The sequence below is a fragment of the Mytilus trossulus genome, chromosome 5 (assembly GCF_036588685.1).
Source record: "Mytilus trossulus isolate FHL-02 chromosome 5, PNRI_Mtr1.1.1.hap1, whole genome shotgun sequence".
NCBI lineage: Eukaryota > Metazoa > Mollusca > Bivalvia > Mytilida > Mytilidae > Mytilus > Mytilus trossulus.
In genome coordinates this window covers 18,120,846-18,192,934 of record NC_086377.1, presented here as the reverse complement: position 1 = coordinate 18,192,934, position 72,089 = coordinate 18,120,846, and the positions used below count along the sequence as shown (strand labels likewise).

The window sequence follows — 72,089 nt, the reverse complement described above, 5'->3', positions numbered from 1 at the left end:
TGTTCTTTCTTAGACATTGATTAATGTGTTTATATGTTGAAGTAGTTCATGTTCAGATTAATATGATGATAAACAAAGGTTCCAAAAAATATATTTTGGCTTTACTATTCATACAAGTAATGATAACGTAATTTACAAAACATAAATTGAACTTTTTATTATACAAGATGATTGTTAAATCTGAAAATGTTAAATACATTGTGTCTGATAGTACAAAAATAAAAGATATGTTACTTACTTTGAATTGCTTGAACAACTAACGTTACTAGCACTAGTGTTATTAAATAGTATCTGAAAACCATTTTCAATCTATATGACAACTGCTCTATCTGAATAAATTATAACATACCTTAACATGTAGGCCTTTTATATGTGTGCACATAACATATGACGTTCTCAAAAGTTCAATCACTGCAAGCAAAAGAAAGTTTTTTTTTTAAATTTTTATTTGGTTGGCTGCTTTTTATAAGAAAAAAGCTCGACTTTTTTTCCATCTTTACCTAAGTGGAACGTTTTTGGATCAGCTTTGTTGATATCTATCGTTTCACAAACAAAAAAAAACCGACATTTTACTGCGTTGTTTGTTTTCCGTACATTTTTTTTTGTCAATGTTAATATGGTTCAAGCGCTTAACACGTGTAATATGTAGTTGTTGAACAGAAATGGCATTTTACATATTTTTATACAAATATGCATTCGTTTATATGAATTATTCTATCATAGATTAAAAGTTTTATAATAATGTATGTAATGGACGAGAAGGTCTTTTTGGAATTTTGGATCCTCAATGCTCTTCAACTTTGTATTTATTTGGCTTTTTAACTATTTTGATCTGAGCGTCACTGATGAGTCTTATGTAGACGAAACGCGCGTCTGGCGTATAAAATTATTATCCTGGTACTTTTGATAATTATTAACCTTTATAATTCACTTTATGAATGTTTATATTATGCAGACTTCCGTAACCTTGTAGTAATCCTCCTGTATCAAAATCTCCTTTTCAGGATTTGAAACATTTATTGACTGACAATTTTCCTTCGCATAATGACAAAACGTTTAAAACTTGAGTACTAATTGCTACTTATCCTAATTAAATAAGGGTTACATTAGTATACCGATGTTAAAAATTCAAAAATCGATTAGGCGAAGAAATACAAATCCGAGACACAGACCATACCACATCAACACTAAGAGAAAAACACCAGAACAATAGAAATACAGAATTGCAACCTGCCAACTGTCACTATTTGCCGGGGATTTCCCTCATGTAGGCTCACAAATGGAAATTTTGAAAGAGCAATTTTGTCTACAATTTAAACAAAACAATAAATTTTGCAATGGCTATTGGCTTGTTATAGTATGAAGAAGCCAAAAAAAAAAAACAACATTAAAATATATTTGAAGGCCCCCTTGATGGTTTTGTAGAACTATAGGATCCATCTTGCACGTAAAACCCCCATGGGCGTTTTGAAAAGATGGTAGGTATGCAGAATTGCAACAAAAACAAATACAGAAACGATCTATTTGATAGCAACTGACATATTCCTGACTTGGTACAGGCCAGGGAATACTGTGGTTTTATGGATGTTCGTTGGATACTAACTTTTGTGGATTTTGTGAGAACAGAGGCATCACGAATTTTTATGTTCAACAAATTACTAATTTTCTTATGGAATGTATTCAGACTTTGCCAAAACCACAAAATTAGATATCAACGAAAATGCAACGAAAATTCCCCGAAAAAAATGGTACCAACGAAAATAAATGAATCCACACCAGCAGTTATGTACGCAATAATGCCAAACATACTACAGATCACATCAATTTCTAACATCCAACTTCCCCAAATATCACGCAAACAATCAAGGATAATCAAAACATTGGCGTTCGAATAGCCTCAATTGGTACAGTAACTAGACAATCAACACGGAGGTTGTGATTTCGTTTCCCGTTCGAGCGGGTTAACTTCACTGTAATCTCAATTGACTATATAGCTGGATTGTCATTTTGCTTATCGAAGGTCGATTGTTTTCTTCACGAATACAGACTGTGCACGTTCACATTATTTACCTTAATAATTCGGTTAATAAAGGTAACAGTAGTATACCGCTGTTCAAAACTCATAAATCCATGGACAAAAAACAAAATCGGGGTAACAAACCAAAACCGAGCGAAACGCATTAAATATAAGAGGAGAACAACGACACAGCACCGAAATGCAACACACACAGAAACGGACCAAGCATCAGACAAAACACCACGAGAATAACAAATATAACATGAAAACCAAACACATGAATTTGGGATAGACAAGTACCGTGCCACGTCTTATCTCAATATCTCAAAAATAAGAGGAAACACAAACGACTCAACGTTAAAATGCAACACACAGAGAAACGAACAATAATATAACAATGACCATATTCCTGACTTGGTACAGGACACTTTTAAACCTGTGTTATCCGACACACTGGGCGACTAGAAAAATGTCTGATTAAGCAGGGTTTCGGAAAAATATTTTTTTTTTCTGCGAGAATAATCATATTTTGGGACCATGCAAATGTGTGGGTTTACGCAGGATGTTGGAATACTCAGGTGTTGGGTTAGGCAGGTTACACTGTATTTCATTTTTATTGTACATGTGTAGATATTTATGTATTTATTCAAATAATTTGGCAAGGGAGGAAAAAAATGAAATTTTATCAAAACATCTTCTATGTCGTGTTCTTAGTAATAAACGTTCCATATAAACTCATCATAGATACCAGGACTAAATTTTGTATATACGCCAAACCCGCGTTTCATCTACAAAAGACTCATAAGTGACGCTTGAATCCAAAAACAGAAAAAAAAAAAGGGCCAAATAAAGTACGAAGTTGAAAAGCATTGAGAACCAAAAATCCTAAAAGTTTTGCCATGTGCCAGGGTTTCCCCTGGGTCAATTATTTTTTTCGCCACCTCTTTCGCCAAAACAATATATTTTTCGCCACTTTATTATTTTTTTCGCCAAATAAATTTTTCCTTTAAAATTTTCTTTTTTTTCAGCACCCCCCCCCCCCAAAAAAAATAAGAAGTGTTTTTTTACAACAAAACGAAGAATCTTATTACTTGGAATTGATCCCTCGTGTAAGGTGTAGTCATTACATTGAAGGGTTATAACTCTCATGCCAACCTTTTAAATATATTTCTTCATAACGACAGTTTTCTTTTCTAGACCATTGTAAATAAGTAAAACTATATGCTTGAAACACCTGTGTTACTGAAACGACTTTGAAGTATCCACTCAAATCAATGATCTATATGAAAGTTAAATGATAAAGTTTAAAATCAGAGACCTTTCTAGCTTTTGAACATTTTTCGTCAGAACAATAATTTTCTTTTCAAAAGAAGGAGAGGAAGCGTAAATTTTGCTTCAAACACGTGCGTCGCAAAGCGGTAAATAAATCCCTTTTGAGACATGTGACAGAAGCCATTTAACCATATCATTTTGTCATATCATACAATCAACACCTTTATTAATTAGTCCTTTGATGTCGATAGCTATAAATGCAATCAGCTGATTATTGATTTTCTGTCGAAATCTTAACGAGTTCAAGGTGAATTCCGAGTATTGTCTGATCGGTAAAGTCAGAGAAACCCTAAAAAAGTAAACAAACAAGATGGTTGAAAATAAATCGTTATTTCGCCAAATTCTTTCGCCAATGACGAATTTTGATCGCCACAATTATTATTTTTTCGCAAATTGCGAAAATGGCGACCGCCAGCGGAAACCCTGGTCCTTCGATATAAATGTCCAATCTCATCTGTCCTTAGTTATAGGTATAAATGTCCAATCTCATCTGTCCTTAGTTATAGGTAGAAATGTCCAATCTCATCTGTCCTTAATTATAGGTAGAAATGTCCAATCTCATCTGTCCTTAGTTATAGGTAGAAATGTCCAATCTCATCTGTCCTTAGTTATAGGTATAAATGTCCAATCTCATCTGTCCTTAGTTATAGGTATAAATGTCCAATCTCATCTGTCCTTAGTTATAGGTATGGATGTCCAATCTCATCTGTCCTTAGTTATAGGTATAAATGTCCAATCTCATCTGTCCTTAGTTATAGGTATAAATGTCCAATCTCATCTGTCCTTAGTTATAGGTATAAATGTCCAATCTCATCTGTCCTTAGTTATAGGTATAAATGTCCAATCTCATCTGTCCTTAGTTATAGGTATAAATGTCCAATCTCATCTGTCCTTAGTTATAGGTATAAATTTCCAATCTCATCTGTCCTTAGTTATAGGTATAAATGTCCAATCTCATCTGTCCTTAGTTATAGGTATAAATGTCCAATCTCATCTGTCCTTAGTTATAGGTATAAATGTCCAATCTCATCTGTCCATAGTTATAGGTATAAATGTCCAATCTCATCTGTCCATAGTTATAGGTATAAATGTCCAATCTCATCTGTCCTTAGTTATAGGTATAAATGTCCAATCTCATCTGTCCTTAGTTATAGGTATAAATGTCCAATCTCATCTGTCCTTAGTTATAGGTATAAATGTCCAATCTCATCTGTCCTTAGTTATAGGTATAAATGTCCAATCTCATCTGTCCTTAGGTTATAGGTATAAATGTCCAATCTCATCTGTCCTTAGTTATAGTGTCCAATCTCATCTGTCCTTAGTTATAGGTATAAAGGTCCAATCTCATCTGTCCTTAGTTATAGGTATGGATGTCCAATCTCATCTGTCCTTAGTTCTTAGTTATAGGTATGGATATTCAATCTCATCTGTCCTTAGTTATAGATATAAATGTCCAATCTCATCTGTCCTTAGTTATAGGTATAAATGTCCAATCTCATCTGTCCTTAGTTATAGGTATAAATGTCCAATCACATCTGTCCTTAGTTATAGGTATAAATGTCCAATCTCATCTGTCCTTAGTTATAGGTATAAATGTCCAATCTCATCTGTCCTTAGTTATAGGTATAAATGTCCAATCTCATCTGTCCTTAGTTATAGGTATAAATGTCCAATCTCATCTGTCCTTAGTTATAGGTATAAATGTCCAATCTCATCTGTCCTTAGTTATAGGTATAAATGTCCAATCTCATCTGTCCTTAGTTATAGGTATAAATGTCCAATCTCATCTGTCCTTAGTTATAGGTATGGATGTCCAATCTCATCTGTCCTTAGTTATAGGTATGGATGTCCAATCTCATCTGTCCTTAGTTATAGGTATAAATGTCCAATCTCATCTGTCCTTAGTTATAGGTATAAATGTCCAATCTCATCTGTCCTTAGTTATAGGTATAAATGTCCAATCTCATCTGTCCTTAGTTATAGGTATAAATGTCCAATCTCATCTGTCCTTAGTTATAGGTATAAATGTCCAATCTCATCTGTCCTTAGTTATAGGTATAAATGTCCAATCTCATCTGTCCTTAGTTATAGGTATAAATTATCAATCTCATCTGTCCTTAGTTATAGGTATGGATGTCCAATCTCATCTGTCCTTAGTTATAGGTATAAATGTCCAATCTCATCTGTCCTTAGTTATAGGTATAAATGTCCAATCTCATCTGTCCTTAGTTATAGGTATGGATGTCCAATCTCATCTGTCCTTAGTTATAGGTATGGATGTCCAATCTCATCTGTCCTTAGTTATAGGTATGGATGTCCAATCTCATCTGTCCTTAGTTATAGGTATAAATGTCCAATCTCATCTGTCCTTAGTTATAGGTATAAATGTCCAATCTCATCTGTCCTTAGTTATAGGTATAAATGTCCAATCTCATCTGTCCTTAGTTATAGGTATAAATGTCCAATCTCATCTGTCCTTAGTTATAGGTATAAATGTCCAATCTCATCTGTCCTTAGTTATAGGTATAAATGTCCAATCTCATCTGTCCTTAGTTATAGGTATAAATGTCCAATCTCATCTGTCCTTAGTTATAGGTATAAATGTCCAATCTCATCTGTCCTTAGTTATAGGTATAAATGTCCAATCTCAACTGTCCTTAGTTATAGGTATAATTTATATATATTGTTTTGTTTTTTAAGTGCTGTTTGTTTGATACCAATGAAGAAGAAAAAACATAGAAACAATTAATCATGTCCGAAGATTCTGTTAAGGAGTTCTAATGAGATGACGATGGGAAATTTAATTTCATGTCGGAAAATGGGCATTTTTGACAGATAACTAATGTACTTTATATAATATATTTTGCAATTTAGAGACAAACTTCTCCGATAAAAAAAAATTACAACATCTGCAGTTACTTTTTTTTCCATTTATATTGCTATTTTAAGATCAGCAATATTGAGAAAGATTTCTTCCATGTGCATCTGTCAAGAATTTTGATTTCTAAATAATACTTAATGAAAATGAAAATCTTGATAGGAGAAGTCGTGATCCGAAACTTCAACATTTCTGCCTCGTAATTATAAAACAATTTATACTGTGGATTCATTAATATTCGTTGGATACCAATTTTCGTGGATTTCGTGGGTTCAGAGGAACCACGAATTTAAATGTTCAATGAATTACAAACTCTCTACAGGAATGAATGCATACTTTGCCAAAACAACGAAAATTGGTATCCACGAAAATAAATGCATCCACAGTAGTTTAAAATACCTCATTATATCTTTAGTACCCTATGAATGAGTTTATAGTAAAGAATTGTAGTAACAAAGTTTGAAAAAAATGCATATTCGTTATCGAAATTTCAAAATTAAATAAAAAAAATGCTAAACGGGAACAAAATTAATCAAGTGTTTCAATGTTATGTCATTTACGTGGTCCATAGATACTATTGCTGGCGGACTGCTGGTTCCGGATGATTTCATTAACATTAATGCAAAACGATAAGTGACACAATCTTACCTAACGATAGTAGCAAATGATTGCCTAACGATAAAAGAGGGACGAAAGATACCAAAGGGACAGTCAAACTCATAAATCTAAAACAAACCGACAACGCCATGGCTAAAAATGAAAAAGACAAACAGAAAAACAATAGTACACATGACACAACATAGAAAACTAAAGAATAAACAACACGAACCCCACCATAAACTAGGGGTGATCTCAGGTGCTCCGGAAGGGTAAGCAGATCCTGCTCCACATGTGGCACCCGTCGTGTTGCTTAAAAGTTGAATACTGTTGCCTTACGATTTGTAGCCAACTGTTTTCGTACGATAAGTGACCTGTGGTTGCTTTATAATGCATATGAGTGGAAAGTGTTCTGCCTTACGATCAGTGACGAAATATTTATGCATTTTCAAGTAGAGAACAAATTAAGTCATTGAATCAATTGTGTCTGTTCTGCAATGGGTCAACTATAACGGGAGACAAACAAAACGGAAATTAAGACTATCTCTTAAAAGAGCGAACAATTTGTAAAATTGCATCTTAATGACCTGGCAATTTGCAACTCATGGACCATTCAGAATCATAAAAAGGATTGTATTACGTATATCAACTGTTCTGATGTGTTATACCTACACGAGTAATATCTGCAATTATATTACTTTCTTTGCTATTACAAAAGTACCTGTAAACACTTTCATATAGATTTTAATATTATGAAAAGTTTTTACGTTATATATCATACGGAAACAGATGTGATTTTGATTTCCTTGGTGTTTTTTAGGAGATAAAACCATGTACTGTCTTAATGAAAAATAAAAATGTTTATTTGTATATTTTGAAATATACAAAATGTGTATCTGAAGTATTTTATCATTTCCTTCAATTTGATGAATCATATATAATAAAAAAAATAACAAATTACCGAACTCTGATTAAAATTCAAAACGGAAAGTTCAAAATCAAAAGCTCAATTACAACAAACGTAATATCATTATTTATTCATAACAGTTGAACTTATTCTGAATATTCATATTTAAGGCCAAAACTAGTTCCTTTAATTTACCTTAAAATTCATCATTTTCATTGCCCTGGTTTTTACAGGGCAAATTTTAAAATGTGTTAGTTTTTTAAACAAATGGGTCGGGTGTTTTTTTAAAGAAAAAATGTGAAAACGAAGGAAGACATTATTTGCATTTAAACTTTATTTCTAGATTTCAACTGTTATCTATGATAATAAAGAACAATATAATACTGTAAACCAATTTCTTTTCGCGGATACTTTATTTCGCGTTTAACCCTTTCTTGACCACTTCGCGGCTATTTAATTTCGCGATTTTGTGATTTACTTGATGAAGTGTAATAAGGAAAGATCCAAGGTTTACATATTCACGACGATTTATATTCGCGTTATTTTTCTACTCGCGAAAGTCGCGAAAATAAGTTGGTTTACTTAGTTGGTATATTTCCATGAAGTCACAAACTATATTACAATATTGATTAAATTTAATCTTTTTCGATTTAATGTTAATTTTCTGTACTGAAAATATTGATAAAACAAAAAAGTATAGCAATACAGAAGAAATTTATGGGTGCTTTTTAAAATGGTCTTTACCGCCGACCGAGTACAGGGGATTCATAGTCTTTTCGATTAAATCTCCAACTTTGTATTTACAGTCAATACTAAAATGATTGATTCATTTACAGAGGCGAACTCGTGAGAAATATGAAACGCTAAAAAAAAAACAATAGACATACAATACTAAACAAAACACATGTTCTCTAGAAGAGTAGGCAGATCCTGCTCAACATATGGCCCGAATTGGGTTGCTCGTGTTATCTTAGTAATATCCTTTAACTTTATGAAGACGAGACGCGCGTCTGGCGTAGTAAATTATAATCCTGGTACCTTTGATATTTATTTACTACACTGGGTCGTTGCCACTGCTGGTGGACGTTGCGTCATCGAGGCTTCAGGGTATCAACAGCCCAGTAGCCAGCACTTTGCTGCTGACACGAATATCAATTATATATTCATTTTGATAAATTTCCTGTTACAAAAACTATTGATTTTTTTACGAAAAACTAAGGATTTTCTTATCCCAGGAATAGATAACATTAACCGTATTTGGCACAACCTTTTAGAATTTTGGGTCCTCAATGCTCTTCAACTTTGTAATTGTTTTGCTTTATAACTATTTTGATCTGAGCGTCACTGATAAGTCTAATGTAGACAAAACGCGCGTCTGGCGTACTAAATATAATCCTGGTAACTACTCACACCACTGGGTCGATGCTACTGCTGGTGGACGTTGCCGCCCAGCCCAGTAGTCAGCACTTCGGAGTTGACATGCATATCAATTATATGGTAATTTTAGTAAATTTCCTGTTACAAAAACTTATATTTTTTTTCGAAAAACTTAGGATTTTATAACTATTTTGATCTAAGCGTCACTGATGAGTCTTATGTAGACGAAACGCGCGTCTGGCTTACTAAATTATAACCCTGGAACCTTTGATAACTATTTACGTTTCGCTATATAGATGATGTTCTCTCAATAATTAATACAAAATTTGGTGACTATGTTGAACGAATCTATCCCATCGAACTGGTGATAAAGGATATTACAGATACAGCCTGTCTGTCTCATATCTTGACTTACATCCAGAAATTGACAATGAGGGTTGGTAAAAAACAAAACAAAAATTCTATGAAGCAACATTCCAGCAGCGCCTGCATACGGAGTATATATCTCCCAATTGATACGATATTCTCGGGCTTGTATTTCATATCATGATTTCTTTGAAAGAGAATTTTTACTCACAAGGAAGCTATTAAACCAAGAGTTAAAATGGTGGAGTTCTTATTATCCCTTCTTAATTTTTATGGAAACTATCACGAGTTGGTTGACCGTTATGAAATAACCGTTTCACAGATGATATCGGATATGTTCCTTATGTCGTAACTACAATACCCTTTCCCTTTTCACGAATGTGACCTACCGAATTATAATATTTACCGGATTTGTAATAACATAAGCAACACGACAGGTGCCACATGTGGAGCAGGTTCTGCTTACCCTTCCGGAGCACCTGAGATCACCCCAGGTTTTTGGTGGGTTACGTGTTGTTTAGTCTTTAGTTTTCTTAGTTGTGTCTTCTGTACTATTATTTGTCTGTTTGTCCTTTTATTTCTAGTCATGGCGTTGTCAGTATTTTTTCTATCTATGAGTTTGACTCTCACTCTCGTATTTTCGTCCCTCTTTTATCATAACTCCGGTAATAAGTAATTCGGTAGATTACAAGTTAGACTCTTGTTTTATAAATATTATTATATTTAGGCTTTTAGAAAATATTGTTTTCGTTCAGATATATATTTTGCAACTGGTACATTGTGAATATCTTTAGAATGACAATGAAAAATGTGTAACTGATTACTATAGTTTTATTTATAGTATTGTGTGATTTTATTGCATGGCACCCTTTGTATCGTGTATCCACTTTCTCTATATGAAGATAAGTTGTCTCATTGGCACTCATACCACATCTTCCTATACTTAATCATATATCTTCATGATATTATTTACTTGGAGATTATAAAAGTACCAGGCAACACTTTTATATTGATTTCAATCTAAGTATTTTTCGTTATATGTCATATGGAAACAGATGTTATATTGATTTCCATTTTCATAAATGTTTTTATTGATGTACTGTCTACATGATATCAAAATCAATGATATTGTGTATCATTTTAAAATATACTTCAATTTATTTCTGAGGTATTTTTTTCCTTTGTTTTATATCTTTAATTTGATGAATCAAATACTAGTATCAAACATATGTATCGTAAATCTATTATATAGAATTATTTTCATAAAATTTATATAAAAAAACAAAGATGTACAATGCGATCGCCGAAAGCATTATTTAGATAATTTTCAATAAGTGACTTATAATTGACGGATACCACAAGTGAAACTTATATATATATAACATCAAATCAAAACAATATATTAATGTCAAGGTCTGACTTTTACCCCATATAAAGATAATCTTCTCCGCACGGATATGTGTTAAAAAGTGACTGTTCTAATAATAACAAAAATCTAATAAAATTTGTCTGCTCAAAATTAAGTAGTTTTACCAATATTATAGTCAATTTTGGCAATTTATTTTTCATTTTTTTCAAAATCAAAAATGTCAGAAATATAATATCTAGATGTATAAGGTATTGTTTTATGCTTCAAGGCTAAATTTTCATTGCGGTATTGAAGGAATTTCGCTGTCAGGATTTTCGGAATCCTCTGGTTTTATTCATTTAGATGCCTTAACCAAAAATTGCCCATTGACCCTCATTTTTCTTTTTATAAATCTTGTACATGTATAATGATAAGCCATCTGTAAAAGTCTTATATAATTTTAATTGTTTTTAATAGTTTTTAAGAACTTATATTAAACTTGTCAATGATAAAGCTATGAAATTCCTGTCAGCTTTTAGACCAAAAACGGCAAACTTTTCTGGGGCACGTTGTGCTGCTTGTCAACCGGAAGGAGCACGTTGTACTGCTTGTCAACCGGAGGGAGCACGTTGTACTGCTTGTCAACCGGAAGACGGCCATTGTAGTATCAATAAGTAACTTATAATATACGGATACCACAGGTGAAACTTCGTGGTCTATTTCTGAAATTTATTCTTACATACTTTTGATTTTTTAACCCTGTATGCTAACATTGTTTATGTGAAATTTAAAAATTGTTTATATGTACACTGAACGACAAATATATGTGAGGTATAAAATGTTCTGGCGTCAGACACGCAAATCAATGAATTTGTGTTCTGTTAAATTGTTCCTTTCAAAATTGTTACACGATGATGACTGCTGTTCCCATTTTTTGACTTTTTTATTTATTGTGTCTGTTTATATTAGTTAACGCATCTTTGTAAATATAACTGAATTTGATGAGACTGTCGTCAAAGTTAGAGGGTTATCGCTATAGAACCAGGTTTAATCCACCATTTTCTACATTTCAAAATGCCTGTACCAATATGAGAGTTCTTGACCATTCGTTTTTTATTCGTTTTGTATTTTAATTTTGCCATGTCATTATAGACTTTCCGATTAATTGATTTTCCTCTAAGTTCAGTATTTTTGTGATTTTACTTTTAACGTCTAATCAAAACTTAATATATAAATGTTAAGATCTGACTTTAAACCCATATAAAAATCATCTTCCTTTGCACGGATATGTTTTAAAAAGCGACTGTGGTAATAATAACTTGAAATTAATAAACATTTGTCTGCTAAAATTCAAGTGGTTTTACCAATATTTCAGTCCATTTTAGCATTTTTTTCTCATTTTTTTTCATAATCATCAAAGTGTACAAAAATGTCAGAAATATAATATCTAGATGTATAAGGTATTGTTTATGCTTTAAGGCTAGATTTTCATTGTGGTATTTAACGAAGTTAGCTTGTCATGATTCGGGATTTTTGTCAGATTTTCGGAATCCTCTGGTTTTATCCATTTGAATGCCCTAACCAAAAATTGCCCTTTAACCCCCATTTTTCTTTTTGTAAATCTTTACATGTATTATAATTTATCAAGCCATCTATAGAAGTCTTATAAGATTTATTTTTGTTATTTTGCAATAGTTTTTTAGAACTTAAACTTGTCAAAGAAAAAGCTATGAAAAGTCAAGAGAGAATATTTGAAACTGAGAAGCAAACTCCCTTCAATTTCATTGTGAATCACACTACGAGATAATGTTTTGTAATTATTACAGCATGGATATCTTTCTAAAGAGCAAGGAGGACGGAATATTAGAATAAGTTTTATATACCTGAACAATGCTGTATTTATGATTCTTAAAAACGCAAAAATAAGAAGCAATAAAACTATTACATTGTTTGGCATTGTTTCCCTTCAAGGTCACATAGACCGAAAGAATGAAGTAAATATTCATCAAGCACCACGCAAAATTGCTTCGTTTTCCATTATTTGACTGTTGAAAGGGAGAAGTATATGAATTACCATATGTTTATACGCCAGTCAAATCTTTGGAAAAAAACCCATCGTGTTTTATTAGTCTAATAGAGGGGCGAAACATACCAGAGGGACAGTCAAACTCATAGATAGAAAATAAACTGACAACGCCATGGATAAAAAATAAAAAGACAAACAGACACATAATAGTACAGAAGACACAACATAGAAAACGAAAGACCGAGCAACACGAACCCTATCAAACAAATGGGAAAGATTTCTTGAAGGGTAAGCATATCCTGCTCCACATGTGGCATCTATCGTGTTGCTTATGTTATTACAAATCCAGTAAATAGTATAATTCTAACTTGCTTACCCTGAAGTTGTATGAACTCTCAACTAGGTAGATTGATAAGCACAGGACATAATCCAAATGGTCATAGCATGTAAAACATTCTGTATGTTCATGATGATGTATGATCTCTCAACTAGCTAAATTGATAAGTACAGAACACAGTCAAAAATGTCCACAGCATGTAAAACTGTATTTTCATGATGTTGTATGAGCTCTCAACTAGGTAAATTGATAAGTACAGAACACAGTCAAAAATGTCCACAGCATGTAAAACTGTATTTTCATGATGTTTTATGAGCTCTCAACTAGGTAAATTGATAAGTATAGGACACAGTCAAAAATGTCCACAGCATGTTTAACATTCTGTATGTTTATGATGTTGTATGAGCTCACAACTAGGTAAATTGATAAGTATAGGACACAGTCCAAATGTCCACAGCATGTTTAACATTCTGTATGTTCATGATCATGTATGAGCTCTCAACTAGGTAAATTGATAAGTATAGGACACAGTCCAAATGGTCACAGCATGTTTAACATTCTGTATGTACATGATGTTTTATGAGCTCACAACTAAGTAAATGGATAAGTACAGGAAACAGTCAAAAATAGCCACCGCATGTAAAACATTCTGTATGTTCATGATGTTTTATGAGCTCTCAACTAGGTAAATTGATAAGTATAGGACACAGTCCATATATCCACAGCATGTTAAACATTCTGTATTTACATGATGTTTTATGAGTTCTCATTAGGTAAATTGATAAGTATAGAATACAGTTCAAATGTCTACAGCATGTAAAATATTCCGTATGTTACCTGAACTTGGTCAATTTCATTGCTTCGCAGATCGTTATCTTTGGATTTGTGAGTAAATAATGTCATAGTGATGGTCCGTTCTCTTGATCATCGAGCAGGACAGGACACAGTCCAAATGGTCACAGCATGTTACACATTCTGTATGTTCATTATGTTTTATGAGTTCTCATTAGGTAAATTGATAAGTATAGAATACAGTTCAAATGTCTACAGCATGTAAAATATTCCGTATGTTACCTGAACTTGGTCAATTTCATTGCTTCGCAGATCGTTATCTTTGGATTTGTGAGTAAATAATGTCATAGTGATGGTCCGTTCTCTTGATCATCGAGCAGGACAGGACACAGTCCAAATGGTCACAGCATGTTAAACATTCTGTATGTACATGATGTTTTATGAGTTCTCAACTAGGTAAATTGATAGGTACAGGACACAGTCCAAATGTTCACAGCATGTAAAACTGTATTTTTTATCTTTGGATTTGTGAGTAAATAATGTCATAGTGATGGTCCGATCCTTGATAATCATATATTATCGAGTGAGAAAAATAAGAATGTTTACAATTAAACAGGAATCGATAATGAAAATTGTGTTTTACAATGAAATGAATATAAAATAAGGTCAATGAAACGTATGTTTAATCTATCATGTAAGACAATAAACGTATAATACACGATTTCTGTTGTGATTTTTAATTTTACATAAAACAGTCTTGAATGTTTGCTTGTATTTTCCTAACTTCTATTTAGAATGATTAACAGTTGTCTAATGAAAAATAAACGCATAACAATACGCACATTAAAATTCAGTTCAAGAGAAGTCCGAGTCTAATGTCAGAAGACGTAACCAAGGAAAATAAACAAAATGACAATAAAACATATATAACATCAGACTACTAGCAGTTTTTTGACAAAGAGATGTCAGTTTATTTTCAACCTATGAGTTTGACTATCCCTCTGATATCTTTCGCACCTCTTTTCTAAGCTTAAACGCTCCATAAATCATTGAAAAAGGGATATTTTGTTACTGAATTTTACATTGAACATGTGATTTATTTTCACAGCGATGGCAACCCTTATACAACTATGTTGCTTAATCGTGAAGACATTTTACTTTTCGGCGAGAGTGGTGATTGTACAAATATAACTCAGCAGACTTTGGTGTTCAAAATGTCGCCTTTATGTCGTTTTTGTTGTTTGTTTTAAGCGCTTAAAACAAACCAATTATATTTGTGTAGGTCTATTATCTACTATCAATTATCAATAATTAGTGTATTGAAAAAGAGGGACGAAAGATACCAGAGGGACAGTCAAACTCATATATCGAAATAAGCTGACAACGCCATGGCTAAAAATGAAAAAGCCAAACAGACAAAAAATAGTACACATGACACATATGGCACGCCGTTTTTATATTTATTCAAATTTGAAGATATCTTATTTATTTAACAAGATATCTTATTACGTATTAAGATATCTTTAATTTTTATAAGATATCTTATTTAATTTGAAAGTAAATAAGATATCTCTATTAGTTTATAAGATATCTCTATAAGTTAATAAGATATCTCTATTAATTTATAAAATATCTCTATTAATAAATAAGATATCTTATAAAGTATATAAGATATCTTCCTTCTTTATAAAGATATCTTTTAAATACATACTTTATAAGATATCTTATTAATTAATAGAGATATCTCATAAACTAATAGAGATATCTTATTAACTTATGGAGATATCTTATATATTAAATAAGATATCTTTATAACCAATTAAATAAGATATCTCTATAAGTTAATAAGATATCTCTATAAGATAATATGATATCTCTAAAAGTGTATAAGATATCTCTATTAGTTTATAAGATATCTCTATAAGTTAATAAGATATCTCTATTAATTGATAAGATATCTTATAAAGTATATAAGATGTCTAACTTTGTTATAAAGATATCATTTAAATACATACTTTATAAGATATCTTATTAATTAATAGAGATATCTTATTAATTAATAGAGATATCTTATAAACTAATAGATATATCTTATTAATTAATAGAGATATCTTATAAACTAATAGATATATATTATTAACTTATGGAGATATCTTATTAAGTAAATAAGATATCTCTATTATTAACTATATAAAAGATATCTTATATAGTTAATAAGATATCTTATAGATTAATAGAGATATCTTATATTTTAAATAAGATATCTTATATATAGAGTGGGGGGCTTCTATGCTTAGAGTACTCCCAGATCTGTGCATAGTGTCTTTTTGATGTCGGGTTGTAAACCCGTCAACGTCCACTTGTATTTTTGTCCATCTGATGAGTTAATCCGGCCACTTTGTTTATGTATGTGCCTGTTCCAATTCAGGAGCCTGTAATTGAGTAGTTGTCGTTTTTTTTTTTATATATGTTACATATTTGTTTTTTCGTTGATTTTTTATATACATTAGGCCGTTAGTTTTATGGGCGTCAAGTTGGTTACTTATTCCCTATTCCCTATTCGTTACCTATTCCCTATTCCCTATTCGTTACCTATTCGTTACCTTTTCCCTATTCCCTATTCGTTACCTATTCCCTATTCCCTATTCGTTACCTATTCGTTACCTATTCCCTATTCCCTATTCGTTACCTATTCGTTACCTATTCCTTATTCCCTATTCGTTACCTATTCCCTATTCCCTATTCCCTATTCGTTACCTATTCCCTATTCCCAATTCGTTACCTTTTCGTTACCTATTCCCTATTCCCTATTCGTTACCTATTCGTTACTTATTTGATTTTTAATATCCTCCCCCTTTTTAATTATGGCATGGAATGGTTTAATATGGCTGCCGTTACCATGGAAACGGCACAAATGTGAAGAAAAAAAAACAGTTTTTGGTTTTGGTGAACAGTTTGGATATGCTTCAACTCAGAATCATCATATTTTAAAACAATGTAGGTGCCCACTATATACAGGTGTTGGATGATTTTGGCGATCATTGGAACTACTATGTTGCCATGGAAACTACACCAAAATTTTCTAAATTCTCAAAATGCTCAAAACTTCATGAAACTTCACAGTAATGATGAGCAACATTGGAAGATGTGGCATTTGGAGTTGGAATTTCCAAAATAGGTCTTGTTACCATGGAAACAATGCAAAAAGGTCAAAAATTTCTAAAAAAATAAGAGTTTTGAGCAAACTGGATGAAACTTTACAGGGATGGTAATTGGCATAGGCAGAGTTGGATTTTGAAGTTGGAATTTTCAAAATGGCCACCGTAAGCGCATTTGTACCCGTTCCAGCGCTTGGATAATACACTGTTTAATATTCGTTACTTATTCGTTTTTAATACGTTTGTTGTACGTTGAACCTTTTAGAAAAGGATTTTCAATTGTCTTCATATCTCTGGTGGTAATAATGTGTTCTCATAGATGAAATACCCCTATAAGAGCGCATGTATCCGTTCCAGCGCTCGGCTAATACTCTGTTACCTATTCGTTACCTTTTCACTTATAATACGTTTGTTGCACGTTGCACCTTTTAGAAAAGAATTTTCAATTAAATTCATATCTCTGGTGGTAATGATGTGTTCTTATAGATTAAATACCCCTATTAGCGCGTATGTACTCGTTACAGCGCTCGGATAAAAGGTGCAACGTACAACAAACGTATTAAAAACTAATAAGTAACGAATATTAAACAAGGTATTATCCGAGCGCTGGAACGGGTACAAATGCGCTTATAGAGTTATATCACCTCTAAGAACCCAAATCTACCACCAGAGACAACAAAACAATTGAAAATCATGTTTTAAAAGGTGCAACGTATGATACACGTATTATAAGCGAATTATAAGCGAGTAATGGAACGAATTTAACAAGGTAATAGCATGGTCCGAAACGATGTACACCCTGCTTGCATGTTTAACCCCACCACATTATGTTAGTATGTGCCTGTCCCTAGACAAGAGCCTGAGATTAAGTAGTTATCGTTTCGTTTTTGTGTTACATATTTGTTTTCCGGTGTTTTTTTTTGTATATGAAATACGGCCGTCAGTTTTGTTGTGTGAATTGTGTGAGGTTGTCATGTCTGGGCCTTTTATAGGTGACTGCACGGTTTGTGCTATGCTCATTGTTGGAGGCCGTAAAGTGACCTATAGTTGAAAATTTCTGTGTCATTTTGGTCTATTGTGGAGTGTTGTCTCATTGGCAATCATACCACATTTTTTTTTTTATGCAAGCGCTTACACGGTGATTTCATCCCATCGAACCAAGATCCATCTTCAAACATATGGACATCAAGCAGTTAAAAGGTAGAACGTATAAATAACAAATAAGGAATAAATGAGTATCGAACATAAAGTAAAAGGATCGGTTGAGCACAAACACATATAAATAGGTCATAAAAAGATCATTTTACCTCAACAAATTTAGAACTATTAATAATAGATATAAGATATAAGAGTATTAACAACTAGATTTGTAATTGCTAGCAATAACGGATGGCACCCTTCCCGCTATTGCCAGCCATTTTGACAATTCAAAAGTCAAAGAGAGCATCTACAGATGTCTAGTAACATATTTGCAAAGTTTCTTTAAGTTTGAACATTTTGAAATTTTTGATATTTTTGCTGTTTCCATGGTTACGGTGGCCATTTTGAAAATTCCAACTTCAAAATCCAACTCTGCCTATGCCAGTTACCATTCCTGCAACTTGAGTTTCATCCAGTTTGCTCAAAATTCTTATTTTTTGAAATTTTTGACCTTTTTGCATTGTTTCCGTGGTAACAAGACCTTTTTTTGGAAATTCCAACTCCAAATGCCACATCTTCCAATGTTGCTCATCATTACTGTGAAGTTTCATGAAGTTTTGAGCATTTTGAGAATTTTGAAAATTTTTGGTGTAGTTTCCATGGCAACATAGTTGTTGTGAATTAGTTATAGTTACTTTATACTCTTTTATTTGTTTAACGTTTTACCGCCATTTTACGTAACAATAGGCCCGCAACGTCGTCCCTTGCCGACGTCTCTCTTGTATATATTAGACTAGTAAAGCTTACGAACATTGAAGACGCTTTTGTGTTTACTTATATCGATACGTCCAAAACATTGGTGCCGTGGCCAGAAAGAGAGCATACAACGTGATAAACCGACTTGCTAAAGAACCAGAGATGCTTAAGATATACGGTAACATTATCAACGACCAAGAAAATCGAGGTTTTATAGAGAAGGTTGAGACCCCGGATGAGACTACTAATCGAGTACACTATATTCCGCACCACCCAGTGAAAAAAGATTCATCGACTACACCGATACGTATAGTATATGATTGCAGTTGTCGTCAAGATTCAGAATCACCCAGCTTAAATGATTGCCTTTCTTCTACACCGCCGCAGCTTAATAAGCTAACAGATATACTGACAAGATTCCGCTCGGGAAATACGCCTTAACAACTGATATTGAGAAAGCATTCCTCCAGATTGGACTAGACGAAGAAGACCGCGATTCCACCCGATTTTTCTGGCTAAGAGATCCAAGCAACCCCAAGAGTGAACTTGAGACTTACAGATTCAAGGTAATTTTATTCGGAGCGACATGTTCGCCATTTATTCTTAACGCTACATTATTGAAACATTTATCAACGGTTACAAGTACCACAGCTGAGATACTCAAGCGAGATTTGTATGTAGACAACGTACTTACAAGTGTTAATACGGAAGAAGCCGCCTTAAATTTCTTTGAAGAATCTAGAGAACTCATGACAAATGCAGGATTTAATTTGAGAACATGGAAGTCAAATAGCAAGCAACTTAGCAACGAAGCTACAAAGGCAAACGTACTTGATACGGATAGCGAGACGAAAATTCTTGGGATGCGTTGGGATGCGAAGTCAGACATATTGACATTTGCGAAATTAAATGAAGATCGTATAGATATTGATAATTCACAAGCGACAAAGAGAGAAATATTGAGTAAATCATCGTCAATTTACGACACACTCGGAATTCTTGGACCAGTGACCGTAAGAGCTAAGCTACTGGTATAAACATTATGGAAAGAAGGATACGATTGGGACCAGGTGTTGCCTAGCAACATAGTTAAATCATGGTATGAAATTTTAGATGACATCCGAGATGTAACAGTTAATACGAAAATCGCACGACATTATTTCAACGATCAAAATGAGAACGAAAGTAACGAGAAAATCACATTACATGTCTTTGTTGATGCCAGCCAACGCGCTTATGGAGCCAGTGCCTACTTGTGTAAAGGAAACACTTCTTCTCTCGTAATTGCAAAAAACCGGATCGCTCCGCTCGCCAAAATGACATTACCAAAGCTAGAATTGATAGCTGCAGTAATAGGAGCTCGAATGGCTCAAAACCTCATGAAAACCCTAAAACCACAACGCACAGTACTATGGAGTGACAGTCAGATCGTTCTGCACTGGATTTCGTCTTTAAAATCATTTGGAAGATTTGTTCAGAATCGTGTGATAGAAATTAAAGAATCGACACAAAATTACGACTGGAAATACGTACCAACAGACTCAAATCCAGCCGACCTTCAAACTAGAGGAATATCATCAACGCAATTCAAAGAATCGACTTTGTGGATGCAAGGACCGTCATGGATATCAGATGAGAACAGTTGGCCTACATGGACCCCACAAGTTAAACAAGAGACTCTTTTGTTAACGACAACAGATGACAGCGAAAAGACAAAACCGTGTGAATTAAGTGGAATTTCGAAAATAATTGATCTATCGAGATTCTCGTCATTAAAGAAGTTACTACGAGTTACATGCTACGTGTTTAAATTTGTGAATATATGTAAAAGTAAGCGACCGTATAACTTAAGGAAATATGCTAGACACGGAAAAGATATTACGAAAGATGAAATCGACCGCGCAACTCATACATGGATTACAGATGTTCAAAATGAAAAATTCAGAAATGAAAAGCAGCAACTCGCAAACCCGTCACATGACAAGAATCTACCGTTAGTAAGACAACTGCGCTTGTTCATAGATACAGAAGGTGTCATTCGATGCGCCGGGCGCATACACAATTCACAGTTAGACGACTCCGCGAAGTTTCCCGTGTTATTACCCAAGAAAAATCTATTTACGGACTTAGTTATATTGAACGCGCACCTGCAGATGTTGCATTCTGGTGCTGGACAGACAATTACGCAAATCCGCCAATCATATTGGATACCTTCCATTAGACAATGCGTTAACCACATCGTACAGAAATGTGTAAAGTGCCGAAAAGTGACCGGAAAAGCATTTCCACAGCAAATTTCGCCTCCGCTACCTAAGGATAGAGTCACCGATATGATTCCGTTTACGACAACTGGTGTTGATTTCGCTGGACCACTTTTCGTTAAAGATAATGGACTTGTTACAAAATCGTATATTTGCCTATTCACATGTGCTTGTATTCGTGCCGTACACCTAGAACTTGTTACAGATATGACAATCGAATCATTCAAATTAGCGTTTAGACGATTCGTTAGTAGGAGAGGAATTCCGAGTACTGTGTATTCCGATAATGCACCAACCTTTGTTTCCGCCTCACATGACATTCCGAAGGAAATGAACATTCAAATTAATTGGAAATTTATTCCGAAAGCAGCACCGTGGTACGGTGGATGGTGGGAGAGACTAGTTGGAATTACGAAAACGACATTAAAAAAAGTGCTCGGAAAATCACAAGTAAATTCTGACTTATTACGAACAACTTTGATAGAAATCGAACGGGTAATCAACGATCGTCCGATTACGTATGTGTCGTCCGACATTCGAGATCCAGAGCCGCTAACGCCGTCACATCTACTGCAGGGAAGAAGATTATCGCAAGACAACAATTCTGATTCAGAGGACAATAATTTAAATGTAGATTTCACAGAAGCAAACAAACGTTACAACCATAAAGTAACTTTAATTGAACAGTTTGCAAAACGATGGAGAATGGAATACCTCACCGGATTAAGAGAATTTCATCGCGTCGCCGGAGACCAAAGCGCACATGTGAAAATCGGTTCCGTCGTACAAATCATGGACAATTCACCGAGAATGATGTGGAAACTAGCTGTTATAGAAGATTTGATCACCGGGAAGGATGGAGTCGTAAGAGCAGTCAAACTACGTACACCAAATGGACTGATTACCACGAGACCAATTGTGAAACTGGTGCCATTGGAAATATGAACTTTAATTGTTAAAAGTGTTTTTTCAATACCCTTTTTTATGAACAATACATGAACAGTAATTGCATTTTGCGGCCCCCAGAATGTTGTGAATTAGTTATAGTTACTTTATACTCTTTTATTTGTTTAACGTTTTACCGCCATTTTACGTAACAATAGGCCCGCAACGTCGTCACTTGCCGACGTCTGTCTTGTATATATTAGACTAGTAAAGCTTACGAACATTGAAGACGCTTTTGTGTTTACTTATATCGATACGTCCAAAACAATAGTAGTTCCAATGATCGCCAAATCATCCAACACCTGTATATAGTGGGCACCTACATTGTTTTAAAATATGATGATTCTGGGTTGAAGCATATCAAAACATTCACCAAAACCAAAAACTTATTTTTTTCACATTTGTGCCGTTTCCATGGTAACGGCAGCCATATTAAACCATTCCATGCCATAATTAAAAGGGGGAAGGATATTAATAATCAAATAAGTAACGAATAAGGAAAAGGGAATAAGTAACGAATAGGTAACGAATAGGGAAAAGGGAATAGGTAACGAATAGGTAACGAATAAGTAACGAATAGGGAATAGGGAATAGGTAACGAATAGGTAACGAATAGGCAACGAATAGGGAATAGGGAATAGGTAACGAATAGGTAACGAATAGGGAATAGGTAATGAATAGGTAACGAATAGGGAAGAGGGAATAAGTAACGAATAGGTAATGAATAGGGAATAGGGAATAGGTAACGAATAGGTAACGAATATGGAATAGGTAACGAATAGGTAACGAATATGGAATAGGGAATAGGTAACGAATAGGGAATAGGGAATAGGTAACGAATAAGGAATAGGGAATAGGTAACGAATAGGGAATAGGGAATAGGTAATGAATAGGGAATAGGGAATAAGTAACCAACTGGACGCCCATGTTAGTTTTCGCGTTTGAATAATGTTTTACATTGTCATATCGGGGTCTTTTATAGCTGACTATGTGGCATGGGCTTTGCTTATTGTTGAATGTCGTGCGGTGACCTTAAGTTGTTAATACCTGTGTTATGTTTATCTCTTGTGGACAGCTGTCTCATTGTCGATCATACCTCATCTCAGTCTCTTTTGTATAAATTTATCATTATAAGTATTACATTTAATTTAGTGATGTTACCAATCATCAAAGTTTAAGTTATGTTTTATTTTATCTGTGTGTTGCCATTTTGTCATTATAGGTTAAAGAAAACAAAAAATACAATGCATATTATAATAAATCATTAGGTATGAGTAAGAAGAAGTATATCCGTTGGTAAACATGGGTACGAGTTGATTGAGTACGAGTTAGCAAAGGTACGAGATGTCGTGTACTGTTACTCATCTCCGTTCCTGAATTCGGCTTGTTTATTATAAATATTTGGAAAACGAAAACATTGAAAAGAAAATGAGATATGACAATCATGACAATATGAAGAAAATACTTATACTTTTCTGTTACATTTCTTTGTCAGAGGTAAAGTTTGAACACGAAAGAGAACATATATTAGTATGCTGCAATGAATATGTATGAATCAGAATGTAATTTCTCCGTTATCCAAACACGTCTCAAGAGTAGTCCAAATAATAAACGTATTTACACTTTTGGTATTTAGCTGAATTTTGTCTCCAAATGACCTTAGATCGCCTCTGAATAACGTTTTGACGTCAAGCAACAATCACTTTTTTATTGTGACGTCAATTTTTTTAAATTGTTATGTCAAAGTTTACGGGAACCTGTGTGATTTTATGTAATGGCGGACAAATTTGCCTACAAGTGTAAATACATCTATTATGACGGTTGAAGTAAGACGTCAAAGGAAAAAATTATAATAGCCTTTCAAGACGTCATAATTATCTGGACTATTCTCAAGAGCTGCGAGGATACAGTGGACATTTCCTTGTACAAATTATTTCTTTAATGATCAAATTAGTATGGAGATGTGTCACATCAACCTTCTAACACAGAAAATCTCTAACCCAATACCAAGGGAATATAAGGCAAGGCTATCATTGAAGTGGAGAAGTATACTCAGAGAGAACCAGAGGGTTCCTTGGGGGCTTCACTGAAAAAACAAACATATCAACTTTTGAAAATGTTCAAGAGAGATCAAGTGTTCAACAGGATTTTTTAGTGTTGAAATAGTCACATCATATCTCTTCTCTTTTTTATTTTGGCATGCTAATATAATGAAATTATTTGAGGTTTTTATTATTGCAAATATTGCACATGGGTGGATATTGAAATAATAAGAACTGTCATGCTGGTAAAGGGAGTGTCTTTTTACCATAAAACACAACAGATTACAATGAAACAGCATGAACATACATGTAGATCTGCTTTCAGTTTTATTTAGAAATCACGATAATTCAACTTGTATTACTGTCAATTCTTGAAAAATCGCAATGATAAACGCATGCAACATAATTTTTGATATTACGTACCGATTATCAGGTTATCTGCATGTTGATATCGTAAAATATCAGCTTCGAGACATAATATGAAGCTTTTTGTCGAGTGAGCGTAGCGAACGAGATCAAAAAGCCCTTCATATTATGTCAAGCAGCTGATATTTTACAATATCAATATGCAGATAATCTGATAATCAATTTATCGGGCTATATTTGCGTGTTTAAGAAGTGTTTTCTTTGTTTCACCAGCACACAAAAGATGACTTGATAGGTTCGGGTCAAAGTTATTAACGTCGGTTCAAACATTATGACGTCGCTGATATGTCCGGGTCAAAGTTATTAAGGCCGGGTCAACGTATTTGACGTCACAAAGACATAATACGGAATAATATTAAGAGCTGAACAGAGTGATATAGACAGTGGGACGACCGATTAAGTAAATTATAAGCTTGGATTTCTTTTATTTCAAGATTCTTGAACTTATAAATTTTATTTTTACAATATTTTACATTTAATTCTAATTGAATTCAAATCGAATGCAAATCAAGTTTGCTAATCATGTTCACAATCTTTTCTTTTTTAATTCAAATTGATTCAACATGTTCAAATTGGCTAAATCATTTTAAATTGTATTATGCAATTTGCATTAGAAACATTTGTAATACAGACAGTGAAGGGAAATTTGACATGCATTGTAATTCGAATTAGTTAATGCAAATCAAAGTCATATTATGTGTGAACACAGCATACATGTAAGTCTAGCAGTATTTGTAATCCTAGCTTTATAATGAGATAAATGCAAAAATTTGAGTTATCTCTCTTTGTGTACTCGTACTGCCACAGGATTTTACACAGTTGGAATGTATTAAAAATGGTGTGGAATTTCCGGATTAAATTCATGATACTACACAAAGACATGGACGATGTGGCAATGAATCTGCATCAGATGTTATCCATTGCGTTCATACTTCATATCAAGTCATAACATTTTTATCTTTTTCTATTATTTTTCAGGCAGCTGCATCAGCAAATAACATTGGATTGGTATACGGAAGACAGGAAGGAAAAACAGAATGGTCAGATCCTATCTGTCTGAACTATAATCCTCAATACCTCAGTGTACAGAATCCTCTTCCTACAGAGGAAAAATATGCCGTAAGTTATTAGGTCACATGATACACTTTTTTGTTTGTGTATAATGAAATGAGTATGTGGTATGATTGCAAATGAGACATTCTCGACATAAGACAAGTCATGAGACAAGTCTCGACAGGCAGCTGCATCAGTAAATAACATTGGATTGGTATAGGGAAGACAGGAAGGAAAAACAGAATGGTCAGATCCTATCTGTCTGAACTATAATCCTCAATACCTCAGTGTACAGAATCCTCTTCCTACAGAGGAAAAATATGCTGTAAGTTCATATATTATTATAAATAAGTTGTGCTTCAGTCAAGTTTTTAACTTTCCAATTGAAATTATCATGAGCCAAGGCTCCGTGTTGAAGGCCGTACTTTAACCTATAATGGTTTAATTTTTGAATTGTTGTTTGGATGGAGAGTTGTCTCATTGGCACTCACACCACATCTTCCTATATCTATATGATTATAAGAAGCTTCAAATCTTAAACTTGTTAAATAGAAATGCATTATATTTCTATTTTATTCAGTATTATATAAATTGAATACAGTTCATGCAGTTGAACATAATATTTTGTTTTAACAAATATTTTTTACATCAGAAAAAGTTTAACTTTGATGATTAACATAGATATGTATATAAATGTGTGAAACAGAAATAGTTCAACTTTAAGGATTTACATAAAAAAATATGTATACAATCAGGACAATATACATCTGTATGAAAAGGCTTATTTTAAGGTTTTTTGACAGATTGACCTTTTGTGTGATACATGTATGTCATGTATGTGTTACCTTAAGAAAGAAGCTAAATCAGTCCTGTGCTTTAATAAATATGGATGGTAGTCATACTGTCTCATACACAAGACTTAATACTGTTAGTAAATTGATTTCAATTTTCAAATTAAAGATATTAATAATTATATTATTATAACACATATATACAACACCAAAATGTATATCTGAGAGAATGATTAGACTTCATCTTGGTTGACAATGTTTTCTTGGGGTAAGAATCTGCTTATCACCCTCTCAGACATGTGTTATGTATAACTCATGGCGTGACTCTAAAAAAACAACCTTATACAACGAACAGAAAAAATATAGATATATATGACATGTCTGTGTCAGCATTAATGTTATAATATAGGGTTATTGCATGAATATTGGGGAATATTGTCCCGAGTAGAATTTTATATTGCACGAGCTTGCGAGTGCAATATATGCTCTACGAGGGACAATATTCCCCAATATTCATGCAAAAACCCTTTTATTGTATAGCAATATAATATTTGAGAGTAAAAATTGGTTTACACTAAGATTTTGACGTTGCTGACGTCATGAATTTTGACGATTTATTGCACTAGTGCAATAATAGAATTTATTGCACGCTAACTTTTGGTTACTTTCTGTTGGAAATATTATATTGCTATACAATAATATAGGATGTAGAGAGTCTTATAACAACAACACTTTACGGACTGCTGCATAAATTTATTGATCGACATGTTTCGGTGCCTAGGGCACCGTCATCAGGATAAAAACAATACATAAAATCATGTTGAAGTACAAAATCGGGTTGTTAAAATTTAAACGTCACAATGTTGCAATCGTAAGTAACGTTATTAATAGCAACGTACTGAAAGTGAAAGTGAAAGTTCATTGTAAGTATGTAAATAAACTATAAAAAGAAATTAAAAAAATAAAGTGTTTTTGTTGTGAAAATGTTTGTTAAAATTATTCTGCCAACATGTGTTTGTCCTCTTGCATCGTGGAAGGAATAATACAATAAGTTGTCAGGCTGTGTATAGACTGTATAGGTTGTGTGGTCTGAGTGTTCTGTTAACTTTCTTCCCCAAAATAGACGACATTTTATCAGCAATTCCGTACCATTTCGACTGGCTTCCCTTGGCCAGAGGTACTGCTTCCAATCGCGTCAGGAATGCTGTAAAATGTTTCGGTCGCTGAGAGTAAAGGACAAAGTATAAATATCACTAGTCTATGTTGAATTTTAACTATGTGTTCGTTCATCAAACTATCGGGAATGGCCGCGGTTATCTGTAAAAATGGTTGTATCTCGAGGGTTGTATGTTTGATTAACATATTTTAGGGAGCATCAGATTGAATTTGAAGAATACGAAATCGGGTGCATTTAATTTCAAATGAATTCTATTAGAGAAAAACAATTTCCTATCACTGTTCTTTTCCTCCTTAAGGCTCGTTTTAGGTTAAGATGGTCCGTTATTATCTATTTCTTTTCTAGTGGTTGATGGCAGCATTCTCGGAAGGTTCCTGTGGGTGCCTCAACAAAATATAACTTTGTTTACTCTGTGCGAATGGCTAGTATGATTAGCGCTGGTTGCAATAATATAGGGTTATTGCATGAGTATTGGGTAATATTGTCCAGAGTAGAATTTTATATTGCACCAGTTTATGAGTTACGAGGGACGATATTCCCCAATATTCATGCAATAACCCTTTTATTGTATAGCAATATATTATTTGAAAGTAAAAATTGGTTTATACAAAAATTTTGTTTTTGATGACGTCATGAATTTTCATGATTTATTGCACTTGTGCAATAATATTCGAATTTATTGCAGGCTTACTTTTGGTTACTTTATATATGTGGTTAATATTATATTGCTAGAGATGCAATAATATAAATTACTAATATTCATATATGATTAACATGATATTATGATTTTTTAAATCTTATATATATAATTAAGTGCTATCTTAACACAAATTAACAGTGTATCCAATCTACAAGAATACATATACATGATATAGTACTTCCTAATCAAATTAATAATAACATTCTTACAAAACTATGAAGTGGTACATTTAGATAACATTATCTTACATCATAATACAAATTACATGTTCTTCCCAGCTTAAATTTTCATCAATGTCAATTCCAATATTAATTACAAGTAATGAACATTCACAATACACTCTGAGGTATGTGTTTTGTATCATTTTTATTCTGAAAGTTGCACGAGTTTTTGTAATTATTTTCATACACCTAGTTTTATGTGCATTAATTTTCATTCTCTTGATTATTGTTTCACCAAGATTGTACAGCGTTGAAATCATGCTGCAATATGCTGTTAATTTTTTTTTTCTTCTCTTGAAATTGCATTGTTGAATCATTACCATTTTGGATTGTCTAACATAAAGTACTAAATCATTGATACAAATTAAAATAATATAGGACCTAAAACAGAACCTTATAAAGGCACTCCATATTTTACAAACATTTATTTATCAGATTTAATATTTGCGTATTGAACTTCTTGTAGTCTTTAAGACAGATAAGATTTTATCCATTTATCAGGGTAAGCCTTTCCTCTTTCTAAGCATACATTCTCAATCATACAAATCCAAACTCAGTCAAATGTCAAAATTTGAAAATGACATAATACAGCATTTCAGAACCTAATGAATTATGGCTTAAATTTTCGAAAGCATACACCTAAATAGTATGACTGAAATGTACAAAAGAAAGAAAATTGAACCAATGACATGAAGATTAGATCCCCATAGTCTTTTAGATTGTTAAAAGGTGAACAGGTAGGCAACATATCATTTGACTAATCTGGTATTTAAAGATTTTGAGACCATGAAATCATATCACTAGTGACATAGTATCCTATTGCTAGTAACCTAAATAACTCCAGGAAATCTGACTTTTTCAATTTTCTAATTTTAAATGTTTATTCCAGATTCGAGGATTATTCAAAGATTTCACACCAGATTATGGATGTGATGACAGCGGCCTGTATGATGGTGGAAGTGCACTCAACAAAATTGTGGCTGTTGCTAGGGGCAACTGTACTTTTGTAGAGAAAACAGACATGGCACAGCAACACCAGGCTAAAGCTGTCATAGTTGTATCAAGTTCATATGTATGTGCTCATTTATTTTAAAAAAAAAATTTTGGGTACTTTTTTTGTCTAGAAGAATGGTAGATGGATTAATTTAAGTGTATTTATTAAATTTCTTAGCCATTTGATACATCAATTTCTATCTAAATTATGCTTTAACTTTGCCATGGGAAAAGATTGCATGATTGCAGAAATAATTTGTCATACTTAGTATGAGATAAGGAGAAACATTAAAATTATCTTAACTATCCACTCAAATTCCAAATTAAAGGTATTTTAAGAAACTATATTCCTGTATAGTCATGATACTGCCTTCAACAATGAGCAAAACCAATACTTTAAAGTATGCCTACATACAAAAAAGTTAAATCACAAAAATACTGAACTCAGAGGAAAATCAATTTGGAAAGTCCATAATCACATGGCAAAATCAAAAAACAAAACGCATCAAAAACGAATGGACAAGAACTGTCATATTCCTGACTTGGTACAGGCATTTTCAAATGTAGATACCTACATATTGCAATAGAACATTTGTCATTCATTGAACATTCAAATTTATATTTAACCTTTAGCCACGAAATTCACAAAAATTAGAATCAGCAGTTGTGGAATTGAAAAGTGTTGATCAACATTGATAATTTTTTTTAAAATTTTAAAATTTTATTTTTAAAAAATTTTTTTTTTTTATCATTGATAATTTTGCTCTATGTCACTATAGGTTTCCCCTGGAATTAACCAGACATCAGATATACATAGATTTACCATACCATCGGGAACAATGCTCAAGTCAGACTTCATCAAAATACAGGTAAGTTATATATTATACAAAGATTATAGAAACATGAAAAAGATCAGGCTAAATTTTTATAATTCTTCATCATGTTCATGGGAATCAGTTTTAGTAAACGAATTGTTGGCACTAAAATTTGTATGCTGAAAATTCAGGAAATTAATGTGTGCATTTATTATTGTAAATTCTTGAAAAATATAAAAATCTAATGTAATTAATGCAATCATTGCAATTGCAATTAATACTTCATTTTGTTGATTTGAAATGATCTGCATTAAATTTTACTCCTATAGAAAATGTGTACTTTTTTCAGTATTCAAATTTGATGTAAATTTGTACCCGTGAAATACTTAAAAATATTATCCCACAAATAATTATGAATTCACAGTATGCAAGTTTCATTTATTTCTTATTTGTTATTGATAAGTCCTTATTTATTTTTCCAGAAACTTGGGAAGACTGTAGAGTTGATGATTTATGCTCCAGAAGTATCAGAAAAAATATTTGATCCATGTATGGTGGTAATATTTCTGCTGGCTGTTGTATGTGTTGCTGTTGGAGGATTCTGGTCAGGGCTTACAGTGATGGAGAGGTAAAATCTTAAAATAACATATATCCTGGTTTCATGGGTTTTCATACTATTAAGTATACGTTGTGATGTCACAATTTCCATAGAAAAAGCATGCGTAGTACGAAATCATATGATCTGACCGTCGTGACCATACTTGTGAGGGCTATATCATTATAATTAAATGATTGATTTGTGTTTGACACCACTTTCAACACTTTTGTGCTATTTCCTGGCGGTAGAAGAACTGACAATTTTCTGGATTTGCTTATAAAGATGAATAATGCAATGAATTATTAATTTTTGGACTAAACTAAAACCACATATATATACATAGAAGTACACACAAACTTTTGTAGAGTTTTATAATGACAATCATTTTCACGGAGCTAGTACACATTTTTATTTAGGGCCAGTTGAGGGGGATTTTTTTGATGTATTGAAGACCCATTGATGGTTTTTGGCTGTTTTCTACTCTTTGGTCAAATTGTTGTCTTTTTGACACATTTCCATTTCCATTCTCAATTTTATTTACAAAAATGCATACACAACAACAAACACCTCCCACAATTTGTAAATTTAAATTAATTTTCAGTATACAACATAGATACATACAAAAGAAGGCAAACTCTAATTCAAATATAAGATGATCTTAAGCAGGCTTTTTTATTTGATTGCTTTATGTATAAAGTAACTTAATTTTGCCTTTATCATTGATTAATAGGCAGAAAAAACAAGAAGAAAAAGAAAAAAAGAAAAGAGAGAAGAAATATGTACAATCATCAGATCAGGGAAAAGATGAAACTGATGATGAAAAAGATGATGAAGAACATCTAGACATTACTGTACCAGCTGTTATTGTCTTCTTTGTCCTAGTCTGTGCTTTCTTAGTGCTGCTGTTCTTCTTTTATGACTATCTAGGTAAGGATGATAAGATTGAGGTAGTCTAAAAAAACTCTAAATGTAGTCTGTTCTTTCTTAGTACTGCTGTACTTCTTTTATGACTATCTAGGTAAGGTCTAAGGATGATAACATTGGAGTAGTACAGGTATCAATATATATCAAGGAATCGTAGTAGGAAATGGATGCTTTTTAATTGTACTGTGTAACCTAACTAATCGGAAACCTGAGTATTATAACATCCAGTTTTAACCAACACCTTGCTTTATGCAATATTTTTCTGGTCCCCCTAGTGTTTTGGATAAAGCAAAATACACTGTATATTTATCAAAGTACAATGAAATATGGACACAATTATTCAGTATCTTACATATCTAAAAGACAAATTTAGGGCTCGAAAATTGATAAAAGAGGGGACAAAATGGAGTTTTTGGTGGTGCCGGTAAAATATCCACAAATCTGAAAAGTCTTACCTACTAGACATCACATGGAATATGGTACTTTTTCCAAACCCTACCAGAAAATTGTAGAAATTTATTAAGTTGCAGTGTTAATTATGGATACAACTGACAATTAACATTCCAGATTGTCTCTTTTATTGGTTTTGAGATTTATATTCAAGAATCGTACACCAAGATATATTTCCAGTTTAAAATAACATTTTCTCAAAAAGCTTACATTATAGTCTTAAAAATCTACATTCAATCAATTGTATGGTATTGAACCCCATACAAATAAAAATAAATTGAACACATTTTTTCCCCCCAAGAATGTTTAAAAAAATCTAATACAAACTTTGGGAGTTCGTTGCAGGGGTTATAGTCAAGGTAGCGTTGCAAAGAGGAAGTTACCGCTGTTTTGTGTAGACTGTTCCATTAATCAAAAAATACATATGGGACCACATTCTAGGGGCTCTTTTCATGAAATAATCTTAGGAATAAAAAGCTTGTAAGTTCTAAATATATATATAGAAGGCACTATAACACTATCATATCTTTTGCTAAAAAGTATTAGAGGCCTTTCATTTTTAAAGTGCTTATTATGTCACCCGATCGACAATGTCGGGTGACATATTGCTTTTCCTCTGTTTCTTTTTCTGTATTATTATTATACTTCCACCTATTTTGTCCGGCATGTTTTTTCCAGTAAAATGGAACCAATCTTTATGATAGTTCACTATAAGGTGGAACACAAAATTTCGGATTGCTGTAGGGTCTAAGACCATAAAAAATGGCTGCCGTTTCCATGGAAACAGAACAATTGTGAAAAATTCCAGTTTTTGGTTTTGGTGAATATTTTGGAGATGCTTAAACTCGGAATCATAATATTTTGATACAATGTAGGTGCCGGCCATATACTGGTTTTGGATGATTTTGGCAAACATTGGAACTACTATGTGGACATGGAAACCACACCAAAAATTTCAAAAATATCAAAATGCTCCAAATTTTTGGAAACTTCAGCATAACGATGAGCAACTTTGATAGATGTGGAATTTGACGTTGGAATTTCCAAAATGTCTGCCGTTTCCATGGAAACAATGCAAAAACGTCAAAATGCTCAAAAAACATCATGGTTTGGTGAATAACTTTGGTACGCTTGAACTTAAAATCATCAAATTTTCATGCAATATATTTGTCCACTATATACAGATTTTGAAAGATTTTGACAATCATTGGAACTACTATGTTACCATGGATACAGGATCAAATATTTCAAAAATTTAAAAATGCTCCAAAATTGATGAAACTTAATATGATTGTTGACTGGCAAGTCTGGATGAGACTTTTGAAGTTGGAATTTCCAAAATGGCCACCGTTGCCATGGAAACTGCAAAAAAAGTAAAAAATCTCAAAATGCTTTGAACTTAATATTATTGTGAACTGGCAAGTAAAGATGAGACTTTTGACTTGAAATTTTCAAAATGACTGCTGTTGCCATGGAAACGGAAGAAATCTGAAATTTTTTAAAAGGCTCTGAATGTACTAGAATTTTTTTTGTTAAAATATGTATTGCCATGCATATATATGCATTCACTGTTAAACCATTTTGAAATGGCTGCTGCTTAGTGGCAATTGGGGAAGGGTGACATCCGCTATTGCTTGCAATGGCAATTCTAGTTTTATATTAGTTTTTGTTATGATATAACAATTTTGTATAGCTGTTTTATACTTATCTTTTTCTTTCAGCAATTGTTTGTTTTGTATGTCTGACCATTGATGACTATATTATATTTTTCAGTATATGTTATCATTAGTTTGTTCTGTATAGCTGGAAGTATGGGACTGTATTATTGTATACAGCCAGTCTGGAAATATATTCCTATAAGAACAAGGTATAAATTTGTTTAAGCCAATTTTTTCTTTTGACTACAATATAAATAAAAGGAGATTGGAAGTATGTCAATGAGTTAACAACCCATGGACATAATTTTGAAAAAGACAAAGGCATCCCTTTTATATAATTATATATATATTGTTTCTATAATTCTTCGTCAATTTATTCCTTTCTGCACAAATTGTATAAAAAATTTTAATCAACATGTGGTTCTGTGGTTCGTTTGATCTCAGTTCTTCATTGGTTAAAATCCGATTGTGACATCGACTTTTCTTGTTTTCCTCTGAATTTCCTATTGTGACGGCATGAAAAAAGGCGACCATATCTGATGACATCACATAGAAAGAACACATCTTTTTGCAGATCAATCGCAAAGAAAGAATAAGTTTGCCTGCATATTGCTTGAAAATCATTAGAGAAACAGATTCTACCACCAAATCTCGTGTGATAACATATTTATCCACTCTCGACAAAAAAAATTTAAATATTAAAAACGCTCGGCAGGCCTCACGTTTTAAATTTGAAAATTTAAATGTCTCGAGTGGATAAATATCGTATCACACTCGATGCAGTGGTAGAATCTATATATATATCAAAATAATTTTATGTCAATCAAATATAGCAAACATGAACCAATTAAAGACAACTCGTGACTTGAGACAGGCACTTAAAGAATATGGAAGCTTAAATGTTTCTTTTCAGTTACAATATGAATAAAAGGAGATTTGAGGTCCATGTCAATGATTTCACAACCCAAGGACATAATTACAAATGACAGTATTCAAGTGAATAAAATGGGGTATGTTTGCATTACTGTGGATTCATTTATTTTCATGGATTGAGGAAACATTGCATTTTCGTGGATACTTGAATTCGTGGTATATTGATTTCTGTGTACAAAGCCTATCGCAAAATTTGTAATTCGTTGAACATATGAATTCGTGGTTCACCTGTACCCACGAAACCCATGAAAATTGGTATCCAACAATTATAATGAATCCACAGTATCTATAAAAATTTCTAAAGAAGTATAAGTATAATGAAACTATATATTATTCATGATTGAATTATGATATAATAAAAGTACATACCATGCCCTTAATCCTATATGTAAAAATCTTGAACGCCTCAAACAAAACAATGCTATATGTTTGTTATTTCTATATTGTAGTACACCAAAGTTACCATGCTGTAAGAGTCAGTTAGAGGTCAAGAATTTGATATTATATGCCTTATGTTTAACCTTTGCCATTGTTTGGGCTGTAGAACGACATGAAAGGTAAAAAAACAAGATAATGTTTTAAAAAAGTTATTATAGGATTTTTACAAAGACTATTATTGTAAAGCCAAGAATCGTTAGTAGATATAGGAAGATGTAGTGTGAGTGCCAATCAGACAACTCTCCATCCAAATAACAATTTAAAAAAAGTAAACCATTATAGGTCAATGTACGGCCTTCAACACAGAGCCTTGGCTCACACCTAACAACAAGCTATAAAGGGCCCCAAAATTACTAGTGTAAAACCATTCAAACGGGAAAACATACAATCTAATCTATATATAAAAAAAAAAGAAACATGAAACACGTATAAATTACATAAACAAATGACAACTACTGTACATCAGATTCCTGACTTAGGACAGGTGCAAACATTTGCAGCAGGATTAAACGTTTTAACGGCTCCAAACCTTCTCCCTTTTTCTGAAACAATAGCATAACATCACAACATAGAAAAACACACGATAAAATATCAATTGGCAGGCTCAACTCTATCAAAAACATAAATTAATACACTATGAACGAATACATTTGATCTGCATGCATTTATTGTGCCTTTGGTGAACATCAATGAGGGATTTATAATTGGGATTTTAACTAAAGTTGTATACCAATAATGCTATTAAAATTTACAATGCATGATTGTATGACCTACCTAGCAGCATTATGTTTTATGGTCTGTGTTTTTGTTTGTTTGTCCGTCCAATCGATTGATGTTCGTTCTTTGGTCTGTCTGTCTGCTTTAGGTTAAAGTTTTTGGTCGAGTTAGTTTTTCATGAAATTGAAGTCCAATTATTTATATAACAATTGATTTATGATAACATTTTTACTTTTTGTATGAATTTAATGTGCTCCAATATTTTCCAGCTATGCTTGGGTATTACAAGATATATTAGGTTTGGCTTTCTGTATCAACATGCTTAAAACTATCCAAGTACCCAATTTAAAGGTGAGTATGTACAAAAGCTGGTATATATTTAATCCATTTTTTCAAAAGTTTCCATCATCAAAAATTTGTTTAATTGTACATTGTGTTTGACCCTGTGTTTAGTATATATTGGATAAGTATCCTTGACAAAAAGGTGTTTACTCATGAAAGTAAATTTAAACTATTTTCAGAATTAATGAAGTAAGAACATTTAAATGCAAAAGGCTTAATATATTAATTTGATGAGGGCTATTCCATTAGAATTTATGTGGGCGTGTAGGAATTTCCAAAGTATCCCTACAACTAAGAACCATTTTTAGATAATTTTGCATAATGGTAATAGACATATACTGAAAAAAGACCTGTGACCCCCATTCAATAATTGACCTTCTTTTCCTACCTTACCACTTGCATTTTAATGGAAGAGCCCTCATGTGTAAGCTGTCAATCAAAAAGCAAATATAAAAAAACTCTTCAACTTATATTATGGAAACCTGTGTCTTCTATACATTTATAAACTAAAATACATTTTGAATACATCTTGTACTATTAAGATCATGAGTTAGAATTGAATGTTTATTTATTTTTTACAGATCTGTTCAATATTACTGATACTGTTATTCCTGTATGATATTTTCTTCGTATTTATCACACCTTTTTTTACTAAGGTAAGATATGGCTAATTAAGTCAGCTTATTCACGTGTCAAGAATTATTTTTTTTCAATACTGTAAATTCAGAAATTATTGCAATGTTTTTATTATTCCGAAAAAATGCAACAGAGTTGTAAACACAATAATTTAAACTCGCATTTTGAAATATTTTGTATGAATTAAACAGGATTTTTCTCAAAATCGTCAAAATTAAAATCACATTTAAGTCTAAAATGATAAAATCGCAATAATAAGTGCATGCAATAATTTTTGAATTTACAGTAGTTGACATTGTAACGTTAAATTTGTGTAAAATGCTAAGAAAAACTAATGATTCTTTTTGCCAAACTGGGTTCGTCAGTTCAAATTTATTTGATATTAAGGTTCAAAGGGGATATCATATTTAAAAACTTTCCAATACAGATTATTAAGGTGGTACCTAACACTACAGGGAGATAACTCTGTAAAATCAGTTAATTACATTGTGTTGTTAAGGGAATATTAAGCTTCTCAAAGATCAAAATTAGTGTTTGTCAAACTGCTATATAACCAGTATAATTTTTCAGATAAAATGGTTGGTTCCAATTTTTTGAAAGTTTTATAATTTTGTTCAAGGGTCAAAGTAAATACATTGTCCAAAATTTTAGGAAAATTAAACGAGCCAAATTGATTTTAGTGAAAGTGTTGGGTACCACCTTAATTAAAAAAATCTGTTGATAAAAGTTTGTCTGTTTTGAAAGACCAAACTTAAAAAAAGTGATATAAGCATGTTCAAGACCAAATGCATATTTTGACCTTTTATTCAAGAAACATGCTACGCAATAAAAAATAAATTCAAGGAGGTTATTACTGTCCTTAGGTCAAAGGAGTAGGTTCAGTAAGGGCCGATTTTGGCCTCAAATTTCAGGTTCATCTGATGAAATTTTGACACTTTTCAAACACCTAAATGTCTATTACAATTGAATCAATTAGTTTGATTGAAAGATTTTAACTGATTTAGTCTTTAAAAATGCTCTGATTTAAGCTTAAATATGAAAAATCTATCAAATATGCCAAAATATGTCATTTTTCAGATGGTTTTCGTCAAAAATGAAAGGGGCTGCATTTGTGTTCATCCTTAACCTTTATATATGTTATCTATTGTCATCAAATACGAATGGCATTTCAATATTAAGAATGAACACAAATGCGGCTACCTTCATTTAAGACAGAAACTGCCAAAAGTTTAACTAAAACGCTAAAATTGTGAAGATTTCAGTAATTTAGCATGACTTAATGATGCTAGTATCCCATTTTTGTGGATTGAATTGTCAAAACCAGCCCATATTTATGAAGCAGAAGCATTCTACTTTCCAATAGATAACTTAAAGTTTACATTTTTAACAATTTTGTAAGCTGCTTTAATTTGGGGCCGAAAAGGGGTCTTCTGGACCTACTCCTTTCAGGACATCTCTAACTTTGCCTTGTCACAGACTCCAATATAAATATCTGAAAGCTAACAATCACAAATTAACTTTTAAATGAGCTGCCCAAATACTTTCTAAATATTCTTATAAGAAGAGAAACCCTTGTCCATTATGGAACCTATAATTGAATTAATTTTTTGTGTTAATTAGGATGAAGAAATTCTTGAAGTGACTAAAAGAGTAAGGCTTTCTATATCTGCATGTGGGATTACTTTAAAAAGGATTTATTTCAAGTTCACTAGTTTTCATTTTGGAATAGCAATACTTTTTAAGCTTTGGCGAAACTTTCGAATAGTTATATAAAGATGTCAGATTATTTTTAATATTGGTCAATTTCTGATAAGTCTTCATTCATATTGGTTACACTGTTTCTGATAATTGATTGCTCAATTAATTCATTATTAAATGTCTAGTGGCAAATATATCATGCATATTCTTAACTGAATTATAGGTCCAAATATGTATATACATCATATATATGTATGAAATAAATATATACAAAATACAACAGAAAATGTGTTACAGAATAATTTAGATAAGCAAATTTGTTACCTATTTTACCATGTTTACTGATAATTCCCATCCTAATGAATTCTGGGTGTGTCAAGATCATTCAGATTGATGGTTTGAAGAAATTTAATAATAATAATATTAAGGCTAGTTTAAGGTGGTACCCAACACTTTCACTAAAATTAATTTGGCTTGTTTAATTTTCGTAAAATTTTGAGAAAGTATTAACTTTGACCCTTTGACAAAAATATAAAATTTTGAACCAACCGTTTCATCAGATTTTACAGAGTTATCTCCCTGTAGTGTTAGGTACCACCTTTAGTGAATTTTTCACTTAAATTCTTTCTTGACAATTCCCATCTTAATAAATTCATGGTGTGTCAATATAATCAGATTGATGGTTTGAAGAAATTTAATAATGATTTTGTTCATACATATAAGGCTGGGTTATGTTGTAAGATAATAATTTAAGACATTTTATCACTTAACTCATTCTTCTCATGGACTTTCCTGACATAATTTGGATTATTCTTATTTTTCTCATCAAATTTTCCAAATTCCATAAAAAATTACTTGATTTGTAAACAGGAATATGTTGTATGTATATCATGAATCTTTTAGAATGAAAATTGGTGAACTTGAAAATAAATTTTAAAATGGTATTTTTGTTTTACAGTAATGTCATATGATATTGAACGTTTATTTATTTCTCTGGAATATTTTAGTTTCATGGCGACTTTTTCATTGCTTTAATTTTTCTTGAGCATGTACAGTGTTCTTCCTAGATATTTCATTTAGCATCCTGGTAAACAGGGGAAATTAAAATACCATCTTGTTTCTAAAAATTATAGCATCACATCCATAACATAATCTAGAAGAAAACCTCTTTAGATAGCATCACATTTAAGATAATAGCAGAACATTACCATGATGCTAAAAAGTAAAATGCTATATTTTGAAGTAAAACAATCTTGGCTTAAAAGATATCCATGTAGACCCTCTGCTTAATGATTTAATATGTTGTGGCTTTGGTTAATTACTGAATAATATATGAAAATACCATTTACAACTTTTTTGGGGTTCTTTTTTTTTTAGTTTTTTGGGGTTCAGAACTTTATTTTGAAATTTAATAAATTATACTGGTATGTTTTGAGTATGTTATCCTACCAAACATTCTGATAAAGAATGAAAATTATAATTTGCTCCTATGGAATGTAAATGATTAAACAAATATATAGACAATGATAGATATAGAATGTTCAGATAAACCTGCCTTTAAGGTAGTACCCAACACCTTCACTAAAATTAATTTGGCTTGTTTAATTTTCATAAAATTTTGACAAAATATTTACTTTGACCCTTTCACAAAATGATAAAAATTTCAAAAGATTTGAACCAACCTTCTTATCAGAAAAATTACACTGGTTATATATCAGTTTGACAAACACTAATTTTGATCATTGAGAAGCTTAATATTCCCATAACAACACAACATAATTAAAACTTTTAGCTGATTTCACGGAGTTATCTCCCTATTGTGCTAGGTACCACCTTAAGCGTAGAAATACCATGATTATAATTCGTTCATGCAAAGCTACAATAGAGATGTCTAGACTTGCCATATAACATTGCATTTAGACCTTTAAAAAAGTTGTATAGGAAATAGGATGCATTTGTAATTCGCCGTTTCAGAATCCAATGCTTCTGGGTTATATTTTCAAAAGTGTACACTAAAATGTTCTGATTGGTTTAAAACGTTCTAAACAATAGAAATTCAACCAATGTCAATGATCTGACATTATTTTTGTTTTGGTGTATGAACAATGCGATTACCCATAGTCCTTTAGATTCTGAAAGGGCGAATTGGCAATGACCTTTGGTTAATATTGGATGATCTTTACTTTTGAAAAGTAAATTTTTCATTTCAAATGAATTAAATATGTTTGAGAAAGGTCAAATAACTCAGTTAAATATAAGTCATGTCCAAAGTCTGTTTGCATCTGTAATTTCTTTTTCATAGAACAAGATAAAAATTATGTTTTGTTAATAATTATAACTTTGTTACTTTCATAGTCATACTCTCGTGACTGTCATGAGTAAATATCCTAATTTATAGTATCTTTATTGGTTCTAAGTGTTTGAGAAGGTTAAAGGAATACAGGAAGCGCAAATCTATGGCATGACAACTTATAGAAATGAATTGTGCACAGCAAACATTGTTTTTTTATCTGATGGTAGCTATATCTAAATGAGTCATATTATATCTTGACTGTTTAAGGTGGTACCTAACATTACAGGGATATAACTCTGTAAAATCAGCCAATATTTATCAAAAGTACCAGGATTATAATTTAGTACGTTTTAATTACATAGTGTTGTAAAGGGAATATTAAGCTTCTCAATGATCAAAATAAGTGTTTGTCAAACTGCTATATAACCAGTGTAATTTTTCTGATAAAATGGTTGGTTCAAAATTTTGGAAATTTATATATTTTGGTTAAAGGGTCAAAGTAAATACTTTGGCAAAATTTTATGAAAATTAAACGAGCCAAATTAATTTTAGTGAAAGCCTTGGGTACCACCTTAAATAACACATATATATATATTGAATTTTCTGAATTTTTTTAACAGAATGGTGAAAGTATAATGGTTAAAGTTGCTACTGGAGGAGCATCAAAATCCAATGAAAGGGTAAAAGATGTACTCATATAAGTTACCACTAGATTGACAACAACACTTAAAGTGAACTGCAAATTTGTTTCCTCATTATCTATATATACACATAGATATATAAAATGCCTAGAAAATCAACCTAACGATGTAAGAGTAGATTTGATTCGTAACTTCATCCCCCGCGCCGGGGCTGGAACCTGCACTTTTTTCTAATTATATATATATATAAGTTACATATAAAATATATGTGCATTACTAAAAAAATTAACTTTAAAAACTGGATGAAAAGAAAAGTTTGACAAGCTTTAGAAATGTTTCCTAGGTGTTCATGTTGACTTTTACCTTGTGAACTACCCACAAGATCAGCATTTTGATATGTAGTTAATTTAAGTATTTACAGTTCAGTATGCTTGTCATAAGTCATGTCATTGGTAAAACAAAATCTAGATTGATAATAAGAAAAAAAATACAATTTGAAGAATGTTTGCAAAATCTCAAACTAAAAACCTCACCTTTGGAAATATTCTTGATGTAGTTGGTGGTGTCTGGTAATCACAGTCGAATGCGGAGTTTTTCAGCCCTTTCTCCGATTTCGCTCCGATTTTACTATTACGGCGAAGTTGTTGTTTTTTTAGGAGATACTTTTATTTATATTTGAAGGTCTCCGCCAACGTGAGCCAAAAGTTTCTTTTCATTATCAGAAAATTCCGTTTGAATGCTATCTTTATCACCATTCGTTTCTGTGGCTCACGTTGGCGGAGGCCTTTAAAAACGGAGAATTTCAGTCCAAAAATCAACATTTTGCTACGTTTTGGTGTACTTAAGAAACTTTAAGCAACCCAAAATCAGGTTTCTGCTTTCCCAAAAATTAAAATCCGCATGAGCTTCTTAAGAACAGATAAATGCAAATTATTTCCAATTATAATTTCGTTTATTTCATTAAGAAAAAAAAATGACAAAAAAGGGGGCCAAATACGGCCCTTAGTGTACCTTGTCCTTTTAGTTTGGTCAACAAATATTGCCAATTGTCTGACCAAATGTTTAATTATTTTATTCAAATTAGCTATGAGATCTTTATATCAGCCAGACAAATTATAGTTTTGTCTGTCTAGATTTTCAACCACAAATTTTAAAATTTTAGAAGGCTTTTAACTTACAACTAATTACAAAATCTAGATAAGTATTCCATGACTTATAGCGATATATTTTTCAGCTGCGGCTCTGCCTATGGTGTTTGTGGTTTAGTATCCAATGACTTAAACTGATATATTTTTCAGCTGCCTATGGTGTTTGTAGTACCAAAGTTGAATTATTCTCCCTATAGTTCCTGTTTAAATCAGCCTTCCATGTTAGGGTTTGGAGATGTGATAGTTCCAGGTAAGACCAATGTGTAATGAAATAATTTTATTATCTGAACAAGTGTTTGTTCTTCGTTGATTTGGTTCATAAGCTGAAGCGTTTAACATTTCTCAGTTTTTATATAGATTAGACTGTTGCTCTTGGGGAGAGGGTACCGTATAACGTCACAATTGAATATAACGCCATATTACATCTTCGCCGCCGCTAACGATGGCGGAACCCATAGATTTGAACACCATTTAAGATGAAGATATTTTCCTGACAAAAATTTGCGGGTGGTTTAAAGGAAGATGTGACCTATTATCCCAAAGATGAACCAAATGTGCTGTACTTGGCTGAATCCCGCGATGAATTATGGCGCTGCTATTTTCAGTACCACATATTTTATAAAAAGGCTTTTTTGGGGTCTTTATAGCTTGCTGTTCGATGTGTTGAAGGCCTTACCTTTACCTATACTGGTTTACTTTTATAAATTGTAACTTGGATGGAGAGTTCTCCCATTGGCACTCATACCACATCTTCCTATGTCTAGTTAGTAGTAGTTTACTGTCTTCGGCTGGCAAAGTTTATAAAATGATATATAAAATTCTAGGATACAAATTTAATTTAAAATCGTCATCAAATAAAAAAGATGTATTAACGATATCGCTGAAATAAATATTATTTGAAAATTCAACCTGTTAATTTTCAGTTGTTACTTTTAAAAAAAAAATAAAAAAGCGGCCTTCTTGTTTGTTAGAGGTCTTATATATTGGTTAAATGAATTGGTTAAACAGGTACCATGCACAGATTAAAAAATGTTTATTTTTTACAAAGCATATGAAGTCTTTATTAAGGCATATGAATTTATCAGTTATGTTTTTTTTTAGTTGACCATTATGGAATGTTTATTTCACAAATGTTTATAGACATGTTCCCGTTGCCGTATTTTTCCACTTGCCTAAGACAAGTCATTGGTCGAAAATGTACTGCATTGTTTTCCATTTGCACAAAACTTGCCATAGATTTGGAAACAACATAAATCCGCCATAGATTAGGAAATTACAAAACTTGCCATAGATTTGTGATGGCATGACGTCACATTTACCACAGATTAGGAATCTGCCATAGATTTGGAACCCACCATGGATTTGAGTCCTACATATATATATAGGAAGTGACCCCCGAGGATATGTCAAGGTTACAGCAGCAATTATCAATCTAAATTTTAGCAAAATATTTGTCTTCATAATATTTGATATTAACATATGAGCTGCTTAGGATAGAAATCGACCTTATGAAAGTAAACATTAACATTGATAAAACTTTAGTTCATTTTGGAACATTCAAATATGAAATAAAAGATGATTGTTGGCATATGAAAAAGAAGATGTGGTATGATTGCCAATGAGACAACTATTCACAAAAGACCAAAATGACACAGACATTAACAACTATAGGTCATTGTACGGCCTTCAACAATGAACAAAGCCCATACCGCATAGTCAGCTATAAAAGGGTCCGATATGGAAATGTAAAACATTTCAAACGAGAAAATTAACGGCCTTATTTATGTAAAAAAATCAACGAAAAACAAATATGTAACACATTAACAAACGACAACCTCTAAATTACAGGCTCCTGAATTAGGACAGGCACATACATAAATAATGTGGCGGGGTTAAACATGTTAGCATGAACCCAACCCTCCCCTAACCTGGGACAGTGGTGTAACAGTCATGACAGAACAACATAAGAATGAACTATAAAAATCAGTTGAAAAAGGCTTAACTCATCAGATATACAAAAATATGGATGTATAGAGTTATACTTTGCATAGAGGATTTTTTCCACCTGAAAAAGTAAACAGATGTACTGATTATCATTTGTATAAAGTCTATCCAACACAGCTAATATCAAGTTAACAGCAGACATAAACACGATAAAACAAATGCATTACCGGACACAAAAAGATATTTAACACATTTACTAAATATGTACAGATTGTGAAAAGTCAAATTCAAATTATCACGAGGTTCAAAGAAAAATATAGAATTTGAGAGCTTTTAATGTTTTTCAAAGTCTTTAATCAATTTTGAATGTGACATGTTTTGTGAGAATGATTTATGAATGGTCAAAGTCATAATATTACAGAAAGATCGCAGAAATTAAAAAATTACACCTCACTCATAAAAACAGTGCTTGTCCATTGAAATGTCACAACAAGAATTAAAAAAAAAGTAATGAAAATTCATAATGAGAGGCTAAATATTGAGTAAATCATCTAAATATTGTATATTACTGCTTTATTTATCCATCCAATCTTTGTTGGTGTATTGCAGGTTTATTGGTTGGTTATAACCATGGAATAGATTTAAATGTCAAAAGTAAAAAGATTTACTACATAGCTACAGTTATAGGTAAGTCTTGCTGTAAACATGCATAGGTTTGCACAGGTTATTTCATAATTTATTAAGACAAGCAGAAGAATGCAAAAAACATTGTTGTTTGTTTATGTGTTACCTTTTTTTTTTAAAAAAATTGTACATTAATAAGGCTGTAAGTTTTCTCATTTGAATTGTTTACATTGTCATTTCAGGGCATTTTATAACTGACTATGTGGTATGGGCTTTGCTCATTGTTGAAGGCTGTACAATTTGTTGTTTATTTCTATGTCATCTTGGTCTCTTGTGGAGAGTTGTCTCATTGGCAACCATACCACATCTTCTTTTTTATAGTTAGTTTTTATGTCCCACCTACAATAGTAGAAAGGCAATATGTTTTCTGGTCTGTAGATTCTGTTCGTTTGTCCGTTCATCTGTCTGTCCGGCTTCAGGTTAAAGTTTTTGATCAAGGTAGTTTTAAAGAAATTGTAGTCCAATCAACTCGAAACTTAGTATACATGTTCCCTATGATATGATCTTTCTAATTTTAATGCCAAATTATAGATATTCCCCCATTTCACGGTCCACTAAACTAAGAAAATTATAGTGCAAGTGGGGCAAACGTGTACTATGGACACATTCTTGTTGTTGATGATATAACTGGGTAAAGAGGGGATGGTCACTGGGCATTGTCAATGTATATTTGTTCCACCTTGCAAAAGTTCCAATGGAAACTTTGTTATAAACATTGTCATAATATCTATTCCTGTTGGAACAAATATTCTATACCATTTATTCCGTTGGGAACATTAACTGTAATATTTATTCCTGTGGAAATAATATTTCAGAACATTTTTTCCATTTGGAACTTATAATAAGAAGGAAACTCTATTCCGTGACAGCATTACTACATTTACATATACATAGTCATGATTATGTCTTTAATGTATGTATGTATTTACAGCCTATGGAATTGGAATGATCATCACGTTTGTTGCCTTGGAGTTGATGCAGACTGGCCAACCAGCTTTATTGTACCTGGTGCCTTGTACACTTATAACAACTTATGTGATTGGCTGTATCAGAGGAGAATTTAAACTATTGTGGAATGGAATTAAAAAAGTGGTAAAATATTTTTCTCTTATTTTCATGTTTTTTTCACACATCTTGATCGGCGTGAGAACAATATTTCTCATTTCAAATTTTTCTGAATTTCCGGTTGTGACATCATGAAAAAGGCATACATGCCTGATGACATCAAGTATAAAAAAAACTTTCTGTAATTCTTTGAAAAGGGAAGATAAGCCTCTTTCAGATTTTAGTATGAAAATTGTTTAGGGAAACAGATTCCACAATTAAACAAGTTGTATACCATATTTCTCCACTCTATACAATTAAATTTCAATTAATCAAATATTTTCTTTATTTAACCTTGAATGTTTATTATTTTTTTAACCTTGAATGTTTATTTTTTATTTACCCTTGGATGTTGAATCTTTATTTAACCTTGAATACTTTATCTATTGGACAGAATGTGACAGAGAACAGTGAGGGTCCTCCACCACAACCAGACATTGTCAACTCAGGCCCTGATACAGCATCTGTAAATAATGTCAACGAAGAAATGTCCAGCACATCTACAATAGACAGTGAAAACAAAAGCCTAATCAGGAAGTGACTATGTCGCAGAAAATCTGAAACAAAGAATTATGGGAAACTAAAAATATTATAACCAGTGGGTTTTGATTTATACAAAAACTTGAGGGAATACAATCCTATTTATTCATGTCTTTCATGTTTTTAATAGATTTGTTGTAGATTATGTATGTGATATTTTTTAAGTATACGCAGAAAAATGTTCAACTAGTCTATTCCATTTTAATATAATTTGCTGCTTTGTGTACCTTTATTTTAGCTGCAGACATTTCGAATTCTGCAAATTTATTTTTATAAGTATTATCATCACATTTTTAGTTTGCATAATTGACAAATATATTAGCGAAAATTTTAAGATATGAGGTTCAAATATACTCAAAACAATAGAATAGCAGATCACAAACCATTAGTTTCTTTGAAATTGTTTTTTTTGATTGTGTATAACTTTTTGAAAAAGTCATTGAAATGAGTCAAAATTTTAACATCAAATTTTGTTTAAATGTAGAATTTGTCTTCTCAAAAAGCCACATCTGTCAAACAAAGAAACCAAATTTGCCAAGTTTGTGACACTTAAACTATGAAAACTCATAAAACAATAAACCAGTTGCCTAAATTTTCAACAGCAAGCTGACTGCTGTCTCATTTGCAAACTTTTTTCTAATCCATTTGTCATTTTTAAACAATAAAATATGTTTAAACTAAAGTATTTGCAATCATACAAAATATTATATTTTTTATACATTTCATCAGTAATTTGTTTTTATTTATTTTGTTTAATAAGGTGTACTATTATGACATTGATGTTGACATCAGCTATTGTTTAAGTTTGTGTTTTGGTTAAGGTTGTCCTAACACCTTCACTAAAATTAATTTGGCTCGTTTAATTTTCATAAAGTTTTGACAAAGTATTTACTTTGACCCTTTGACATAAATATAAAAATTTCAAAAAAATTGAACCAACCAATTTATCAGAAAAATTATATTTGTTATATAGCAGTTTGACAAACACTAATTTTGATCATTAAGAAGCTTAATATTCCCTTAACAACAAAACATTATTAAAACGTTTAGCGGATTTTACAGAGTTATCTCCCTGTAGTGTTAGGTACCACCTTCAATCAATTTATAAATTTCATAATTAATAGATCAAACTTCAACTAAACTATCAAACAAAATGTTCTTGTAAAATACATTTTTTCCCTAATCCACTTAAATTTGTAATGCTGAAATAACTGAGTGCACATAATATATTATCTTAAGTTTGTTGTTATTTAATATTCTAGTTTTTATATCAATAATTGTATGTTGTGTTGTCTTTATGTTCATTTTATTTAAACTTGAGATATGAGATATATATTTTTAAAAGTTGTATATTTAAGTTCTATTTTTTGTTGCTTGACTGGTTCTTTCTGACTGTGAAAATTTGTATTTAAGATTTTTAAGATTCTTGAATTTTACAATAATTTCCAGTATTGTACTGTTTCCATAAGGAGATGGATGTTGTGACATATATCTGCTGAAATCCATACTTTTTGGTCTCTGGTGGATGGTCATTTTTTTTGCAGACGACTGCATCTCATTTTGTATGGTATTCATGATAAATATATTTCATTGAACATTATAAATAAATGTTATTTTGTATCATGCATATTATTTGAATTTTTAAAAGTTTTTCATATGGTAAATAAAATATGTAACATTAAAATTCAGTTTAAAATGTCATTTCCAGTGTCAAATGATAGCGCATTGTTTGCATATTCCAAAAACATATGGTTTCTATACAATGTGGTTCAAATAAGGGAGGTAATTTGTTACTTCCTGTCTGAAAGTGTCACTTCTGGTATTATTTGATAGTTTATGTGATACTACTTTTAAAAATATACTGTTTTATATAGGTTCAGTGGTTGTCGTTTGTTTATCTGTTACATATTTGTTTTTCGTTCATTTTTTAAAATGAATAAGGCCGTTAGTTTTCTCCTTTGAATTAATTTACATTGTATTATTGGGGCCATTGAATAGCTGACTATATGTGGTATGGGCTTTGCTCATTGTTGAAGGCCGTACAGTGACCTATAATTGTTAATGTTTGTGTCATTTTGGTCTTTTGTGGATAGTGGATAGTTGTCTCATTGACAATCATACCACATCTTCTTTTTTATTTTACCTGAAATAAGTATAAAAAAGCCGCTTCAGGTTTGCATTTTCAAAGTCATTTATTCATCCTGAACATCAGGCCTGTAGCCAGGAATTTCGTCCAAACCCCCTGACCCCCCCTGGCTATGGGTATAAACTTGCATGACATATTTTCTACTGGACATTAAGTAACCAGCAATAAATCAATCAAAGTCATAGTGCTTGTAACCTAATGCACAAAATCCTATGGCTTTATGAAGATTAAACATGAATTTTAAGCAAAGGTCAAAATCTAGAATGACGAATTCACATATGACTTTGACCTCTTTTTTAAGATCATTAACCAAGGACCTCAACTAAAAAAAAACTTGGACTTTAGTATGTCTACTAACCCTTTCAACCTAAATTTCCACAAATGACAAAAATGTGTTGTTGACATTTTGTAGGGTTAATGAATTGAAGTGAGAATAAGCCAAAATAGGAAAAAAAAAGAAAATAACCTTGAACTAGTTTTCTTTAATTTTTGGACAAAGAACCTGAAATTAATAGGCCCTAGGTCTTGATCACTTAATGGTTTACCAGCTACAAATGCATATCACTTTTATCAAATTTAAAAGGGGAAATATTTCTTATCTGGAGTCTCCAGATAGATTTGATCAAAACTAAATGTAACATCCTGATAATAAAATTTTGGTTTTCTTTAACGATTGCAAAAGAGATCTCATAACAAAAAAAGCTGTGTTTGGCAAGACAGCTGGTCCACAGAAAAGTGTTCGATTAAACAGGGTAATTTCAAAAGCATATAGACTTTATGATATTATATACAAACAAACTAAGTGACATCTTTAAAAATAAAGCGCAAGTAAAAAATTTGGCAGAAGAAAAAAATTAAATCAGAACAAAATCAAAAAGTATACCATGGAAAAGTGGAAAGACTTAACTATATTTCTGTTATAGAATTACTGTAAATCTTTTAAATTTTGGACTGATTGCTATTTGTGGTAAGTAGAAAAATAATGTGAATATAATGTGGAGATAAACTGTCACAAAATGTTTAAACTTGGAATTGTTTCTTTTCTAATTATTAATAATAATGCTAATTTGAAAATCACGAAATTAAATCACTGCAAAGTGGGCTAGAAATGCCTATAGGCAAAAAAAAGTATCCAGGAAAATAAGTTGGTTTACAGTATACAAAGTCTATACTAATGATAAACAACTACTATCAAGAGATCCAATGAAGCAACTCTCCAACCAAGTCACAATTTGCAAAAAGTAAAGTCTAGGTCTTTAACACAGAGCCTTGGCTCATACCAAATTTCAAGCTATTTAGGAAGGGCTGCATAAAGTGTAAAATCATTCAAACCACTAAACAACAAAACAACAAAACCAATGTTCTTACCTTTATAGATTAGAAGAAACGATAAACACTTATGAACCACATCAACATACGACAACTACTGAACATCAGATTCTAGACTAAGGACAGGTGCAAACAAATGCAGTGGGTTTAATGTATGGTAGTAAATTTTGCAATTAAATAGATTTTCTTATTTTTCAACATTTTATTGTCACTGTACTTAAGCTTACAGGTGTGATACTTATATATAATAAGTATTGACAGTGGTCTTGTGTGTTTACATTGGTTCCATTGAAATAACATCATTTCCCTTTCATATAATACTAATACCTCACCTTTATTTTTGCTGCACTGACGTCACACAAGAGGTACTTTAATAAGTCCCCTTCTTAAAAATAGTAACAAACTAATGGGCCAAAACATTTTCATTGACCTAATGTAAAATGTCTTTTAAACGTAGATCGCTATCTGGGAGATTTAAAGACTTTCTTTCACATTATCATCATTAATCAGGGTAACATCACATAAGAACTATTCTTATTAAAGCCTGTTTATATTCTAAAATGTTTGAGAGATTAATATGCAAAGGATGCATGAATACATGTTCTCTGATATACAGAATGGTCAGTATAACTTGTGATATAGCTCATTTTCGGCTCTTAAACTAGTTAAATCGGAACTTTTACATGACAAAAAGAGGAATTTCCTTCCTGATTAATTTTACAATTAAGGGATTGATGCAATGCTCTAAATCACAAGGAGGTAATATCTACAATATCACCTTTTCCTCAAAATGGGTCTGTTCCTATTGTATCCTACAGTTACAAAAACCATTTAACCTCAAATATATAACTATAAGCAAGCATTGCAGGACCTTGATATAGAACAATACCTTTTAAAAAAACTCTGACATGTTACTGTTCCCACTCGCCTTATATTTTATACAGCCTCTCTGGCCAAGTTATTAATGGTGATCTAAAAATATGTCTCTGGTTAAATGTCGCATTCATCAGTTAAAACATGTGTGGACGATCGACCATGCTTTTAAAGTCCGTGCTTTCAAACCACAAAAAAATGCTATGAAAGCTCTTCACCACAAGTATGTTGTACCTGAGGACAAAGCTTCAAATAATATTATTATTGTATTTAAATTGTACTACTACGAGTATGTCTATGAAAAAATAAGGAATACATTAGCATGCAGGTAATCACACTTACAAAAAAATATATTATTTAACAAGGATGAGATTTTGGCGAATCATGGATTTAATGACCATTTCATTGAAAAGCTAATCGGTTGACTTCACTTATTTGTATGTGATACCTAAACTATACAATATTCCGTACATATAACGTTAAATTGCTGGCTCATCTCCATGTTCAACGAAAGAAGTGTCTATTAAATTGACAAACAAATCTGTCCGCATTTAAAAAGTGTCTTAAAAAAAATTGTGAAATTGTTTACTCGCGTAGCCTGTCTCAATACAAACAGCTCAGATTTTGATTTATTTTATTGTGCTCGACCAGTAGGTTCGAGCACAAATTTTACTTATGAAGACACTACCTAATTGCGACAGTATTTAACTTTACTAAACTGTTCTTGGCTTTTCTCTCGACTTTAATCAAGGAGTCTGAGTGTGTACTTGGTGGTCCTGGCATAGTCTGAATATGGTCTCTACAACTGATCATCCAGTTCTCAGTCCTGACAAGTCTCGTTGCCACATTTGAAATCATACCAAATTATATATAATCGATTTTTGATAAGTTTACACTTAATGTAATAAAAAGTATTCCAAAACCTCAGTCATTTATATACTAGTACGCACATAAAAAGTAAAATCACAAAAATACTGAACTCCGAGGAAAATCAATTAAGAAAGTCCATAATCACATGGCAAAATCAAATAACAAAACGTATCACAAACGAATGGACAAGAACTGTCATATTCCTGACTTGGTACAGGCATTTTCAAATGTAGAAAATGGTGGATTAAACCTGGTTCTATAGCGCTAACCCTCTCACTTTAATAACAGTTTAATAACATAAATGACATCAATCGATAAGAAGAACGTTCATGCACTGTACACGTTATCAATTGCAAATGACCACTGGGAAATATATGTAATAGAATAAAGTGGAGAAATGTGAAATTCGCCTACGTTCTGTTTCGATTTCCTTGTAATCTTACTTTACACTATTGTTAAGTGGCCGCTCATCCTTTTTGATACACACAAAATCAGATAGCATCAATACAAGTACTTATAAAGTTTTAGTCAGGACATTTTTTTCTCTTTGTTTCAGCTTCCATTAATTCCTAGTTCTAATTATTCGAGTTGTAGTGGTGTGAAGCCACAAGTGTATATTCTACGGCCAAGCAAAAAAGGTAAGATATACATATATATATAGCTCTTTTTAGAGAGCCCAGGTGGTCGTGTGGTCTAGCGGGACGGCTGCAGTGCAGGCGATTTGGTGTCACGATATCACAGAAGCATGGGTTCGAATCCCGGCGAGGGAAGAACCAAAAATTTGCGAAAGCAAATTTACAGATCTAACATTGTTGGGTTGATGTTTAGACGAGTTGTATATATATATATATATTTTTTAATCCCAAACGAAAAGTCCTAACGCAAAGTCAAGAGGTCAAAATCATCAAACGAATGGATAACAACTGTCATATTCCCGACTTAGTACAGGTATTCTCTTATGAAGAAAGTGTGAATTATACCTGGTTTTATAGCTAGCTTAACCATTCATTTGTATAACATCAAAAGCATGCACAGACGAAGACGGTCATTTTATATTGGCGCACCCGGTCTTGTTCCTTTTGGTGTTGACGAAACAACTCCCGGTTTGTATAAAGAGCTAAAAATGACTGGTGGACGTTTCGTCCCCGAGGGTATCACCAGGCCAGTAGTCAACACTTCGGTGTTGACATGAATATCAATAATGTGGTCATTTTTATAAATTTCCTGTATACAAAACTTTGAACTTTTAAAAAAAAACTAAGGATTTTCTTATCCCAGGCATAGATTACCTTAGCCGTATTTCGCACAACGTTTTGGAATTTTGAATCCTCAATGCTCTTCAACTTTGTATTTTTTTGGCTTTATAACTATTTTGATATGAGCTTCACTGATGAGTCTTATGTAGACGAAACGCGCGTCTGGCGTACTAAATTATAATCCTGGTACCTTTTGATAGTTATCAAAAGTACCAGGATTATAATTTTATACGCCAGACGCGCAGATAACTATTAATATGTTTAAGATATTTAAAACTTAACCTTCGAGAGCCGTGAAAGCTACGAAACGTTAGACATATTCATATTTATTTATTTCATTCATAGCAACGTATTTTAAAATGCAACTATAGTAACATTAACTAAAATGTAGTAACCAAATTATCTATGTAATCGTATCTTTCCAACAGGCTTCATGTCATCAAAAAACCAAGACAAATCTGATGATGAAAATCGATTTTGCATAAAGAAGATCATGTACTGGGAAATATACGGTGTAAAACGTTTTCCGTACCGGGGAAAGCGCAAGTTTACACCTTTACTTTACCAATCTTTAGATGGTGGAATGATGATAACAAATGATGTTTTTGGACTAACAATTAAACAGTTTGAACGAACGTATCAAGTTTGCTTAGAAAAAAGGAAAACAAGAGAACAGTGGATACTGAACCTTAGATATCCTGACAAATCTTCAAATGAATATCTGGAATTCTTACAAAATTGTAACGACACTGAGAAAGGTACTAGTAATACATTTCGAATTATAATTTCTCAAACTTTTGAAAATATAGAGTGTAAACGAGGTCCTGATGTGATCAGAAACAGTGTAATAAGAGGAAACTATAAGACCAAAGACAAAAATACAATATCATAAAAATGTTCAATGTCATAGAAAAATACAATGTCATAGAAAAATACAATGTCATAGAAAAATACAATGTCATAGAAAAATACAATGTCATAGAAAAATACAATGTCATAGAAAAATACAATGTCATAGAAAAGACCCGACAAACAGACAACTTGATTAGGAAAGCAAAATTACTAACAGGCGACACCATGACTAAAGAAATGAAATAACGAACAGACAACACAATAACTAAAGTTTTTATAATGATTTCAACTGTTGATATAGAAAAAGTTAACAAATATCAAAGTATAGATTATTATTTATATCGACATTTTTACAGCAGATCATTTATCACAAACAGCCAAACTATCGATCGTTTTATTATAGTAACTAAAGTAATAGTTTTAAATACTTGCAGTGGCCTAAGGGGAATACAGGGGTTGGAACCTCCTCTTTTGTGAACGATCAATGCACTTGAAGGGGGCACATAGTTGGAACTCCCCTTAATCCTTGGTTGGAGCCCCTCCCTTATAAGAATTGATGTAGCTGCCCCTGCCATGGGTATATATGGTTATAAATAGCCATACCTGACTAAACGTTTTCGACGTAAGATTTCAATGGCGTCTACCTAAGGATGTTTGCTCCTCTTGCTTTTAAAATTTTGCCATTTTTTTAATCGTCTTGTTTTATCTATGTACTGTCATAGTAATTTTGCACACTAACCGAAACTTTTCTTTTCTTAATCTTATACCATACATAGTTTCAAAAGCCTATATAATGTCTACTCTTTTTCATTGTTTTTTTAAACAAAAATGCAGCCAATGTTATTTGTATGAGAAATCAAGACGAAATAATTCCCTCCAAATATGCAAAGGATGATATCCCGAAAAAACCACATGGACCAAAAGTCAGACTTTTCAGTTCCATATATCATCTACTACATTTTAAAAACCTTATCATTTTTAAACAGAGATACATATCCTTAATACTTACCTTTGGCGATCCGATCAGATAGACAGCTTTCAATATATCTAAGGGAGATGATAATCTATGTATTAACAACCTCATTAAAATCCGATGTTCTGAAACACTACTCTCCCGGATGTATTAATGTCATGTAATGGTTTTAGGATGATTGATACATACATATATTTTATAGATACTTTGCTTTTACTTGGAAGAAACTCGATGGAGAAATACTTATACAAACAACTAGCAATAGCAGTTGGTACTGAACTAGATATACGAAACAAACAACGACTATGTATCATACATGATAGAATCGCCAATGTGTGTGCTATTGATCAGCGTCACACACACATAACAAGTGGAAGTTTGGCAGAAGGCCTTGCTTTGCCAGACAGTGACATAGATACAATGCACGTTTTAAATAACATAGACTTAATAAAGGACGAAAGGAATATCAAACATCCAATTAACAGTGATATAGCGGTTATGGAGACAGCCATTGACCATCCTGGATTTACTAGAATCAGAATTATAGCACAAACGGATCGAAATTCCTGGTTCAATGTAAAATGTAACTGTCCTCCAAAAACATGTAGAGGTGCTTATTTTTCGGTTGATGACTTTCTTGGTTATTACATACAAAGATACGGATATGGCAAACGTGTAAGTATACATGGTCCATGTATATCCAATCTAAGTAGGACTGAAGACGAGGCATTCTGCATAAGAAGTAAGTATTTACCTCACAATGCAATTCAATGGACAGTCCGTCATCGACGACAATGGCCGTCTAATTTCGTAATCAACAGGATCAAAAGTTATGGATGCTTGATAGTGGCTATCGGTCCTAAAACTATTTCAGATCGTTACTTATGGAGATTTTCTTTCTCTGTAGCAGAAAAAATACTTGTACATTCGTTTAATTTCACTCAACTCCTTTGTTACAGTCTACTCAAGTTAACATTTAAGCGTATTGTAAACACAGATAATGATGTAAAGGACTTAGTGTGTTCTTACTTTCTGAAGACGGCTCTATTTTGGGTCTCAGAGGAGGTGGATATTGACACCTTTCAAATACCAAAATTGTTTCATTGTTTTTCACTCTGTCTTGATAAATTGATATCATGGGTAAAGATCTGCTACTGTCCGAACTATTTTATACCTGAACATAATATGTTCCTAGGGACGATCAGTGAGAGTAACAGTAAGATATTAATGCGTGCTCTTGAGAATATAAAGCATGAAGGGATTGGTGGATTGCTAATGGGTTTATTTCCACCTGACAATGAAAGTACAAAGAGTGAATCTTCTTTAGTTATGTTAGACTGTTTATTTTACAAGATTGCAAACAGGATACCAGTACCAAAAGACATTTTAGGTTGCCATAACTATCTATCATTTACCGAATCGTTACTTATGTCCGAATCGTCTACATTTGTAAGTGATGTATGTAAGTATCATTATGCTAAAATCAGCCAAATTGTAGCACAATTTTTACCGCCACCAAAATCTGTAAGTAAATCGTACAGCATATCTGCTCGTTATCATAGACATTTACAGAACGGCACCGAAACAGATGCTGTGTCAGGTTGGTTGTTATACGCGTCGTTTTATTATGTTACAGGACAGTTTAATGTTACACTCAGACTAGCGGAGTATGTTCTATCAAGATGTTCACCTGATATGATGAGGGATGATGATTACGAGTGTGAAAAACACAGAAATTGTTACCGACAAAATGTACATTCTAAAATGAAATTAAATGAAAGGATGAAAATAGCTACTATAGCTCATGTCAAATACATTCGGAACTCATCATTGATTCCATCAGAACTGAAGCTGGAGGTTGAAGATGAAGATATACACGTACCGCCTAATGTTATGTCTCATTGTCTAAGATGTCTATGCTTTCATCGTCTTGGTGATTCAGATAAAAGACAACAAGCTTTACGTGATTTATATTTAATAGTGACAGACAATTGTTCATTTACAGTTTCACATATATATATTTCCTTAATATTACTTGGTGTATGCTATGAAATATCTGGTGATAAAGACAGAGCCTATCAGTGTTACGAGGAAGCTTTGCAACGTAATAGATCCCAATCTAGTATCACAGCAGTAAAAAGGATATCAAAACTTGATTGCAATTAATATGAAACTTGATTGTGTAAATTCATATTGTGTTTCTTATATCAGACTTCTTAACAATTAAAAAACTCTTAACTTTGTGATACTGACTTCAAACACATCACAAATACATTTAATTTAGCTATGCCTAACAATTGATAATGAATATTTCATTTCCGTAAATGAATTATCTGATTCCGTGCCTTCCCTTTAGTTGGTAATGATGTATTAGATTAGGAAAAATAGTATACATGTTATGAGAAAAGTGTACAATGTGATTTATGTTTATGTAATGCTATAAATAGTATCATTGCAGTTATGTTGACGTATTGAAATGTATTTACTATATGTGTCGGTGTTGATTTAAAATTTAATATACTGAGTGCACATGAACACGCAAAAAAGTTTTTATACACAGTAATACTTTCATTACAATAATTGTAAATGATATTTTATGTGTTTATCTGAAGATAAAGGTCAAACTAAAATGCTCAATTAACACAATTCGAATACAATACGTTAATGCAACACAACGCTACAATTCACTAACTCACAGTCTTAAGGATATTTGCTACTCTGTAAAAAATAACAAGCTTTTTAAAAGACAATTATGAATTGAAAGAATATAAAAAAAGAAAAAAATGGCGGTCCATGTGCTCGTTTTTGAGATACAAGTCATTGAATATTTGGCGGGAAATAATTCTCTCCAGATTTTTCTTACATTTGACAATGACACCTTCTTTGTTTCAAAAACTATGAAAAAATAACAAAAATTTTATAAAATTTTGAAATATGTTTTTTCAAACTTAATGTAATAAGATTATGAAAAGAAAAGTAGGGATTAGTGGGCAATTTTTTTAATGACAAAACAAGAGGATTTCGAAAACCTGGGGAAAAAATCAACGATGGAGGAGCAAACATCTTTAATAACTATTGTGTCCACTGCGTGCTGTAACGCAATCTCTTTAACAACGGAGCATTGTCCTGAAAGACGTCGAATACGGTGGTGTGTAATTTTTGTCCATTTTTTCGACCGTGCAATTTCATGTTGGCACGGCGTATTTGGTGGTTGCTGTCGTCGTCTTACGGCTTGTCTAATTGGATTAAATCATGAGAAAGGGATGGCCATGATAATGTCTTTATATGGTTGTCAATGATTGAAGCATCTGTGAGTACAGCGGAGTGTGCACGAGCGTTATCTTTTTGAAAAATATTAACATCACGATGTCAAGCCATAAACGGTATAACAGTCGGCCATACAACTTCCTCAATGTAGCTCCTTCACACACAAGTTCGTCAATCACTACGGCGAAGATGTGATCTTTATTCGTCCGTTAATAAGAAAGTTGGCCATTACCTATGTGTCCATCTAAGGCGGTTTTGGTCTCTTATTGCTGTTAGCATGTTACCACAGAAATAGCCTTGCTCTTAACCCACTGCTGGGCAAACCGCATCTTACCGTGTGTGGTCCGATTTGTCTCCCATGGACGCCGACAGTCTCTCATACTGATTGGACAGTCGTACGGAAACAATCTCGAACGTGCTGAAGACAAATACATCGAACATTTTTGGGCAGAAGTTGCACTCTGTCTTCCGGGACATGGCCTATTATTCACAGACCAAGTGTGGTTGGTTTGGATGAGTTTGGTAATTGTTGAGGCCGAACACTTCATTTTGCGAGAAATTTCACGACTTGAAATGCCTCCTTGTACCATGCCCCAAACTTCATGTATCTTGTAAAGTCTGCAAGTTTAGGCAACTACGTCTTAGTTTATTGAAGTAGCTTACGAAAAAGGATGGAAAATTTTAATACTTAAGTAGGGCTTTCAAACCAAACATGAGAAAATCACCTGTGCGTAACATAACAATGCACTCGACTCTCTCCTCTTTTCTGTAACCAAGCAAGTTACGATTTTTCTAAAATCATTGAAGCGTTAAGTTATTTGAGGAAGTCTCACAATTCATTTTCAAACCGATCTATATAATGTATATAGGTAATCATTTTAAAACAAATATTTATATATTTTTTCTTAATATTTGAAATTTACAAATAAGAGACGCATGATACCAAAAGGACAGTCAAACTCATAAATCGAAAATAAACTGACAACGCCATGGCTAAAAATGAAAAAGACAAACAGACAAACAATAGTAATCATGACAAAACATAGAAAACTAGAGAATAAACAACATGAATCCCATCAAAAACTGGGGGTGATTTCAGGTGCTTCGGAAGGGTAAGCATATCCTGCTCCGCATGTGGCACCCGTCGTGTTGCTTATGTAATAACAAATCCGGTTAATAGTCTGATTCGGTAGATCACATTCATGAAAGGGAAAGGGATAGTAGTTACGACAAAAAGAACATATCCGATATCATTTGTGAAACGGTTATTCCATAACGGTCAACCAACTCGTGATGGCGTCCGTAAAATTAACGAAGGGATGATTTTAACTTTACCATTTTAGAACTCTTACAAGTGTTGCGATTTTATTGGCACTTAGTTTTTGTCGATGTTTATTTAATATTAAATAATTCATTAGTTAGTGAGACTGATTTATGAAGATTCTGATATTTTCCAAAATATTGTACAATAACTTAATTTTGCGGCGATACGTTTAACTAGAACTGAATTTTACTAGGGACCTAGATTTTTTTCAAGAAAGCCCTTGTTTTATTATGAGGATTTACACTTTAATCAATTTCAGAGTGATGTGATTAACTAATGTCACTTAAATAACTTTAATATACTTTTGTTTGCAGGAATAGGTTTTCATAAAACTGTTCTATAAAGCTTGACTTTGATATTGTAGTTTTGGGTTTTGGGTAATGAATTTTGTTCTCATGTGTGCATTAGTGAAACATCTGAAAGAAATATACTTTTCTTTCTTGACATATAAACTCCTCATCCTATTAAGCGAATTCCCCGTCCAATTAAGTGTATTGTTTAACAAGTCACGGACAAACCTTCAAATGCTTGAAAAGGAAAAAGAGTATCAACAAATAAAATAACAAAATCGATGATTAACTCAAAATGGGAAAAGCCTTTTTAAAAAACACGACAAAACAACAAGTTGGTCTATATTCAAGGGAATAAAAATTTAAAAAAATGTCCTATTCCTGACTTTGAGGCACTGAAGTTGACGAATAAAAACAAAAGGGGGACATTGGTTGCAAAGTAGTTCATGTCGTTCACATAAAGTCGCATCAGTCTGCTATTGCTTCAATTAAAAGTTCGAACCCGCAAGTTCGTTCGATTCCAACTCAATCGCATCGAATTGCATATGTTGAATCAACAAACAGAAGTATACAAAACAAACAAGATAAAACACAAAAAATTGAGCCAAACAAAAACAAGTGGCGATAACAGGTGCACCGGAAGAGTAAGCAGACCCTGCTTCACATGTGGTACCATAAGTGTAGAAGCGATTTCGTTTGTAACCTTACAAATAATCTCCTAAAAAACAAAAACAGTTATCATGAAGGGTTCTTTTATATCTTTTGTAGATATATTGGTAATGTCCTCTCACACAAAAACCAACACCTCAATGAATGTTTAGATCTCATTTATCCCAGTATGTTTAAGATTAAGGATAATTCCGAAAGATCAAGGTCATATCTGACAACCTAAATAAAGAATCTATGGAACAAGTGACGATTTCAATTTTCAAATTGTAAACTCCTAGTTCCTCAAAACATACAATTTGTCAAACGTATGGAAATTACATATATAAGTTGAAACATTACACTCATAAATGTTAACACAATTTGTTCATATTCCACTGATGATGATCTTTATGAAAAACTGCTCTTACAGAGTTATAATGGGGAATAACTGAACGTAATACTTAAGTTATACGGTCATATTCTTAACTCACTAGCCGCGTATATTTACAGTCTTGAATCTTTAAATACTTGGATAGTCTTTTAGTCTGTAATTGGAATTTTCCTATTCCCGATTGTGACTATTAAATTAAGTTTGATGTTGCATGGTAGATGGTGTATTCATTTATTTTGGGATATTTGTTGAAATTTTCACAGATTATGTTTATTATATCGATTTGTTCTTTGCTCTATTTATATATAAAGGCTACAGTAGTATACCGCTGTTCAGATGTCATAAGTCGATTTAGAGAAAACAAATGCGGGTTACAATTTAATTAAAATAAAAAAAAATAAAACCGGGAAAAAATACACCAGTCAAAGGAGAAGGAAACAAAGGAACATCAACAACACTTAGGTGCAACAAAAACAAGAGCAAGCATTCATGGAAGCGGACTATTTAACAACTGCCATATTCATGAATTGATACAGTTAAGCTACTGTTTCCTGAATGCAAGATACAAATTTAATAGGTGTCCTTCTATTATCATTTCTATGTAGCATTTACTGTCCACTGGACTAGTAGGATGTTTCAAAACTGTATGTACTTTTCTATGTCCATGTGCTGACCTTATTACGTCCCATAATTGCTGTCTCATTGTTTGGTCCCGACATCAAATGGTTTATGCAGTTTTTTTGTTATTATTTATGTAATATTTAGCTTTAAGCATCATTTAATTTGTGTTGATACAATGACCTAACGCCATATGTTATGCGTAGATTTGCAATCATCTTAACTTTACCATTGATTCCAAGACAATAGGAGATATAAAAAGGGATTACATACCTCATGTAACCATTGAAGTAGATAAAAACAAACGAAAGATTTGTCTTCCTTACGTGTCTGTGCCAATTCATGAATATGTTTATATGTGGTGGTGTTTAATCAACAACGTCTGTTTTGTTTGATTGTATAATCTAAACTCAATTTAGTAACATATTTCATAACAATAGAACAACGTTAACAAAAGATATGGTGACGTTAACAATGTTAAAGGAAACCGCGTTATAGTAGTGTTAACGTTTGAGATACAAGTTTAACTTATCCTAAATCACCGAGTTAATGTGGCATTATTCTCGTTCGCGCTGGTATTTAATAATTCGAACTTGACCGGTGAGCCCCAATTTTGATATTTGTAACTTTTATTTCTGTTTGTCTTGTTAAATCGTTGTTGTCAACAATATTGAATTGTATATCACTGTCATACACCTGAGAGTTTTAAACCAGTATTTTCTACACGAGGAAATGTCTGTACCAAAAAAAAAGAAAGAAAAATCACAAAAATACTGAACTTAGAGGAAAATCAATTCGGAAAGTCCATAATCACATGGCAAAATCATTTAACAAAACGCATCAAAAACGAATGGACAAGAACTGTCATATTCCTGACTTGGTACAGGTACCAAGTCAGGCATATTTTCCACAATTGTTTAATGAGTTTGATCTTATGATTTTGCCATTGGATTAAATTAAATTGAAGAAAGTTCCGTTTTAGAATTTCCTTTGAGTTAGGTATTTTTATTAGTTTACTTTTTTCAAATCACTCAGTCTTGACTTTTGTAAATTAGCTGCGTATACACAATTCTCACTCAATATAAAAATAGCCAATAGCAGATATGATCTTAACAAATTATAAACAATTTATTTCCCGGGAAGTTTGGTATTATGCCTTGTTTTATCTTCCTGCTTTAAATAATTCAAGTGTTAATGGATATCAACCATAAACACAGAGAGACTAACACATATTATCTGTAGATGCAATCTTCATAATTGTTTGTTCGAGGCTCGTTAATTATGATGCTTGAAAACAGAAGTTAATATACAGATCTATACATTCCGCATCGTAGTCAATATAATGGAATTTAATGCTACTGTCACACAAGTGAGAGGTTTAGCGCTACAAAACCAGGTACAATGCACCATTTTCTACATTTGAAAATGCCTGTACCAAGTCAGGAATATGTCAGTTGTTGTTCATTCGTTTGATGTGTTTTATTATTTGATTTTGCAATTTGATTTTTGACTTTCTGTTTTGAATTTTCCTCGGAGTTCAATATTTTTGTGATTTTACTTTTTAGTACTTAACAATTCGTTTATCGGGAAGTTTGTTTTTTATCTTTTTTTCATCTTCCTGCTTTAAAAAGTTCAAGTGTTATTGGATTTAAACCAAATTCAGAGAGTATGATCTGTATATGTAACCTTGATAATTGTTTGTTAGGGACTCGTTAATTTCGATGCTTGAAAACGGAAGTTAAGAAACAGATACATTCCAATACATTTAATGTTGTTCATGGTATTGCAATGATTTCCATAAAGACACACAAATATCAAACTTTATTGTAGGCACATACTTTATTACAAAATAAATCCTGTACAAAATATGTTCTTCATACTATCACTTCTTTGTTACGTTATAGGTACTTCAGTCAATCTGTCACAACTACTCAAAGGCTTAACATGCTTCAAAGTCTTTGACAATCTTTTTGAAACTATTCCAAGCAAATTTATTCTGAAAACAAACTTGCCCACCAGCTCTATATTTCTGTGGCTTCTAAAATGAAAACACTAGAGTGAAGATATACAGCTGCATACAAAAGACACATTCTGGAGGAAAACGGGCTATAATAAGAATACAGAAGCATTGCTTTATCATTTGAAACTTATATTTTTTACATTTTTTTTAAATAAAATTAAACCTGTTATTTCAACTTAATTGCATATAGCAAATGGTAATATCTTTTTGTAAAATATAGGCGAACGATATCAAATGATATTCAAACTTTTAAGTGTGAATAAACAGACAATGCCATGAGTAAAAAAGAGGGTCAGGATTGAGTTACCCGAATAGAAAAAAGTAAAATAAAAAAAATACTGAACTTAGAGGAAAATCAATTCGGAAAGTCCATAATCACATGGCAAAATCAAATAACAAAACGCTAAAAACCGAATGGACAAGAACTGTCATATTCCTGACTACGTACAGGCATTTTCAAATGTAGAAAATGGTGGATTAAACCTGGTTCTATAGCGCGAACCCTCCCACTTTAATGACAGTCTCATCAAATTCCGTTATATTTACATTGATGTGTTAAATTTACAGACACAATAAATAAAATAGTCAAGATATGGGTACATCAGTCATCATCGTATATCAATTTTAAATGAAACAATTTAACAGAACACAAAAACATTTACTATCTACGAACACATTGATTTATTTGAGTGTCTGACGTCAGAAATCTTTTATACGTCACATAAATTTGTCCTTCAATGTGCATACAAGCAATTTTAAAATTTACATAGGCAATGTTAGCATACATTATAGAAAATAAATGGCAACAAGTATTGAATACAGAAAACTTAGCAAATATTAGAGAATAATTGAGGGGGCAAAGGAACAAAGAACAAAATTATATACGGAAAATAAAAATATTAGGTAAAACAATACTGAATACTTAATGAAAATTTTAAAAATGTTGAACTTTTTTCATATGGAGGAATATGTTGTGAGTTATTACCAGACTGAAAAACCTAAATTTATTTCAGAGTTGTAACCTTTTAAAATTACAATTTAAAGAGCCGTCGTCTCAAGTTATATTGAGATTCTCGACTTTATAGTCTGTGTTTTTACGGCTATTTTTCAGTTTTGGGCGATTAAGAACTCACAAATATGATTTTATTAATGCAATATAGAAAACTAAAGACTAAGCAACACGAACCTCATCAAAGACTGGTAGTGATTTCATGTGTCCCGGAAGGTTAAGCAGCTCCAGCTCCACATGTGGCACCCGTCATGTTTCTTATTTGTTTACAAAACTGGCAAATAGTTTCAATCAGAAGGTCACAATCCTGATATTGGAAGGGGATTGTAGTTTCGACATAAGGAACATACCCGTTATTATCTCGGAAATAGATATTCCAGTACGGTCAACCAACTCGTGATGGCGTTCGTAGAATTTTAGACACAGAACTTACTACTAGTCCCAGGTTGACAGCTTTATTGTAACTGTCTAAGTCATGCTTTTTATTTCAAATAAATGTTGTCTATATATTATTTATGTATGTATAAGCATATGACAGGCTTTTAGACCAAAGTCCGGGGTTGGAGTCTGTTCCAGCTTTCAGTGAGTACCTCAAAATGTCAGTTTTGACCGGTCTACAAATGGCTACTTACGTATTGACTTTTCAATGAGCTAACCACTAACCTGTCTATTTATATCACCGATACACAACCAGTTCCCATTGTCTTTAGAGACAACCCATTTAGAGTGGTCTTTAGATGTTGTAAACTCTATGTTCTTGCCCGGAAACCTCATTATATTGACATTGTAGACCTGTAAATGTTAAAAATTCATTGCATTTTGTTTAAATAAATAGGACTTTTTTTTTTAAATGGATAATTCACTGTAATTTATTATACTGAAGAGGAAAAAACTTAGCAACGTAACATAATGACCATCCCAAATAGAGTATACTTGGAAAACAGTAAATCGACTAATTCTGACAATTTCATATTCAAATTTTGAAGTTAGACTGTTGAATAGATATATGTCTGCATTTCTTTTAAATAAAGCTGATGACTGTTTTAAACGACGATGTAGTTATATTACCAGTTTAATATGCTTAGGAACCATGGACACATATATTTTTATTTTTATTTTTCATATTTTTTTTATTTCTGACTCTCCCTCTCCAAGACTGAACTTGCCTAGTGCTTAATGGTAGTACTTGATTTGACACAGCGGCTTAGCCCGGTTGACTCTTCCGGTATAGGCACAGTCGCTTCATAGGCTGTAAAATCAGCCGCCGGCGCTAATAGGCATACGCCGCTCTCGCCGGTGTACACTAACCGGCAAGCAATCAGCCGGTCATAAAAGTATGGCAGAAAGTGCAATTTTAGATAAATAATCGGAATTTAAAAGGTGAATATTGATTTTTGTCAATCAGACTAGTATGATACATGATACTTAATTAGTCCACTACGACGATATTAAATTGCCATGCTATATTTTTTTTTCAAATTCATAAAACTATCTCGGAGAAACGTTTTTATGATGAATAAGGCCTCAGAAAAAAAGTCTGCATCTTAAAAATATATATTTATTGTTAATAGGTTCATCTTTTAAATTCCCTAGCTTAGAAAGCAAAAAAGTATAAATTTGAACTTCTGTCGCCATCTTTAAATCAGCCGGTTCCACTCGTTTTATTTTCAGCCATATTTAACCCGGTCACGTGATAGGGCGAACCGGGCATAGCCCGACCTAGAACAAATGAAGCAGCCCCATTAATGTAACAGTTAAAATGTGGTTTGGCATCAGCTTATTTTTGGTGGGACTTGGATAGGGGTTAATGTATCCATGTCTGCACTTACCTTGTACTGAATAGAACAGTTTGAAGGTAGCTTATCTCCCGCCGTTTTTTGTGTCGCTATCCATGACTGCACTAGTAAGTCCTGTTGAAGTTCATTTGACAATAAGCCATCATATAAATCATTCCCGAATTTTCCATACTTCGAAAAACTCAAGAAACTCACGCCTTCTTTTGTTGGCAGTTTTATTACGTCATACCATGGTGCCTTTTGGACATGTAGCTGTCTTGTACCTTTGTCTACACTAAAAAGTCTTAACATTGGATAATCTTTGTTGAACATTGCAGGGAAGCCAACATCGTATATATACGGGAAAATGTATTTGAACACCGTTCCTGCGAATATGATATAATATAAACTATTAAAAAATTATAGATAAAAGATTTTTGAAATAGAGCATATATTGAAACACAGACGTCTGAAACAATAATCATGACCAAAGAATATCTAAACACAAGAAATATAATATGAACAAAAATGAATTAAACTTAATGGTTGGTAATAGATTCATAGCAATAAGCCAAAATCCCATCAACAGATACACCAATAAAAATCAAACATTTGAGGGTAATTATTAAGAATCCAACAAACTACCATTGTATATGCATAACCGTACAGCAAAAAGCATACAATAACATATTTGTAGACAAAATTAGGGAAGACAGATAGCTCAACTACAAAGGAATAAAGATATCTTAACAAATTTACAAATGAATAAAGATATCTATACACGATGAATAAATAAAGATATCTGCACTCATTTACCACAAAAACTAATAAATAAAGATATTTAAACACTTTAACAAATAAATAGAGAATAAAGAAATATCATACGAGACAGGTTAATAATGATATCTAAAAAAAAATGTAATGAATACAGATATCTTAACATATTTTCATGAATGAAAGAAATAACGATATCTTTAACTACCAGAGTAAACTTTTTTCTATGGTCGGGTTATTGTCTCTTTGACACATTCCCCATTTCCATTCTCAATTCTATTATTGATATTTTCATCTCGCAACAAAATGAACTAAGGTATCTGACGACAAAACGTGTAATGACATCTGGAGACAAAACGTGTGAGGATAATTAAAAATCACCAAAACTGAAAAGATATCGGAAGACAAATGTGAGACGAAATCTGAAAGCACAGTGAGTAACGATATCTGAAGACAAACGTGGGACGATATCTGAAGACAAATGTGAGACGATATCTGAAGACAAATGTGAGACGATATGTGAAGATAAACATGAGACGATATCTGAAGACAAACGTGGGCCGATATCTGCGATATCGGTAGACAAATGTGAGACGAGATCTGAAGACGAACGTGGGACGATATTTGAAGACAAATGTGAGACGATAATTGAAGATAAACGTGAGAGGATAATTGAAGATAAACGTGAGAGGATATCTGAAGACGAATGTGAGGCGATATATGAAGACAAATGTGAGGCGATATTTGAAGATGAACGTGGGACGATATTTGAAGACAAATCTGAGATAATACATAAAGACAAACGTGAGGCGATAAATATAGACAAACGTGAGGCGATATATCAAGACAAACGTGAGACGATATCTGAAGATAAAGCGAGTAACGATATCTTAAGACAAAGCGAGTGACGATATCTGAAGACAAATGTGAGGTGATATCTGAAGACTAACGTCAGGCGATATCTGGAGACAAACGTGAGACGATATCTGAAAACAAAGCGAGTGGCGATACCTGAGACAAAGCGAGTGACAATATCTGAAGACAAACGTGAGACGATATCTGAAGACAAATGTGAGGTGATATCTGAAGACAAACGTCAGGCGATATCTGAAGACAAACTTGGACGATATCTGAAAACAAAGCGAGTGACGATATCTGATGACAAACGTGAGACGATATATGTAGACAAAGCGAGTGACGACATCTAAAGACAAACGTGAGACGATATCTGAAGATAAACTAGAGATGATATCTTAATACAAAATGAGTGACGATATCTGAAGACAAACGTGAGACGATATATGTAGACAAAGTGAGTTATGATATCTGTAGACAAACATGAGCCGAAAACTGAAGACAAACATGAGACGATAGCTGAAGACAAAGCGAGTTACGATATCTGACGACAAACGTGAGACGATATCTGAAGACCAATGTGAGGCGATATCTGTAGACAAACGTGAGACGACTTCTGTAGACAAAGGTGAGACGACATGTGAAGACAAAGCAAGTTACGATATCTGGAAACAAACGTGAAACTGAATACAAATGTGAGATGATATATGAAGACGAACGTGAGAAAATATCTGAAGACGAACTTGAGACAATATCTGATGAAAAACGTGAGACGATATCTGAATACAAACGTGATTCGATATATGAAGACAAATGTGAGACGATATATGAAGACAAACGTGAGACGATATCTGGAGAAAATATATGCTTACGATTTAAAACGACAATGCATGTGACGATATCTTGTACAATACATACGTGTTATGATATCTGAAGACAACACTTACGTGTTATGATATCGGAAGACAACTCGTACGTGTTATGATATGGGAAGACAACACGTATGATAACATCTTGAGACAACACGTGGAAGATATCTTACACGAAACGAATAAAGATATACGTAGAGAAAACGTGAGACAATATCTGAAGACAACATATATGATGATATCTATAGACAGTGACGATAACCTATAATTATTACACTTTACATTTATATACTGAGTACCTGTGCGATTAAAGATCCCGTAATCTAAAGATAAACATAGGAAAGTCTGTCCATTTTTCGAGGCCTTTTCTTGCCATTTGTAGCCATCAGACCTCAATGGAGGGAACTGTGGTGCGCTATGTATCATCCAAAATCCACCTGATTGTTCAAATCCCAAAACTCCTGAAAAAAATATTTATTAATTTTAAGTCCGCTATATTAAGAGTATTTCATTTTTTTTTTAACCGTAACCAGATGTAACTTTGCTTTACAGTGACGCAACAACTATATACGTTTTGAATAAAAATTAAGAATTAAAAATAATTAATACTTCATGAAATTTCTACGAATATATAATTCTTTAAATATATACTACTGATGCATGTCTATTATCATGTTTGGTTATTAACTAAAGAAAATTTCCAATAAAACCTAGTTACAGATGGGACATCACTCCAGCAGGTGAAAACAGTTAGAACGCAGCTGGTTTTTTTCTCTCTTTTTTCCTATTTGCGCTTTACCCATCTATCCTTCTCCATGTTATAAAGTTGCAATTGTTTACTTACAATTTTTAAAAGAAAATGTTTTGACTTATTATTTTTTGCTACATATTGTGTTTAATAAAGCTTAGAAAAGACAGGCAAATTGTAAACAAATATTGTTGTACGGAAAATCTCAACTTTTTGAAATACTGAGAGATAAGTGTCAACTTTCAGTTTTGCATATTTCCATCTATATCATATTTCTGGGAACATAAAAGAAGACTTTGGAACATGTAATGTTAAATGCTTGTACTGTTTACCTTTTGCATGTCCTCTTGGGTCGTTGCCTGTTCTATTGTCTGGTGTGTGATCGCTATACATAAAATAGCCAACTTCTGTCTGAAATAAGACCAACCCCTCAAATTTGTGTATATCTTGGCGTATCATTAAAAAAATAATAATGAAAGGACTTGTAGCACCAATGTGAATGACTGACTATCTAAGGTTTCCTTGAACTGTTAAACACGGTTTATTCAAATACTTCAAATATATTGAAAGTCATACTTAACTTATAAACTAATAAATAAATTGAATTAAACAGCTTTCAAGTAATTAGTATAACAAAGATCATAACCTTCTGACTTGGAACAGGCGCAAAATGCGGCGGGTTAAATAGGTTTGGTGAGATATCATGCCTCCCTTCCTATATGATCCAAAAGATACGAAACAATGCAGAATCTACCAAATTTCATCAAACTTTATACCTTGTTATTGTAGATTTGATCGAGTGTATGAAACAAGGCATCATTCTTCACATCTAATCCTCTGTCAGAAGGTGTCAGCTCAGGATTATCATTGTCCATGTAATAGAATCCCGTCCCAGATTGGAAAATAGGATCAGGATGACTTCCAAGCTTAGGTATCTTGTACACTATGAACCTTAAAATATATAATATAACGTTTGCTGAATGCATATTTAATACTAGAAAAGAAAACAAAAGATACTTTAGGAATAATCAAACTCATTTGTCCAAAACGAAATGACAATGTCAGGGCAAAAACAAAAACTATCAATAGACAACAACTGTGTACAAAACACAACATACATAACTCAAGACTGAGCAACACTTACATCAGTTTCTTCGCAAAGGGTAATCTGATCCTGCTCCAAATGTTACACGCGTCGTTATCGTGTTAAGGCGTCTTTGTGTTAGACCGATTTGTTGAGCAGGATTGAACATGCGATTTTACTAAAAGGTTACCAGACTATTCAGGTTTTTCTACACTCAGGCATAGATTACCTTTAAGTTAGCCGTATTTAGCAACACTTATAAGATTTTCGGTTTGAAATGCTTTTCAATTTCATTTTCGTTGACTTTCGAACTGTTAATTCGGGAACAGCTGTTGTGTATAATGAAAAACGAAAGACCCCTCGGGTACAAAATAATACACCTACATGTATATGAAATATCTATAAAAGGTTGACTAAATGTATAGGTTGAAAATCATGATATGTATTATCCTTTTTATGTATAGGAAAAGGAAAAAAAGCACACACACGGACAAACAAACAAACAAATTGATTTGTCTATTTTAGACACCACAAAAGTGTTTAAACATGTTCAAAAAGAATGAGAACTGAAAATGTAAAATATTATTAAATTTCAAATGTTATCATGTGACTTAAATCTTACCAATCTACTGGTTTATTTGTTTGCGATCTGCACTGCATACAGAAAACAGTATGAACAAACATACCCACAAACACAAGCACAAACATCGTTCATTAAATGTACACTAAAGTCATCGATCAGAATACCATTATCACCTGACGGAAATCATATCATCCATTTTATACAGGAACTAATTCACATGTGATGTTTTAATATGACTTCCTCGTTTTTAGTCATTGACGAAATTACAAATAAATTATTTCCTTGTGTAAATGTGAAAGCGGTTTTTCGCTCGTTTATATATTTAGTCTGTA

The 72,089-nt window shown here is 32.5% G+C and overlaps 4 protein-coding genes across 6 annotated transcripts in view; 3 read left to right on the top strand and 1 right to left on the bottom strand.

The window, feature by feature from the left end:
• The first annotated feature begins 20,347 nt into the window (after positions 1–20,347).
• LOC134717685 (uncharacterized) lies at positions 20,348–22,237 on the top strand. The gene has a single exon (XM_063580182.1). It carries the CDS (start codon positions 20,348–20,350, stop codon positions 22,235–22,237), a length of 1,890 nt encoding a protein of 629 aa, XP_063436252.1.
• A 1,382-nt stretch (positions 22,238–23,619) lies between these two features.
• Positions 23,620–50,367, top strand: LOC134718619 (signal peptide peptidase-like 2B). Of its 2 annotated transcripts, XM_063581256.1 has the most exons (15): positions 23,620–23,734; positions 25,684–25,824; positions 29,537–29,719; positions 30,420–30,509; positions 30,938–31,083; positions 31,784–31,980; positions 34,201–34,294; positions 35,468–35,575; positions 36,443–36,524; positions 37,097–37,171; positions 41,763–41,822; positions 43,082–43,181; positions 45,485–45,562; positions 46,491–46,651; positions 47,058–50,367. In XM_063581256.1, the coding sequence occupies exons 1-15, from the start codon at positions 23,666–23,668 to the stop codon at positions 47,202–47,204; spliced, it is 1,731 nt and encodes a 576-aa protein (XP_063437326.1). In that variant the 5' UTR covers positions 23,620–23,665; the 3' UTR covers positions 47,205–50,367. The 2 variants fall into 2 exon arrangements, with proteins under 2 accessions (XP_063437326.1, XP_063437327.1); XM_063581257.1 differs by lacking the exons at positions 23,620–23,734; positions 25,684–25,824 and adding an exon at positions 25,922–26,083.
• Positions 50,368–52,953: 2,586 nt separating this feature from the next.
• On the top strand, positions 52,954–57,935 carry LOC134719478 (uncharacterized). Its single transcript, XM_063582469.1, has 3 exons — positions 52,954–53,059; positions 54,106–54,435; positions 55,705–57,935. Exons 2-3 carry the CDS (start codon positions 54,111–54,113, stop codon positions 57,666–57,668), a joined length of 2,289 nt encoding a protein of 762 aa, XP_063438539.1. The 5' UTR covers positions 52,954–53,059; positions 54,106–54,110; the 3' UTR covers positions 57,669–57,935.
• Positions 57,936–63,910: 5,975 nt separating this feature from the next.
• Positions 63,911–72,089, bottom strand: part of LOC134718618 (plancitoxin-1-like) — an 8,277-nt gene continuing 98 nt past the window's right edge. The window contains exons 1-7 of one of the 2 annotated variants that reach the window (XM_063581254.1): positions 71,797–71,974; positions 70,867–71,041; positions 70,423–70,501; positions 69,642–69,803; positions 66,899–67,230; positions 65,733–65,861; positions 63,911–64,078 (exon numbers count right to left, since the gene is read on the bottom strand). In XM_063581254.1, the coding sequence (XP_063437324.1) occupies positions 63,980–64,078; positions 65,733–65,861; positions 66,899–67,230; positions 69,642–69,803; positions 70,423–70,501; positions 70,867–71,041; positions 71,797–71,882 (1,062 nt within the window). In that variant the 5' untranslated portion in view covers positions 71,883–71,974 and the 3' untranslated portion in view covers positions 63,911–63,979. Of the gene's footprint in view, positions 64,079–65,732; positions 65,862–66,898; positions 67,231–69,641; positions 69,804–70,422; positions 70,502–70,866; positions 71,042–71,796; positions 71,975–72,089 lie in introns of those variants that run through there. The other variant, XM_063581255.1, reaches the window with a different exon arrangement.

What these genes read in the sequence shown, in the direction of transcription:
- LOC134719478 (XM_063582469.1), top strand. Translation starts at nt 54,111, where the DNA reads ATGTCATCAAAAAACCAAGACAAATCTGATGATGAAAATCGATTTTGC. An exon ending in TTGTAACGACACTGAGAAAG is followed by an intron (nt 54,436 to 55,704) that starts GTACTAGTAATA and finishes TATATTTTATAG; the next exon opens with ATACTTTGCTTTTACTTGGA.
- LOC134717685 (XM_063580182.1), top strand. Translation starts at nt 20,348, where the DNA reads ATGACATTACCAAAGCTAGAATTGATAGCTGCAGTAATAGGAGCTCGA.
- LOC134718619 (XM_063581256.1), top strand. Translation starts at nt 23,666, where the DNA reads ATGAGATATGACAATCATGACAATATGAAGAAAATACTTATACTTTTC. An exon ending in CTACAGAGGAAAAATATGCC is followed by an intron (nt 25,825 to 29,536) that starts GTAAGTTATTAG and finishes TGTTTATTCCAG; the next exon opens with ATTCGAGGATTATTCAAAGA. An exon ending in CTACATAGCTACAGTTATAG is followed by an intron (nt 45,563 to 46,490) that starts GTAAGTCTTGCT and finishes ATGTATTTACAG; the next exon opens with CCTATGGAATTGGAATGATC.